Genomic DNA, 59,766 nt, shown 5'->3' with positions numbered 1-59,766 from the left:
TCAGATAGAACAAATTTTAAGGATTTGGTAGAATTAATGGTAGAGAAATATCCTCCAGAGTATATGGAAGTTGCTCATATCCTTTTTCATGTATGACTTAAACCAATCTAAGGTATTATCGTCCTTTTGATTTGAAATCATTGTGTATGTGCGCACTTCAATTTCAATTTTGAATTTATATGCAATTTAAATGGTCACTGCGATGGTATGTGAAAATATATAAATGAAAATCTGAAATCAGTTTTGTTCCAATGTACTGTGCGCTACTGTGGTGCTCCATTTACCCACATGGGTAAAAGGGTCATTTCACGTTTGTTTTAACACCATTACCATGCCAATCTAATGGAAGTGCCATATACCAAAACCAATTTCATTTTGAGGTCATATATCAAAGTTCGAACGAAAGAGGGCCAAGAATCTAAACCCAACTTTTTGGAGGGCCAAGAAACCAATTTACTCTTACATAATAGCGTTGCCTTTTTCCCCCCCTGAGATACTGGATAAATCCGGCTTCAACCCTGCTAATCAGTTCACAAATAATCGCATTGCATTGCTTCTGGATGGAGTGGAGAAAGACCATAATAAAGTGGTGGTATTGACTAGACTAACCAGTGTCTGCGTGCGCGGACTGCAAAAGATGGACCAAAGAGCTTTGCGTGTTTTGACCGTGTTTGATACGTAGGAAGACCTTGTTTGATTCTGATGGAACAAGCCATCATTGAAACCAGAAAAACGACCACGCCCAAACTTCACCAAACTACATATTGTGTGCAACGTGCAGTCGTGAGCCGTGACTCCACTGTGCGTCTGTGCCATGTGGATCTTCCCTCGATCAATGTCTAGCCATGTCACGAGAGCCCCATCTCCACAACACAAAGGCGATGTGCACGTAGGGGTGATAAAGGACCTTAAAAATTAAGGTTTGAGTTAATTTTTTATTGCAGAATATTTTTAATATATTTGATACTAAATTGTCAATTACTATATTCTTATTTATTAAATTTATTTTGAAACTATATTCTCTCAACATAAATATCTTTACTATAAAATATAGAATTATTATTTACTAGACTTTATATACATATAAAATTCTTATTTAATATATACAGACTCAGGCCCGGTGTGGAGGCGGACAGCCCACACCTGTCACCTGATGATGCCGTATAGAACCGTTCAAACTCGTATATATACAAATAGAAAAAATACAGTAGTTCACAGATCCACTATCAAAATCAACTTTCAAGTATATATACCATTATGTTTCTTACAACGCGATCTCTAAACTAGATCGCTCTTGATTATATTTAGATGATATTTTTCTGAAATATTTGTTTTAGAACATTTTATTATACTGTTGGGACATTTTGTTTTGTTATCTACTTTAACACCCTCTATTTTGGATGGAACATTTTGATTTCTTTATTAAGCACAATTTTATGCTCGGAACAGTTTATTTTGTTCAAGAACAATTTATATTTTATTAACGATATATGACAAGTCCATTTTCAAGTTTAAGAAAAGGTTCGCGTAGTTTACAGTAGAAGTGCCAGTGTTTGAGCTGCTGAGCCCGTCCATGTTCCAGGAAAAAGTGAAAATGTCATCGGTCGTCCACTCTTCTACTAGTACTTTGCACGCGCCTTGGCGCGCCTTTACTTTTTTCAAGATATGTAAACATAGAAAGCACATATTTATATTAGAATATTGAATGTACAAAGATATTATTTATTTTTTGTAATAGCCACCTAAATACATAGGTACATGTATGCACAATGGTGCTAAAGCTAACATCTCTGTTTTTTCCCTAGAAATTTAAATGCAGAACAACATAAAGTTACAAAGATGATATGCGTAAACATTTTATTGCAAACTGACAAATTGGATTCCGAAGTTCTTGGAGTCTCTAAGTGCTTCCATAAAACATTTCTTGCACATGGTTTCCTGCAGGACATTTAAATTTTAAAATACAAGATATCTATTTTGTTGTGCTTCTGAAATAGATAATAGAATAAGATTGATGCTTACCTGTATTAAGGTTGTATTCATTAGTGCTCTAGGAAGTCACATGATTTTCTCTCTTTTTTTGGCAATGAAGACTGGGAGCACATCCTTCCTTGAATTGAATTGAAAGCAGCATGCTTTTTTTGTAGAAGTTCTTTGGTAGCATTTGAATTTAGAAACTTCTTGGCAGCATTCCAAGCTTTATAAACCACTTCAGCACAATACAGTGCATATGGCCTTAATAGCTGCAGTAGAAAAGAGTTTTGGGCTCTGAAACTTAGAACCTCTCAAGCTCGGCGGACATAGCCTAAGTACAATGGTCCATACTGTTGTGGGTGAGATAAGAGATGCTAATAATCTGTATGAGATATTACACAGAAGTCGTTCCATTTTCTTTCTAAATGGTATTTTCTGGGTAGATAATAATGACCCTAGATATATTGCCATGGAATAGTTGAGGGTGAATAGGTATGAGAGGGAAGGTGGGTTGATATATAGTTGTTTAGGCGTTTTGAAAATGGGTACCATATAAGGGCTGCAAATGTGAGGATTGATTGCTATGATTAAACGAATGTAATCTTTTCATATTTTTTTTTAATTGTGATTGCAGCTATTTTGGAACACAAATATCTGAAAGTACGCTAGGGGAAAATACAAAAAACAATACAAATTTAGAAATACTATTATTTTAGAGATTTACAATTAACATTTGTGATTGTATATGATAAAGAATTTTGAATTTACGGTAAGATCGAAACATATTTTGCTGGTGGCTATATTGTCAGTTCAGACAATAAATAGTACTTTAACATGGGGAAGAATACAAAACTTTTATAGGAAAGCAGAGGGTAAGTAAGCAACAGGGATAACTTGACATACCGATCCATTGTTGTCCAAGTGAAGGAAACCACGATGGTCATGGTCATTTGTGAACTTGTACAGAGACCCAAAGGCTAGCAAGAGAATTCGTATGAGCCATATGAACTAGAAACACAGTTTGAGCTTCAATTTGTTTTATGAAGGTCTGCATCCTGCAAGGAAGAAAGGAGCAGATTTCCCAACAACAAACATAGCAACATCAAGACATTAGTATTATAGATGAAAATATCTGAGTTTATAAGCAGCATCAAGGCAAAGAGATGACAGATCTGAAAATCAGTACTCCACCAGCTCATAACACTATAGATTTCCACGGCATAAATAGTTTCCTCAATGAAAAATTGTGATACAGAAGGGTTTGGTTCAGCAGGCTGAGTCCAGGAAAAACACGTCTATGACGCAACATGCAGAAATCAAAAGCATTGCTGAATCTTTGTGGGCCTGAAACAATTAATGGACCTACAACTGTAGTTTTCTGTTTTAATAAAAGTAGCCATGATTGTAGTCTGCTAGTGGCTACTGCTTTTAAATGAGGAACTGAAGACATATAAAAAGAGTAAGACTACCTTCATAGTTGCCATACACTGAATCTTCGGACAGTAAAAGGAGTGTGTCCAGACCAACAGTAAAAGGAATGTGTCCAGACCAATAAAACTACACCTTTAAGTTTCAAGAATAATTTAGCAGCCAAAAATAGATATAAGGTGTCAAACAAAGTGATATTTCTTTCAATTTGTGGGCTGGAGAATCCTAATGACAATGTAAAAAAAAAGGTTTTCATACTTCCACTACAAACGTACCTGGAACAATGAAGCCCAGCAGCCAAATGACCAGCAAAGCCCATAGCGATTGTAGTCTCAACCATACCGCTAATCATCAAAGCAACATTGGCTTTTCTTGCAACATCAATTATTTCAAGGGTTCCGATAACCCCTAATTTGGCGAGCTTGATGTTAATCATATGAGCTAGATTCCCATGTATTATTTTCTGAGCATCAAGTAAATTCCGACAACTTTCATCAGCAGCGCCAGCGACTTTGTATTTCTCCATGGCAAAAATACTAACATCACGGAGACCATCCCAATCATCTCTGTGAACTGGTTGCTCAAAGAGTACATGGGTCACACCCATTTCTGAAACCAGTGATGGAATAAAAACAAAATAAGTTTGGAGAAATACTGGGACAAAGTTGGAATACCCAGATAATGGACAGCTAATAAATTCAAAATATTGAGGAATGATCAAAAGGCGAATTCATATAGTAGCACAGAGTTTGCAGGAGTACAAACTGTTTAGTCTATCGAGAACTTCAATTGCTTAATCAGCTGTATATCTCTCATTTGCATCCAAGATAAATGAGCAGTCTGGATGGACGACCCGTATAGCCTTCAGAACTTGTATATCCGACTTCAAGTTTTTCCCAACCTTGAGCTTTAGCGTTTGAAACCCTTGCACTCAATATTTTGCAGCCAATTGAGCAGCTTCATTTGGGGCCACAATTGGAATCTAGGTTGGGAAATATGGAATATCAACTTTGGTGAAAGTATTCATAAATTTTGTTGATACAAGCAGAGTATGATGGGATGACCATATACTGTTATGTCTGTAGTTATAGTATCTGATGCCCCTCCAAATAATCTCCACAGAGGGATGCGAATGCTGTTAGGAACACATCAATCAGTGCCATCTCCACTCCTGCTCTAGTCTAAATTGGGAAACATACAATCAAATACAGAGATCTTGCATGAGAAGTAAAAAACAGCAACCAAACACTTGAGTAGCCATTGAAAATATCAGAAACATATGGTAATCCATGTCTGTTTTGTCCCTCACCGGTCAATTTTATATATATGTAAACGGGGCACTTCCACATGCGCTAAACAAAATAATTAATTTTTTTGGCACAGAGATGACCTTTATGCTTAGGGTAGTGTTTTAATTGATAAAAAATTGTTTGGTTTAGTGGCTTGTATTCTAAACGAACTTTTCTAAGTTTGTAAGTAATCAACATTTTGCAGGTCAAATGGGTATTCAAGGACAATTGTACCAGGCAGTCACCATCCAGAGCAAATATTAGCGGCTATAACCAATCTTAGTTTTAGGCTACGCATCTGAAGAAACATGGGTACTGGCTGCAGAAATTGGTGATAAAGCACATTACTTCTGTAATTCAGCGCCTAAAGGACAATTCCCATCCACATGGAAGTCTATACTTCAAACAGCAGTCACCCCATCGATATCGGGAATTCAGGATCAACACATTTGAAAAATTCAGATTTCGACAGCATCGTAGACCTATCAATGTGAGACACGTTTGTATCTGACGATGAAACACTTGTCTACCCACAAGATAACTATGTGACAGATTATTCACCTTCCCTACGAGGGAGAGGGGGATAAGGAACGTCGGCACGGTGGACGCCAATCCAAGAATTAGGTACTCCAGCTACGTGAACCTCTGCCCATGGCACACGAAGCCAAGAACGGCTTAGATAATTTAATAATTTATTCGCTCACCTGCACTCCACTCCAAGAACACGACATCCCAATCTCCTGGCCACATCCGAGTCCCAGCCTCAGGTCAACCAGGAGGATTACCATGTAGAGTGAAAGGATTTTGATAACGCGATGTCGTAGCCTAGAGGGGGTGAATAGGCGTTTCTTCAAAAATTGACGCTTAATCCTTGCTGGGAATGCCTGGACCGGTCAGACCGGTATAACAGACCGGTCTATGCAGGCAGACAGTCCAGTCAGCAGGAACAAGTCCCCTCTCAAGCTTGAACTTATAAGACACTTGGGATATGTGTCTTGCAGAGTATTTCTAACAATATAAACAAGTCCCTACACTCAAGTAGAGCACACCCAAGTAGATCGAGCGGAAGCATAATTCAAACTCTAAACTATAAATGCAAGGTAAGTAAATCAAACCGAAATAAAGATGATGCAATGAAGACACGGTGATTTGTTTGACCGAAGTTCGGATTCACCCCGTGCACCCACGTGTGAATCCTACTCTCCGTTGAGGAAGCTCGTAGTGACCCCAAGGTCAAGCTATCTCCTCTTCAACACTATATGACCATGCGCCCTCTTGGCACAAGATCGAAGCCGCAACAAACTTGCCGCTGCTCACCACAACCTTGGGAGCTAGCCGGCGACGCCTAGCCGTCTAGGAGCCGATGCTCCAAGAGTAACAAATGCTTCAATCGAGTTGGCCGACGCAACCTCAAGTGCTCAAATCTCGGGATGTTTCTCTCTTGCTCAAATGACTCTCAAGGAATGGATTCACTCAACCCAACTTAAAGATTCACCTTGAATCAAGTAACTCTCATAAAGAGAGGTTGGGGAGGACTCTCCAAGTGCTCACAAGGCTCTCAAGATGTTCTGAAATGTTCTAGCATCAGCACCCACGAATGGGTGAAGTCATGGGGTATAAATACCCCTTCTCACAAAACTAGCCGTTGCCCTGTCAGTGTTAGACCGGTCAGACCGGTCCCCCAGACCGGTCAGACCGGTCGGTTTTGAAAACTAGCCGTTGGAGGCTCACCCTGCTCAGACCGGTCAGACCGGTCCCTTGGACCGGTCAGACCGGCCCCTCTCTGTTTTCTGCAGTTAGCTCTCACTCCTTAGGGTAAACTCTCTAGGGACTGGTTTGAGCACTTTTGGTATTGTCTAAACCTACTGATGTTGCATCCTTCTTAATAGTACGGCATACATATTCTCAAGTGCATAAAAGAAATATACAATTTCCACAATTACTTGAGCTTCTTCATAATATGATCATGCCGACTTTTCTTCGATCAATACCGTGAGGGCATCAACATCTTCTTTCTATTGAGCATACCCGCTTTGAGCTAGTGACTTTGAATCTTTGTATTGCATAGGAATGAAATCCACCTTGATTCACAAGTCACCTCCTTTTCTTGAATAATGACACTCTTCAACATAGAGCTCTCCATGACCCTAGGATCTCCGGCCTTTGACCCGTATCGGTTTCTTTGCTCGCCCAAGCCATCGCTTGCGTAGCCTCTTGAAACACGCCTCTCGGTCCTCTACCTTTATCCTAGCCATCCATCTCGAACTCATATTGATTTGTGTCATGCATGAAATCTTCATTGTCAATTCGAATTCTCAATTGAATCTTATATGCAAGCTTTCCAATTTGAGACATCATATATGCATCAACTCATGTCTCATTCTCTTTTGCCTTGCTTGCTTGCATCTTAAGTTAACATCCATTTATCACATGTGACAAGATCTTCTATATTTGAGACTATGCATAAGCATATCACGTCTCATTCACAAAATCTTTACTTGTCACTTTGAATCCCATCATAGATCGAAACAAGCCTTCGCAAATATTAGAGCCTTTATATCAATCATGTACTTTGCTCTATTTTTCTTTTCTTGTTTTGCTTGTCACATACACATTATACCAATGGGATAAACACGCTTGCTTGCAATACTTGAGCTATCTCTTTTAATATTCATTTCATAATTAAATACTTGTTCATAATCTCATGCAAACAAGTTAGTCCTTTAATCGTGTTGTCAATCAATGCTCCAAAACCCACTAGGGCCTAGATGCTCTTTCAATCTCCCCCTTTTTGGTGATTGATGACAACCTGATTTAATTTGAGCTCCCCCTTAATTTGTGCAAATGAATAAAACTCAACAAATTTGGCCTCACATGCCAATGTTGCACAAATCAAAGAAAGATGGAACTCCCCCTAAATCTCAGCATCCGTGGGGTGAAAAAGTGTATGTGCGCCTACACAAAAATTCTACACGTGATGCATATGACAGGATAACTCAGTTCATCATAATGAAAAGAAAGTGGCTCTGTCTGGTGCCGACCGGTCAGACCAGTCTCACAGACTGGTCAGACCGGTCTGCCCCAGACAGCCAGCCAAAAAACATTACATCAAACAATTTGCATCACACTATCACAATATCACTTAGATAGAATGATTAAGTCTATTACACTCATTAACACACAATACAAATGTCCTCAAGTCCACAGACTAGATAAAGTACGAGATTATTACAAATTTCAGAGCTCCAAAGCACAGACCGGTCCATTAGACCGGTCTGTCTAGAACAGAAAGCAAAAACTCTGAATTTTCTCTCTTCTTCTCCTTCTTCAAGCTTTAGTCCTTGTTCAGGGTTTAGGGCTCCTTCTTCTGCTTCAGGCTTCTCTTCCTAAGCTTTAATCTTGTTCTTCTCCCCCTTTGTCATCCATCACCATAAAAGGGGCTTGGAGAAGAAACTAGGCTGCCCATCACTGTCCATTTCCTCCGTTTCCACCTAAAGAGGAATGATCATCCCAGTGGTGGCCAAACACAGCGTCGGATAAGCGAGTAGCAAGCTGATCTGCCGCAGAAGGTCGAGATGACATATGAGAAAGTCCTCCTCCTCCAGAGAAATACTCTGGGTATGTGCCAAACACTCCTTCTCCAGGAGGTGGTGGAGGTGCATGAGAAGGACAACTGACATCCGGGTAGAAGATATGACCATACTGCTCAAAGTATCCGGAGTCCATATATCCTTGAATTCGGTCCTCAACTGATGGTATTACAGCCTCAGGAGGTGAAGGAGAAACGGGTGAGCGAGGCGGCTGTAGATTCATTACATTATGCATCATCTTAACTGAATCTCTTTCTTTCTTGCTAGCTCTCCACTGCCTCTGCTGCTCAACTTCTATATCTCTCTGGCTCTTATACATCCCCACAAACAAATTAATTAGCCTTTTAATGGGAGAGGTGGACTTCTCATGCCGAGAGGACGAGGGACCCTGCCCTGCCTGCCCAGACCGGTCAGACCGGTACTGGGAACCGGTCAGACCGGTCCCAGCCTGAGTACCTGGTGCCTCCTGCTGATGGTGCTGCTGCCCATCTTCTTCTTCCTCAACTATATTATCCTTAGGATCTGAGTATCTGTGAGGTGATGGCTCCCTTCTATGCTTGGGCATCTTAGGGCGAAAAGACTCGTGTTTTACATCGGTTTGATATTTAGTCTTTGTCGCCTTTTCAATTAATTCCATCAAGTATGGCGCATATGCACATATCTTCAATGGGTTTTCTGAGATATACTTGATTTCCTCCCATATATAATCAGCCACACTAAATTCTTCTCCATTTGGCCCAAAGCATGCCAGCAAGTTCTTTGCATGAAGTGATATATCTGATGGGTTGCCACCTCTCTTAGATATGGTGTTTCTAAGCAACCGGTTTATGATGGAATAAAAGGTGTAGAGTCCGGTTGCTTTCCCTGCATTTCCTGTCTCACTCCTAGGATACATGAATTTCATGTCCTCATTCGGGAGAACCACCTGATTATGTATCTTGGGCCTGTTTGCATCATGCCTATCAAGTCCAAGCACACGAATGAACTGAGCAAATGTGGCTCTATAGTAGTTTCCCTCGATCATCCAGAACATGGCCCTATCATCTTTCAGATATCTAAAATGCACAGTGGCATAAAACTGGGCAATGACTTCCTTGTTCCAATCCTTCTGAAATCCCATGAGATCCTTGACATGTTTGCTCTCACATGCATCTATGATTTCCTGGAATAAAGGGTCATTGGCCTTTTCCATGCTCCTCCAATCAACACACTGTGCCTCAATGGCAATTTTCCTGTCCCTCAGAATAACTGACTCATAGAAGTCCTGCTGGAACAGGGTGTGAAATCTAGGATCAGCTGAATTCTTTGGCCCGGGATAGGGATCAATACTTCTCCACCTTTTCACCTCCCTTGTCATTCCCTTTCCATAATAATCAACACATTTCCTGGAGCCAAGTCTGATAGGTCTTCGTATAATAGGATAGGTGAGATTCTCTTCCCTGTCATTTTCCTCTTCTTCTTCATCATCTTCAGCAGTTTCTTCTTCTTCCTCACTACTATTTTCTTCTGCTTGAGCTTTCCCACTTCTTTGCTCAACCTTATAAGGGGAGTCCTCCACATCATCCTCATCACTAGAGGTGTGCTCACTTTCCTCCACTATGTCATCAATAGTTGCTGTTGCTGATCTCTTTTTCTCCCTAGGCCTCAACTCTCTGCCGCTGATCACATTGGTGCCACTAGAACGGCTCTCATCTTGATTTGCACCGCCAATATCAAATCTGCGCTTTGTTCTCCTCTCACGCCCCCTGCCATTTTGTTGCAGATGCTGGGTCCAAAAATATGGATTAGAAAGATATGAGACCACAAGAATAGATTGGCATTGAATTGATGAAAGTTTAGGGACCAATTTGCAGCAATTGGGTCTGTTCTGGTCAGACCGGTCAGACCGGTCGGATGGACCGGTCAGACCGGTCCCTGACAGAAACTGGAGAAAGACTCGGTTTCGATGATCTTTGTTCAGGAAAAATGCTAGAGAACTTTGATAAACAATGTTAAGATTATCTAGCACTTTACAAAGCAAAGTGTGGCTTTAGCTGATGGTTTTGGGTTCTGGCCAGACCGACCGGTCTGACCGCTCGGGCGGACCGGTCAGACCGGTCGGGCGGCGCCCGAACCCTAGGATTTGATTCCGAGCAATGCGAGCCACGAAACTTCTTGATCTCTTAGGGAAAGGTTCCTAGGCCTAGCAGAACTTACTGGACCAAAGGAATTGAAAAGATATGCGCTAAGCTAAGAGATCGGGCGAGAGAAACATGTGATACCTTGGAAGAGAGATGAACTCGTGAGGAACTTCAAAACCAGCTTCACCACTGATTGATTTCCCCCTTCTAGCCCCAATGCATGTGATGAAGCAATCAAAACAAGGGCTAGAACTCCAAATCTCCAATGGAGTGAAGAGGATGGAGAGGAATGTGGAGAGGGGCGGCACACGGGTGAAAGAGAGGAGAGGTCGGTGGCACAATGGTGAAAAGAGAGATTGTTTTACTGTTTTACCCCGCGGAGGGGAATAAAAGGAAGTTACCGGGTTGGACCGGTCAGACCGGTCCGACGGACCGGTCAGACCGGTCGCACTTGAAGTGCCAGAAAGAAGTTGTTTTCCAGACTATCCGGGTGAATCTCCGGAGTATCCGGGTGTAGCCCAGAGTATCCGGGCAAATATCCAGAGAATCCGGGACAATGATCACAAAGAAGTTTTAGAAAGATAATTCCTTGATCAAATGGTTAAGCACTTCCAAAAATTCATATTTTCTGACCTTATGTGCTAACCTTGAATTGGATAGGTGGATGACTAAGTAAGGAGTATTTTGATGAGCACATTTTTCTGAATCAAGAGCTCCTTGTTACTTCCAAGGAAGAGATGATTTTCCAATATAACCACTCCTTGGATGAGAGAAGTGATATAGATAGGAATCTATGGACATGAGAAGAACTCACTACTTGTGACTAGCCATCAAACAATCAATGAGAACTATAGTCACAAGTAGATTGATACGGTCACAAAGACCAAGATTCAAATATTTTCAAATTTGACACACAACCTATCATGCTAGTTGAGTTTTCGAAAAACATATATCCTATAACACTCAAAGCATGCTACAAGTCAAGCTATCACCACACTAGAGAGCTTAGCGCAAATCTTACTCAATTTTATACATGATTGACAGTCACAATTAGGAAGGTTTTAGCTAAATATCTAGGTGACAAGATTTCTTGAGCTTGATGCATACAAATGCACACACTAGCATTAATACGTGGCCTAGATGCTCAAAGGTAAAGCATAATGAGTAGAAAACATATCTTTGCCTCTTAGCCACTTAAACTTGTGCTTAAACTTTTGGAAACAATCACTAGTTCTCATAGATGAGAAATAGTATGCAATGTAGCACAAGTACTTCATGATTATGCTTTGTCAATCAATATTTGATCCGTTGGATGGGTATACTTATATTAACTCTCATTGGATCCATAAAGAGCATAATCAACACTATAAGAGACTACACATCCATTCGAGGAAAATGTTAGTCCCAAAGACACAAATTGTAAAGTGATCCCCCCCTAAATAAGTGCATAAGAGTTTTGAATTTCTTTTATATGCACTTTATCCATATTAAGAGACTAGGAGAGACTACTTTAACAAGTTGGTCATAAAGCACATAAAAAGATATTTAATTGAAATTGTGCTAGATTCTCTTACTGCCTGAAGTACATGACCCCAAGAGATGCCTATAAAGCATATACACTAAGAAGGACCCTTTTTCACATAGCTTCTTTCTCGTTTCTTCAGTTTGCTGCAGTTTTCTAGTCTAGACCGGTTAGACCGGTCTGATGGACCGGTCACACCAGTCAAACTGCAGTAACCTTTAATTTGCTCATGTCTTGCTTCAATGAATGTCTACTAGATATATTTGCTCACTTGCACTAAAACAAGACCTTGCTCTACACAAGAGCCATTAAACACATCTCACGGCAAATGGAGAGTAACTCAAAGGAAAATGCTTTAGTCACTTGTTTAGAATATCCCAAACTCAACACAAGTGACACACTAGTACTCACCAAGAGTTAAGTGACTAATGCAATTTGAAATTAAAAACGAGTTACCGAGATAGCATTGGATGAAGATATGCAAGATTATTCCTTGAACCAAGCTCTCCAATGCATCTCCATGTACCTGCAACCTTTTAAGCTTTCTTTGGTGCCCAATACTCGTTGGGCCCTGCAACGTTAGCCACAATAGACTTGGGAACCCAAATTGCCCTTATGCTAGCATTAGGTGACTTGATCACCTTAGTAGCATAAGTACTCATCTTGTCCTTCCCAAGCTTAGCAAAGTCATATTGAACAGTTTTTGAGTTAGGTAAATTACCATTTGGGCAATCCTTGCTCATATGACCTTTTACTCGACAAGTGTAGCAAATTCGGTGCTTAATCTTGACGAAGGTGCTCTTGACTTGATACTTGTGCTTCTGAGCATCACAAATCTTCTTGAGTGGAAGAGCGGGCTTTGTGGGATTCTTGATGGGTCCTGCAGCAGCTCTGGCCTGGACCGGTCTGACCGGTCTGGAGTGACCGGTCTGACCGGTCTGGTCAGACCTGAACTGCTGAGGACAGCAGTTGGTCATATGCCCCTTTTTCCTGCATCCAAAGCATACTCTATTTTTCGGAAGCTTTCTTTGACTTCTTGAAAGTCGCTCTTCCTCATCGGACTTGATTTGACAATTTCTTGCATAATGCCCTTTCTCTAGGCATCTATAGCACTTGACATGTCCTCGAGACTTCTTTCTTGAAATCTTGTGCTTGATACTCTTTTGATCTTGTTGAAGAGTTGATCTAGTGATGTTTGAACCCTTCTCAAGCTTCTTCACCACGGAGTCGCGGTTATCTTGAGAAGGTCTCACTTTCTCCTTGCCCTTCAACTTAATCACTTGTTCTTTGAGTCTTTTTACTTCATGCATAAGTTCTTCATTTTCTTGTGCAATTAAGTCATCACAAGATTCTACAAATACTTGCTCAATACTAGATTGGCTTGCTTGAGAACAACATGATTTAGTGCAAGTCAAGTCAAATTGAACTTGTGAGCATGTGCAAGTGTGGGATAGAGGTTCATAGGATTTTACCGTTGTAGCCATAACCTCATGAGCCACTTCAAGTGAGACATGTGAGTTCACAAGCATCTCATAGGATTTTTCAAGCTCCGTATGAGTTCCTTGCAAAGCCACATGCTCACTAGTGAGCTTCTCCAACCTTGCCTTGAGCACTTGATTTTCCTTTTCTAAAGAGTCAATCTGACACAAGGAGTTAGTAGATAAATTCTCTGATTTTCTTACCAAGGAGGCATAGATGATCTTGAGCTTGTCAAGCTCTTCTTTGAATTTCATTGCTTGCTCAACTCCTTGGTTATCTCCTTTCTTGAGTTCGGCTGTCAAGCACTTGTGATCAACATCACTCGAAGATGTTGACTCATATGAAGCTCTTGCTTGCCTTGATCGCTATCGGGAGCACTTTTTGCTCTCTTTACGCTGTCCCCGGGTCAGACCGGTCTGACCGGTAATACAGACCGGTCTGACCGATTCCAACAGGGAACCAGCAGACTTTGCTCCTTTTCTTCCTTGATCATCGGAAGAAGCTACAAGAGGATGAGTATGATTCTCTGAAGTAATATACTCCTCTAGTAACCCTTCATCTTCTTCTTGATCTTCATCGTCACTATCTTCTTCGCATATTGCCTCTAGAAGTTTCCAAAGACTATATGCATCAAGACGTATCTTTGCAAATTTCTTCTCCTCTTGTATAGAATCTGCAAAATCTTTTTCCATGCTTTCAAACAAGAGGTCAATTACACGACGATTACACAACAAGCATTCCTTTTCTTCATTTGACAAATTTTTAAATCCTTTAGGTAGAATGCTAGTCTTTATGACTTGCTCAAAAGAAGGACCCATGTTTCTTAGCATATTACGAATATGAGCTGACCAAGAAATGCAGTTTGAGCCATTTATACCAAGGGGCTCAAACGGTACCTCGCAAAATATCGACATGGTGATTCTCCAAGCGGTAAGGCTTCAATCCGGAGACCAAATCTCTGATACCAATTGAAAGGATCTTGATCACGCGATGTCGTAGCCTAGAGGGGGGGTGAATATGCGTTTCTTCAAAAATTGACGCTTAATCCTTGCTGGGAATGCCTGGACCGGTCAGACCGGTATAACAGACCGGTCTATGCAGGCAGACAGTCCAGTCAGCAGGAACAAGTCCCCTCTCAAGCTTGAACTTATAAGACACTTGGGATATGTGTCTTGCAGAGTATTTCTAACAATATAAACAAGTCCCTACACACAAGTAGAGCACACCCAAGTAGATCGAGCGGAAGCACAATTCAAACTCTAAACTATAAATGCAAGGTAAGTAAATCAAACCGAAATAAAGATGATGCAATGAAGACACGGTGATTTGTTTGACCGAAGTTCGGATTCACCCCGTGCACCCACGTGTGAATCCTACTCTCCGTTGAGGAAGCTCGTAGTGACCCCAAGGTCAAGTTATCTCCACTATATGACCATGCGCCCTCTTGGCACACGATCGAAGCCGCAACAAACTTGCCGCTGCTCACCACAACCTTGGGAGCTAGCCGGCGACGCCTAGCCGTCTAGGAGCCGATGCTCCAAGAGTAACAAATGCTTCAATCGAGTTGGCCGACGCAACCTCAAGTGCTCAAATCTCGGGATGTTTCTCTCTTGCTCAAATGACTCTCAAGGAATGGATTCACTCAACCCAACTTAAAGATTCACCTTGAATCAAGTAACTCTCATAAAGAGAGGTTGGGGAGGACTCTCCAAGTGCTCACAAGGCTCTCAAGATGTTCTGAAATGTTCTAGCATCAGCACCCACGAATGGGTGAAGTCATGGGGTATAAATACCCCTTCTCACAAAACTAGCTGTTGCCCTGTCAGTGTTAGACCGGTCAGACCGGTCGGTTTTGAAAACTAGCCGTTGGAGGCTCACCCTGCTCAGACCGGTCCGACCGGTCCCTTGGACCGGTCGTACCGGTCCCTCTCTGTTTTCTGCAGTTAGCTCTCACTCCTTAGGCTAAACTCTCTAGGGACTGGTTTGAGCACTTTTGGTATTGTCTAAACCTACTGATGTTGCATCCCTCTTAATAGTACAGCATACCTATACTCAAGTGCATAAAAGAAATATACAATTTCCACAATTACTTGAGCTTCTTCATAATATAATCATGCCGACTTTTCTTCGATCAATACCGTGAGGGCATCAACATCTTCTTTCTATTGAGCATACCCGCTTTGAGCTAGTGACTTTGAATCTTTGTATTGCATAGGAATGAAATCCACCTTGATTCACAAGTCACCTTCTTTTCTTGAATAATGACACTCTTCAACATAGAGCTCTCCATGACTCTAGGATCTCCGGCCTTTGACCCGTATCGGTTTCTTTGCTCCCCCCAAGCCATCGCTTGCGTAGCCTCTTGAAACACGTCTCTCGGTCATCTACCTTTATCCTAGCCATCCATCTCGAACTCATATTGATTTGTGTCATGCATGAAATCTTCATTGTCAATTCGAATTCTCAATTGAATCTTATATGCAAGCTTTCCAATTTGAGACATCATATATGCATCAACTCATGTCTCATTCTCTTTTGCCTTGCTTGCTTGCTTCTTAAGTTAACATCCATTTATCACATGTGACAAGATCTTCTATATTTGAGACTATGCATAAGCATATCACGTCTCATTCACAAAATCTTTACTTGTCACTTTGAATCCCATCATAGATCGAAACAAGCCTTCGCAAATATTAGAGCCTTTATAGCAATCATGTACTTTGCTCTATTTTTCTTTTCTTGTTTTGCTTGTCACATACACATTATACCAATGGGATAAACACGCTTGCTTGCAATACTTGAGCTATCTCTTTTAATATTCATTTCATAATTAAATACCTGTTCATAATCTCATGCAAACAAGTTAGTCCTTTAATCGTGTTGTCAATCAATGCTCCAAAACCCACTAGGGTCTAGATGCTCTTTCATAGAGCTCAAAGGGAATGATGACACCAAGGCAGAACGTGAGCCAGAAGGGCATGTAGAACAGGAAGAAGGCCTCCCCAGCGCTTGCTCCCGTCCATGGCCAGCCACGCGCTCCTCCTCCACATGCCTCCGCCGCCGCCTTTGGGCTTCGCCTCTGCCTCCGACTGCCGCGTAGCTGCAAGAGGAGGAGAGAGGAGAACCCAGTCAGGTGGGTGGAAGAGCGCCGACAGAAGTGTCACACCCTGAAATTTTTGATTTTCAGGATGTGATTAAAATTAAAAATAAAACAACAATTTTCTTATAATTTTAAAATTTTCCAACATTTATTTTTCTTCATAGGGAATTTAGTATAGAAGAAAATGTACTTTGATTGTTTTCTAAATTAAATGAGGTTGTTCTGTTTGTGTTGCATTCATATTGCTTTTGTATTGTTTTATTGCTTGTTGTTCAATTTAAATTTGAATTCTCTGAATTTGAATTTGAATTGTATTGGTTTGGAGTCATTTTCAAAATGCCAAAACCTTTTAACTTTTCCTTTGGGCCCAGTCCAATCCCTCTCTCCTTTCCTCTTTTCTTTTCCTCCTCTCCCTGCAAGCCCAGCCCAACGGCCCGTTACTCCCCTCTCCCAGCCTAGTCCGCTCCATCTCTCCCCTCCCTCCCTCTCTTTCACTGACGCGTGGGCCCCGCCCGTCAGCGCCTTCTTCCTCCCGTGTCCGGGCAGGACTCGAGCCGAAGCCAAGTTCGGCCATGGCACGCCGCCTCGCGCTACCTACCCTTGGCCCACACGCCAAGGCGCACTCGTCTGGCCTATAAAAGGCGCACGTACCCCCCCTCTGACCCGCATCGAGCCGCAATTGCTAACCCTAGCTCTCCAAAGCCGCTGCCGCTTGATCTCTCTGCTCCACCGCCGTTCCGCCGCTTTGCTGCCGCTCCCCGAAATCTGCGCCTCCCTGGAGCTTCGTGTCGTGGTGAGCAACCTCGCCGCCCTGTTTTCCCTCTCTGTTCTGCGTGGAGACGCTTGCTGGAGCAAATTCCGGTGGCCGAGCCACCTCTCGCCGTCGTGCCGCCTACCCGGCCTCTAAGCCTCATCCCAAGCACCCCGCCGAGTTCGCCGCACTGCACTTTTGCTCCCCGTCCAACCCCGACTCGAAACGAGCCCCGGATGGCCGTTTTGGCCAACGTCGACGAGCTCCGCCACCGTGCGCGTTCACCGCCGGCAGTCAGCGCCGCCGCCCAAACTCCCTGAGCCGCTCGCAGCCGTTAGATGTAGATCCAACAGTCCAGATCCAATCAACCCTAGGAAGTTTTGCAAAGAAGCCCCTAAGTTTTGTGAGAATCAAGCCGCAGTCCGCTGCAGTTCAAACATGTTTACAAACCAGTCCTTTATTTTCTAAAATAGAACCTGCCGTCCAGGAGCTGGAGTTTTGCGCGCTAGCCCCTGTAGTTTAGGTTTAATCTCATTTTAGTCCCTTGTTTCTTTAGAGCTAGCCCCTGGCAGTTTAGATCTATCGCAAATAAGTCCTTGGAACCTTATTTTAGCCATAACTTTTCCATTTTAACTCCGTTTTCATCGATTCTTGCGCTCACGAGATCCTTGTGATGAGTGCAATAGTTTTATCACCCTGTTATCTTATGTGAGCACACTTTGTTGTGTCTTACAAATCTTTTTTGTTAGTTCTTAACCCTTTTGTTAATCGCGACTAGATCCCTGAAGCACCGTTTAGTCCATAGATTTGCCGTTTTAGTTCTATTTTCTGCGTTTCTTGCGCTCTCGTAACCATAGCAGTGAGCTCTATCCTTTAGTACGCTCTTTTAAAGCCTTTCTTTTGTTCTGGTGTATTGTTCTTAGATGTATCTTGTTGTTTGCTTTGTATGTTTGCCCATGATTGTTTCGAGTAGAAGGATCGCTGTTCGAGGATTGAAGAATCAAGATTTCCAAGTGAGCAAAAGCTGAAGAGCAGTAAGAGTAGCTTTTCGTTGGAGAAAGGCAAGTGACCCTAACCATCTTTCTATCTATACTTATTTACAAGAGTACTATGATTTAATTGGAACATGGAGAACCACCCAAGAAAACCGTACAACCACAATACTATATGGCTCTGGTCTTGGCTAAGTAATTAGACGATCTATATGTCGTGCCTAGGGCGATTGATTGGTGGATTTTTGGGTTATCGATATTTGAGGAGCGGGTGAAGGAAGCTTCGTCTTCTGAGGTACCGTAGAAAGCCAGGGACCAGTGCGTACATATAGTGATTCTTTGTAAAGGCCTCATAGCGTCCCTATGCAATCACACCTCAGAATTGTGGTATTGTGCCTAGCTAGCATATTGCGTGGTTGGGTTCGAAGTTCTTCGGAACTTTTACGCGAATTGTGGTGAAAGTGTACGACCTCTGCAGAGTTAAAACTAACCGGTTAGCCGTGCTCACGGTCAAGAGTGGCTTGGACCCTCACATGATTAATAAACTTAAAGATGGATATAAATCATATTCTGGTTATTTCTTGTGGCCTTGCTGAGTACCAACCATAAGTGTACTCACCCTTGCTTACTGCTGCTCAGAAGCAGAAAGTTGTGGTGAGGTCTTTTGAAGATGATACTGAGTTCTAGGCGTACGCAACCCCCAGTCGATTGTCTATGAAGTTTGGAGTCTTCGTTTCCAGGACAAGCTGTAAACTCTGATAGTCTTTTAGTTATTGTTTTTCTCCTTTTCGTGATACTGTTACTGATTATTCACTTATAATGTCTCTATATGTATGAAACTTGATTATGACATACATATAGTTATGCATTCGGTTTTGTCCTTAAAACCGGGTGTGACAGGAAGCGCGCGTGCGAGGGCGGGCGTCGGACGCACCTGCCATTGGCGGGCGGGCCGTGGAATCATGGGGGATGGGGATGGCGAGACGACGCGGAGGCGCGTTGAGGAGGCTGCGATGAGGCCGGTGTGACAGAACCGCCAAGAATGCTTAATTAAGCGTAACCGCCATTATTTGAACGCATTAGGCGCATTAGCTTATTATTTCACTAATTCGACAGTCTGTTTCCAATCCACAAGCTGATTGAAACACACTCATAGTCTCGCACGACGGCGAGCGCAGACGATACCAGCATAATACAATTTCACAAAAAATAGTGAACAAAGCTAAGGTATTTACAAAACGATTTTTTCCAAATTAAATTCACATAATAAATGATAGCAGCGGAAGAGAGTCTAACATGTAGAAAATTTTCATTAGAAATCAAATGAAATAAAATAAAATACAATGATAACTACGTAGACGTGAGAACGTCACATCGAGCCCACCGATGTAAATCCGGATTAGCTCCTATAACTGAAATAGAGTAAACAATAAACCCTGAGCAACAAATACTCAGCAAAACTTACCTGACTATTGGGTATACACAGCCCACATATCTAGACATACAAGACTTTTGGCTGGTGGTTTTGTTTTGCCGAAAAAGCATCTAAAAGTGAGTCCTTACTTTCAATATTTTAGCTCAAGATTTTTCTTTAGCCTAACCATCAGCTAATATTTGCATAACAACTAGAGCAACCATGGTGGAGCATTAAATAACAATTCAAAGTAATCATCATCATATATCATTCATATTCTATCTCATTACTACGAGGCGATAAAGAGATCAAGACCCTCATATCCGCGAGACACGGCGAATCGATCCGATTTAACCTTGCAAGGTGAACCCAAACAACACGGCATGCATAAGCCCCGTCGGACCACACGCACCAACCATTCCCCTCCCTGCCTCGAACTACAGGACCGCCCCACCTTCATATGGTCAGCCGAGCTCAACGTGAGACCACCAAAAGTAAATAAATACATCCCTATTTCTCCGCGACTACTCGACTACCCCAGGAGGTGAGATGGGGTCATGTACTTTCGAAGTGAGGCATTACTAGGCTTACCAATTTTGACTACCTCCTACTCCTGGCATGCGGTTAGTACAGTTCAATTCCCGATCAGCACTGCCGACAACGACTGGTCTTTAATCGACACAGACGAGGCTAAGACACCTAGGAATCCCTGTCCTGCTGCCATACCTATATATCACCAACACTCCCCGTCCGGTCTCAAATTTCCATTCATTTCCATATTGCATTCCATATCTCGTATACTGAAATGTAAAGATAATTATATATCTTGCGAGTAACCAGCAATTACTCGACTTCTATAATATCCTATATCTCGCGAGTGACAAGAAATCACCCGTCTTCTACCGATACCTATTAAGCATGGCATTGCTATCGACCTAGACATGCTAGTATAAACTCAAGGAAACCTAAGGATCATGCAACCAGAGTTTCAAATAATTCCTAAAACGTAATACACAAGTAATAAACAAGCATATATATAGTGAATCATAATTTAAAATAATAGGACATGCACCGGGGCTTGCCTAGGGTAACACTAAGTTAGTGTTAATGCTAACAAGGCCTTTGGCCCTTCCGACCTTGGGCCCGGTCTTCAGTTGCCTCAGCGGGTCCTTCCATCTTTTGGAAATGTCCACAGAACACCGATTTGTGGTTCGGCTTTAACACCGTGTGCTTCATGTCCACGCGTTGTACATCTAGCGTACCTAAATAAGTTACAACAATGCATATGCATAAATGCATGGATGATGCAGTAAAAAGGGCAGCAATACAAGCGCAAGGTCGCTATTACCTAAACATGAACAACTTCAAAAGCGGAGGTTAATTAAATCTTGTACGAGTCTAAACCAAGTTAACCCAACTGGTTTTATATTTTTAGCACATTCCTAACTCTATTTACGTATTTAACAATCTAGAAAAGCATTTATCTAGTATAAATAAAATTGTACATAAAAAGTTGTCAAATAACGCATTTCATGGTTCTACCATGTAGAGAATAAAAACACGAAACTAACAAAACTTGTTTTGTATTTTTCCCATTTTTCTACGTATTTTATAAGCACTGAAGGTCTGTTCTGATCGGATGATCCGACCCAATGCCAGATGATCCGACCACCACCAGAAAGTTTTGGCTTCGGATTGCCGTTAAGTCTCCATGGTCGGATGATCCGCCCATAGGTCGGATGATCCGGCCAAACAGTACTTTTGCCACTAGAAGGTGCCGGATGATCCGACCCTAGGTTGGATGATCCGGACCTGGGTATTTCTAGAGTGAGTTTCGTTTACAAAAAGAGGGTTGGGTCGGATGATCCGGTACTTGGCCTGATAATCCGAACCTGGGGGGGCGACGCGCGCGCGCGGTGTGTGGCGACGCTCCGGCGAGGAAACCACGGGAAAAGGCGGAGAAGGACCGGAGAAGTGGATCGACGCGAAGGGACGAAGCTCCGGCGGTGCTCCCATGGCGGCCGGCAATGGAGGGCCGATTCCGACGGGGAAGAGCTTGAGCGAGGCATGGGGAGGTGTGGAGGAGATGCGGAATGAGGTTGTGGAGGTCCTTGCGGAAGGGATCGACGAACGGCGGCCGGAGGGAGGAGATCGATGGGAGGGGCGGCGGCGGTCTACTCTGCTCGAGCGGCTCTATTCAGGCGGCGCGGACGTGGTGAGGCGGAGACGCTGTGGCGTGGAGAGGCTTCGGGACATGGATAAGGATGCGGCGTTGGCGCCGAGGATGGCCGGCACGTGGCCACGGCTCTCTCGCCGGCGAGGATTCTTGATGCGTGGCTGCCGTGACGCGTGCTGCCGCTACCGGTTTGACCGGCCGGCGACACCGGTCAGACCGGTCGCAACCTGGGATGTTATAATCCTACCCCCTTAAAGAAATCTCGTCCCGAGATTTATAGGGAAAGAAAAGGGCTGAGAATGAACTTCTAATAACTATACATGACTAATGAGAATTGGCCATGAAATCCTGCACACTGTCTCACGTGCATACTTGGAGGAAGAATAACTCAAGTAAGAAATCAATTCCAAGTTTCTTACACTTGATTAACACAAAGCCTAACATCGATTGAATCAAATTCTTTTTGGTTGGGACCAAGAACCATTAGAGTATCAAGGAAAATTTTTTGCCTAGGAATATTCTTGCTCAATAATATTTATTAATTGAGTTGTATGATGCAAAATGCACATGTTGCTAAGCACGTTAGTAAACTATGACCCCCACAAACTCCTATATAAAACAACCCATTCGCATGGTTATTCCCCGAGACCATACCCCCTTAAAGAACAAAGGTAGAGGAAAAACGGTTCCAAATATTGCACAAAAAAAGTGTCGATGTAGTTCCATCCACACGCACTTAAGCACCCGTGCGCACCTAGTGACACAGTCGCGTGGCGGCCGCACACGCGAGGCCCTAGGTCCCGTCGCGGCACTATAGGTCATGGGACAAATCTCCACCATATATAAGAACCAATAATTGAAATCCGAATAACACGATTGATTACAGAGAGATTGAAGAGGTAAAAAGCAACCCGAAATCATGTTCAAAGGCATGAATCCACATGGTCAGTCAAATTACCACCAAAGTTTCCCTAATCTTGCATGGCCCACTAATGCAATATGATGCGATGCTATAGTGTGTTTGCCTGGCAGGATGACTATAATATATGTGATCAATTTTCTAATTCTTTTATATTTATTTGAGCAAGAACGCAAACGGATTGGAACTAGGTTCAAGAATCAAGGCGATTAGAAATAAACGAATACTAATGCTAAAAGAACAACAGGGTGCTTTTAGTTATCAAGAATGGGCGGAATGAATTATCCTCAAGCACTCGAACAATGGCCTAACCTCAATTTACAACTGACCAATAGTAGAAAAAGGTTTAGATAAACTAAAATAGTCATAGAACCATTTAAGATAGGGAAGGGTATATATATATTTAACAAGAATTAGATACGTAATTCTTACATTAAGTCTGCTAATGTAAGCGGGGTTAGTGTACCTGCAGAAAAGTCACAATATAATATATATATTCAAAAATGATAATGTACTGTAAGTTAGTTAATATTATATACCTGGCCACCTGACCTAACCTACACTATGTAGGGCTTACGAACTAATTTCTCCTAATCCCTTAAGCGCAAAAAATGTATTCTTCTGAAACTCATTTTTAGTTTTAAAAAATACTAAAAATAATCATACTAGTACTCTCCCTGGTGCATTTCAGCTCTGATACCAACTGTGACAGAACCGCCAAGTTAGAACGCTTAATTAAGCGCAACCGCCATCATTTGAATGCATCAAGCGCATTAGCTTAATTAAGTATAACTTGACAGCCTATTTCCAACCGACATGCCGATCGAAACACACTGTAGTCTCGCACGACGGCGAGCGCAGACGGTACCAGCATGATACAATTTCACAAAAAATAGTGAACAAAGCTAAAGTATTTACAAAATGACTTTTTTCAAATTAAATTTACATAATAAATGATAGCAGCGGAAGAGAGTCTAACCTGTAGAAAACTTTCATTAGAAATGAAGTGCTTATAAATGATAGCAGACGGCTAGTCATACGAAGCTAACAAAACTGGTTTTGTATTTTACCCATTTTTCTACAATTTTCTACGTATTTTATAAGCACTGAAGGTCTGTGCTGATCGGATGATCCGACCCAACGCCGGATGATCCGACCACCACCAGAAAGTTTTGGCTTCGGATTGCCGTTAAGTCCTCATGGTCGGATGATCCACCCATAGGTCGGATGATCCGGCCAAGCAGTACTTTTTGCCACTGGAAGGTGCCGGATAATCCGAACCTAGGGGGTGGCGCGCGCGGGGCGTGTGGCGACGCTCTGGCGAGGAAACCACGGGGAAAAGGGCAGGGAAGGGGTGGGGAAGGTGGAGGAGCTCACCACGAACCCATTCCCGGGGTTGATTTGGGCGGAGGAGGACCGGAGAAGCGGATCGACGCGAAGGGGCAGAGCTGCGGCGGTGCTCCCATGGCGGCCGGCAATGGAGGGCCGATTCCGGTGGGGAAGAGCTTGAGCGAGGCATGGGGAGGTGTGGAGGAGATGCGGGACGAGGTTGTGGAGGTCCTTGCGGAAGGGATCGACGAACAGCGGCCGGAGGGAGGAGATCAATGGTAGGGGCGGCGGCGGTCTGCTCTGCTCGAGCGGCTCTGTTCGGGCGGCGCGGGCGTGGTGAGGCAGAGACGCTATGGCGTGGAGAGGCTTCGGGAGATGGATAAGGACGCGGCGTTGGCACTGAGGATGGCCGGCATGTGGCCACGCCGCTCTCGCCGGCGAGGATGCTCGACGCGTGGCCGCCGTGACGCGTGCTGCCGCTACCGGTCTGACCGGCCGATGACACCAGTCGGACCGGTCGCAACCTGGGATGTTACAGCCGGGCCGCGGCGGGATGGCAGCGGCGACGCGGAGTTCCCGATGGTCTGTAAGAGGCTAGCGGCGGACCAACGCCAGTGCCACCTCGCCAACGCCTCGTCCTCGCCACCACCAGCGCCGGCTGTCTACCACATTCTCACAGAGAAGCTGATTTTTTTTTTGAACCTCACGGAGAAGCTGATCTGGGAGGCTAGAAAGTGGTGTCGGGGGAGAAGCCTATTTGGTTCGCGCTAGTTTTGTAGCGTGCTAGTGAATAGTGACACTTTGACCGCTAATTACAGTGTCAAACAAAGCCAGTTTACAAAACCAACTTTGCTTGCCATTGGTGACGCTTTGAGAGAGACGGTGGCGGTGGCCTTGTCTTGGTGACTCGGGGTCACTTAGCCTTTGCTTGCCGGGAGCCTCGGTGGCGAACGCAAGACGGTGATCAAGCGAAGAGACTTGGCATCACACTTGTTCGTGTTGGATAAGTGGCCGTGGACGTAGGGAGGGACTTGGTGTCCTAACCGAACCACGTTAAATCGTGTGTCTTGGTGTCTTCACGGGAGTTTGCATATTCCCTCTCATACCTCTTTACTTACCGTATTACGTTTTCGCATTTACTCTATATTGTGTACCTTTACTTTCCTAGTTAGTTTGATTAGGATCGACTATAGGTTGCAAGTCTTTTAGGGGTAAGTAGAGAGTAGGATAGATAAACCTTAGTCATAACTAGCATGTGTAGAACGTGTTAGGTTTATCTTATGCAAATAGATTGAGCCCTAGGATAAAAAGCGATTAGCGACCCTATTCACCCCCTCCCCCTCTAGGGTCGGACACCCCGGTGATCCTTACAAATGTAAAATGCCGGGATTACATGGTGGTGCTGTACTGAGTGCACCGGGGATATTTTCCCTTTCTAATAGCTTCAGACCCTGCTTCCTTAGCACGGCGGGCCTTCTCTCGCTTCCTCTCCCTATCAGCTTCACGTTCCTCTGCCTTCTGACGTTCCACTTCTGCAATCCTCTTCTGAATCTCCTCCTGTTTTTTCTTGCGCTTCTCCTCCATCTGTTCTTCATGCAGCATTCGTTGCCACCTTTGTGTAGCCCACCTTACTTGACGCTCCATGTGGTCCTTATCCTGCTGAGATTGTTCGGTGTCTAACCACTGCACGAAATCACATAGAGGCGGTGGAGTCTTTCCTCAAATCATGTTAGAAGTCATTACTAGATCTGAAAGTGACAAACTCTGATAGTGTTTTGTAGTACCTTTGCTCGGTCCTTGCCGTAATGCTTGGGCGGGTCGTACTCGTAATTCTCGCACATGAAGAACCTCTTGCCAAAGTCGTCCCCCAAAACCCTTGATTTCATTAGTTTGCACAAGGATCCGCAAAAACACATAGGCACCTGAACTCCTTGTGGGACTGTTTCCGTCACCTTACTCCATGGAATGTAGGTGGATCCTGAGGATGCCATGGTGTTGAGCCCTGGCAATCACAAGTGAGCAATCAGATTGCTAATATACTATATCAACACTAATCATTATTAGTAACTACACCTAAATGTACCACTAATCACTCCTAATAATAATTAAACTTATTGCTAAACTACTATTTCAACAAAATACTTTCTACAATTTTCTAACATTTTCTAAAAAATTTAATATTATCTTCCAATTTTTAAGACTTTCTAATACTTCTCTAACAATTTTCTAGTACTTTCTAATATTTAATCTAACACTAAATGTACTGTATCAATGCTGATCATTACAAGTAACTGCACCTAAATGTACCACTAATCACTCGTAACAATAATTAAATTGATTGCTAATCTACTGTTTCAACAAAAATAATTACAACATAATCTATTTGTAAAGCGTAGAAGAATTTTGGTTACCTGCTGTCGCCGGCTCGAAAATCCGGCAGGGCTTCGCATCTCTCCCTCCCTCCCTCTTTTTTCTTGGTTTCTGGAATTTTAGTGATGCAAATGAGGGGTGGGGGGCCAGCCAACCCTTATATAAGGGTGGGAGAGCCGGTCGCCCTGCAGCCGGGCGGCCAGGGCCGGCCGCCCCGCTGCCGGACGGCCTGGGGGGCCGGCCGCCCCGCTGCCGGTCGACCGGCCCCCAGGACCTGCGCGCAAATATTTTCGTAAAAATTTTTGCACAAAAGCCCCTGCCGCCCCGCAGCGGGGCGACTAGGTCCCGGCCGCCCGACAGCGGGGCGGCCGGGGTATATTCCTGTAAATTTCGAAAACAAAAATATATTTTTGTAAAAAACGAAAATAAAAAAATAAAAAAACCACTGGCCTATCCGGTCGCCTGGGCCGTTCGCAAACAAACTCACAGATTCCGTTGCTGTTTCATCAGCCGGAAATGCTCAAAAAAAAAATCAGCCGGGACGGACATCAGCTTCAATCATCTTGACAGATGACACGCCGCCACGACATCAGTAAATGCTGATTTCAACAAAGCTCTACGGCCACCCAAAGGCCAAAGAATTTTCGACACGAGGTGCCACCAAGCACCACGCATTGCGGTCTACATGGGGTAGCTAGCAAGTGGCTAGAAGGAGCACCACACACCAGATGGAACCAAACACACAGCGAAAAGAATCCCGGGCCAGGAGGTGACACGTTTCTTGTACCTACCCGTATGACATGAATGAATTATCCCCTGTTTCAGTGGAGGTCGTAGAAGCTGTTGTCGGCCTCCGAGTGCCCTCTAGCGCATAAAAACGGCATTATTGGTTGCTCATTTGGCAGGGTCCTGAACCTGAACTCTCAGTATTGACTTGAAGTCAAAGCGGCTAGCTAGGAAACGCTAGTGTACCCAACACTCTAATTTTAGTTGGTCTAAAGAAAGCACTCTAATTTTGGCAACCACATGTGTACATGTCACAGCGGCACATGATAACGCGATCCACATCTGTAAATAGCACAAGCACCCTGCCTGTACTTGAACATTTATAGTTGTACACCAATTGCAGCCCATCAAATCCCCAAAGCATACCACCAAAGAAATCAGCATGGCAATCCGGTCGGCGTGCTTGTTGTTACTGCTAACCGCCTCCATGTTCTTTTCCACACTCCCGGCCGCCGACGCCGACGATGAGGCGGCGCTGCTGGCCTTCAAGGCGGCAGCGGTTGGCGGCAATAGCAACGCGCTCGCTTCCTGGAATGGGAGCACCGATGGTGGATACTGCAGCTGGGAGGGGGTGAGGTGCCGCGGCAGGCACCGTCGAGTGGTGGCGCTGAGCCTGCCATCCTATGGGCTCACTGGCGTGCTCTCGCCTGCCGTCGGAAACCTGTCCTCCCTGAGGATTCTTAACTTGACCTACAACGAATTCAGCGGTAACATCCCCGCGAGCCTCGGTCGTCTTGGCCACCTCCGCATCCTCAACTTGAGCCAAAATGCCTTCTCTGGCCCGCTCCCCACCAACCTGAGCTCATGCACTAGCTTAATGGTGATGCACCTCCGCTTCAACCAGCTCAGCGGGAGCGTGCCTTCTGAGTTCGGCGACAAACTGATGAGTCTTAGGTTTCTCACCCTTAGGAACAACAGTCTCACCGGTTCCATCCCAGCGTCACTGGGCAACTTATCTTCATTGGGTGCTCTGGAACTCTCATTTAACCAGCTTGAGGGTACTATCCCGCGTAACCTTGGCATTCTCAAGGATCTCCAGTTTCTTGGGCTCGCCTTCAGCAACCTCTTTGGCGATCTCCCTGTCTCCCTATACAACTTGTCTTCAATGGAAATTATGCAGATTCAGTCCAACATGCTCAGCGGAAGCATCCCTACTAATATTGGCAGTATGTTCCCCAACATGCAACACCTTATTTTAGCGGGAAACCAGTTCACCGGGCACATCCCTGCTTCACTCTCCAACCTCACATCACTCCAGGTACTTGACCTCGCACAAAATAGCCTCAGTGGATATGTACCTCGCACGGTGGGGAAACTACGAGTCCTGCAAAATCTGTACTTGGGCGAGAATATGCTAGAAGCTAACGACAGGGAAGGATGGGAATTTATCACTTCTTTGTCAAATTGCAGCCAGCTCCGGCGATTAATTATCTATGCCAACACCGCTTTCACCGGGCACCTACCAAGCTCAATAGTGAATCTCTCAACAACCCTACAATTTCTCTTGTTTAGCGACACTGGGATTTGGGGAAGCTTGCCCTCAGCTATCGGCAATCTGGTGGGCCTTGAAAGGATTGATGTTCAAGATACTTCCATATCCGGAGTGATTCCAGATAGCATCGGCAATCTTGGAAAATTGACTACACTTAGTTTGTTCAATACTAACTTGTCAGGCCAAATACCGTCGTCTATTGGGAATCTCACAAAGTTAGTTTGGTTTTCTGCATATCATAGCAATCTAGAGGGACCAATTCCAGCAAGCATTGGGAAGTTAAACAGTATAGTTCACTTAGATTTGTCAACGAACCAACTAAACGGTTCAATTCCTAGGGAGATTTTCAAACTACCACTTAGTTCTTTGAGTTATTTAAACCTATCGTATAATTCACTATCTGGACCCCTCCCCTCAGAAGTTGGTAACTTGGGTAACCTAAACTTCTTGGTTCTATCAGGAAACCGACTGTCTGGAGAGATACCTGAAAGTATTAGGCTGTGCACTGTGCTGCAAGAACTTTGGTTGGACGATAACTTATTCAATGGAAGTATACCCCGATCTCTAAACAGGGGTCTGGCTGCACTCAACTTGTCCCTGAATGAGTTGTTTGGTACTATTCCTGAAGCCATTGGAAATATTCATGGCCTGCAACAGTTGAGTTTAGCACACAACAATTTGTCAGGGCCAATCCCTGCAGTTTTACAGAATCTAGCATCATTGTCGATGTTGGATTTGTCCTTCAACAACCTGCAAGGGGAAGTGCCAAAAGAGGGGATTTTCAGAAATCTGACCAAACTGTCAATCACTGGAAATAACAACCTTTGTGGAGGAATACCACCACTTCATTTAGCTCCATGCAAGATAGATTATGAAAGAAAAAACAGAAGAAGACATTTGAAGTATCTTACAATAGCTCTACCAACAACCGGTGCACTCTTATTATTAGCCATCCTTACTGCGCTCATTTACTTGATCTATAAGAAGGATAAGCAGAGGAGCCCATTCCAACCATCAATAGTTGAGGAACAGTATGAAAGAATTTCCTACCATGCATTAGAAAATGGAACCAATGGATTCTCAGAAGCAAATTTGCTTGGTAAAGGAAGCTTCGGGGCAGTCTATAAATGTGCTTTGCAAGGTGCGGGAACTATTGTGGCTGTAAAAGTTTTAAACCTTGAACAGTCTGGCTCTACTAAAAGTTTCATAGCTGAATGTGAGGCATTGAGAAGAGTGCATCACCGATGTCTTATAAAGATCATCACCTGCTGCTCAAGCATCAACAAACAAGGTCAAGACTTCAAGGCATTGGTTCTTGAGTTCATGCCGAATGGTAGCTTGCACTCTTGGCTCCATAAAAAATTTGACATGCCCACTCAGAACAATACTCTCAGCTTAGCACAAAGGCTGGATATTGCTGTTGATATCATGGATGCCTTGGACTATCTTCATAATCACTGCCAGCCACCAATCGTCCACTGTGATCTCAAGCCAAGCAACATCCTTATTGCAGAAAATATGACGGTCCGTGTTGGAGATTTTGGCATATCTAGAATCATTTCAGAAAGTGGAAGTACAACTCTGCAAAATTCTAATAGCACAATTGGAATAAGAGGCTCCATTGGCTATGTTGCTCCTGGTAAGTGGTCGCTAAAATTGATGTATTCTGTCATTTGTTCATTATTCCGAGCCCTTCTATAAATATGACATGCTGACTGATGCTTTTTTTTTCTTTTGCACAATCATAGAGTATAGTGAAGGATCTTCCATCACAACTCTTGGTGATGTTTATAGCCTAGGAATACTGCTGCTCGAGATGTTTACAGGAAAGAGTCCAACAGATGCTATGTTCACAGGTTCACTAGATCTACACAAGTACTCAGAGGATGCTCTTCCGCACAAAATCTGGGAGATAGCGGATACAACAATATGGTTGCACACAAACACCTATGATGACAGTATAAGAAACAGAACTGAGAATTGTTTGAGCCATGTCATTTCCCTTGGGATATCCTGCTCAAGAAAACAACCTAGAGAGAGGACACTGATACAGGATGCAGCAACTAAGATGCATGCTATCAGAGATTCATACCAGTCTGGTGGTAGAACATGAGGATTAGCAACAACTCTACAAGCAGCAGAGAATAAGTAGAGCTGAAAATGAGCAAGATGGTTGCAGATAGTCACTTGCCTTAAATAGCTGAAGATGTATATGATGCTTCAGTTCTATCATCCATACATATAACAATCTGCATTCGTTTACATCAGTTTTATGAAAGTCCAGAGGACGTCTAATAAAGAGTAATGCATCGGTAAGATTAAATTCAGAGTTTTAAGTCACTTTTATTAGAGAATTCAATAAGATGTATAAGTCAAAATTTAGCCAATTGATATTCTTGTGTTGTTTCCCAGTAATTCCCTCCATGGTACAGAGGAATTCTAAGGTCAATTATGTTCGCATCTTTGTAGAGTATTGGGGAATGCTCTAAGATGTTATCTCAATGAGCCCTGCTTTCCTTCTTAATTCAAAGCAGAGAGGTTGTCTGCCTCTTCCCATCAAGTTTTTTTTCTCAATGACTGGTGATGTATATAGTCTCAGCATACTATAGCATGAGATATATATTTACCTGAAGATTGAAGGATGCGCATAGCAAAAAAAAAAAAACCTTAGCACTGCTGTTTCGACAGTTTCGCTGCATGTGGAGTCAAATTATGATTAATAGAATCAAGTTTTGGTGCTGCTCAAAGCACATCAAAGGACCAAACAATGATGAGAGATGCACAAGCATGACATCAGAGATTCATACCTTATGATTTCCTGTTAGCTGGAGAAGACACCGAGTGCAGTCATTTGCAAGAGCAATGGTCAAACAGCAGAAGGTCGATTAGGATACATTGTAGATATAAGTAGTCACTTAAAATAATTGAAGCCATATATGCTGTAAAAATTAATACCTCTCGTATGAGCCTGTATTTCTTTGCATAAGACTGAAAAGGGAAAATTAAAATGCATGCACATTTACCACCTTAAGATATGAAATGTTTGAACCACCACAACAGTGGGTATATCATTCACATAGAGCTTAGTCACATCCTCACACACATTCCAAAAGTCTACGGATTCAGAATAACCACTTGGAATGAAAGAACAATAAAATTTCCACAGAAATTAAATCAATAACTACGAAGTCTACAGATCAAACTGGCTAGGTCTATATGGCAATCAGGGTGCACACAGATGAGAGCAGCACAAGATGAAGAAATTCAGAAAATATAACTGTGCTCTAAGCGATGGCCCAGAGGAAATATAGCGAACCAACGCCTTACACGACATATTAAATTAGCTAAACATGGAACAACATGCAAGAGGGACAGTAATCACCGCAGAAATTTCACATTTCAGAGCACTATGTGAATTATTCAGTTGGAAATGTTGAAGCCAAGCCATGCAAGTAGCAAAGCAAATGACATTTTCGTTCCCTCGCGGTTGGACCATCATACAACAGAAAGCCCAAATCATTGAAGAGGCAACATTAGTCACAAAATCCATGAGGAAAAGCGCCCCATGAGCACCACCACAAATCTTATCGCGATCCAACCACACATCCATCCATCTTCATTCACATTCACTGCTGCTGCTATCAAATAAAATGAGCCACGCCAACCACCAGCACCGAACTACCACTACCTAAGGTAAAGGGATGTGAACCTGGTGATAACCTTGGTGTCGACGGAGACGGCGCGCTTCCCGAGCTCACCGGGAGGACGACGTGGACGCCGTACGGTGGTCTGGATGCCGTAGCGAGGGATGTGGTGCTGGGCTGAGCTTCCTCTTGCTATAGGCTTATTCAGCGATGCAGCCTATCCGCCTCCGCGGTCAGCTTCCCCGCACGGTCTTTCTTCCCCTCCTCGCCGCCCTTCTCGCTCTCCGCATCTCCGCGGCTGCCTCCTCCGTGGGCTTCCTTGCCGGTGCGTGTGTAGTTTTAGGCCTGCAAACTTTCTATGGACTCTGCTGCAGGGCTGAAAGATAGAAAAGTTGGGCCCTCGACGCATGCATTAAAAAAAAGCCCACATCTCTCCCAGGAGAATTGGCAGCAGCAGCCTCTTGCGTTTTAAAAGGTTTTCAGGGCCATGTCAATCAGAGCTTAGATTGACTCGTGTGTTGCTTTCTTGAAAGCCGTCCAAGAGACTTTGCAAACGAGCATCGTGTAGGATTGTGCCACGTGGCAATGTATCCACACATTTCTCATTTCTGCACAATGTGCCTGACTCGCATTGCTTTGGATGGAGAAATTAAAGACGAGAAATCAGTGTTGACTAAGCTAATGACTGCACCTGCAAATCAGCGCCGCGTGCCTCGACCATAGGATTTACCGAGTCTGTTTGGTTAGCTGTGGCTGGTGCTAATTTGTTCTGAGAGAAAAGTACTGATGTCTGGCTGGTGCTAATTTGTTCTGAGAGAAAAATACTGATATCTGGCTGGTGCTGATTTGCTGTGAGAGAAAAATACTGCTGGCTGGTTGGCTGACAAGTCAGCCGAACAGAGTCATCAACTATGCGTCCACAATCCCATACACTGCTGCAATCCCTCCATCCAGTGGACGAAGAACGGAACCAGTTAACCAGCAGAGTGAGAGTGCCACGCGAGTGAACACTGATGAGCACACGGACTGAATACTGGTGGAACACGCCAACCCACATGCGGTTTCCATGACCTTTTTACCAAATGCATCACCATCAACATCTCCATCTCAAGGAAGAAAAGAGAGAAAGAAATAACGAGCTATGTGGAAATGCGATTGATGTCCTCCCAGATTAATTCTGGTCTTTGGCACCATGCAAATCCATCCAGAATAAATAGCACCATCGACCATCATTCAAAAAATAAAATAGCACCATCGAGCTGTGTGAACTTCACTGGCACCGTTCACTATCATCGATCACCCACAGCACAGCAAAGCCAAGACAATGCGTTCATCAGTGAGCCTTCTCCTGCTGCTGCTATCGGCCTCCATCCCCATCACGACGCTCTTGCCTGCACAAGCCAACGATGAGGCCGTGCTGCTCGCAATCAAGGCCGCTGCGGGCGGCGGCCATGGCGACACGCTTGCCTCCTGCAACGGCAGCGCTGGCAGGTTCAGCTTCTGCAGCAGGGAGGGGGTGAAGTGTGGAGCCAAGAGCAGGCGAGTAGTTTCACTGAGCCTGCCTTCCCAAGGGCTCACCGGCGTCCTCTCCCCAGCCGTCGGCAACCTGTCATCCCTCAGGCTCCTCAACCTGAGCACCAACTGGTTCATCACCGGGGGCATCCCCGCAAGCCTCGGCTGCCTGCACCGCCTCCAAGCTCTCGACCTGAGCAACAACGCCTTCTCCGGTGAGCTCCCTGCCAACCTAAGCTCCTACATCAACCTGATGTTCATGGCCCTCTGATCCAACCAGCTCCATGGGCGTGTGCCCCCTGAGTTCGGTGACGAGCTGACGCGCCTCATGGTGCTTGACTTGTGGAACAACAGCCTGACCGGCAACATCCCAGTGTTACTGGCCAACTTGTCATCACTGACTTCCCTAGTACTCGGACAAAACCACCTCGAGGGAACCATCCCTCCTGGCCTTGGCGGCATCCGAGGCCTCCAATTGCTTACGCTCGCCAAAAACAACCTCTTTGGTGAACCCCCAAACTCCTTGTACAACCTGTCTTCATTGGAATGGTTGGATCTCCGAGCATTCCTGCCAATATTGGCAGCAAATTTCCCAACATGAAGCTTCTCAGCTTTGTGACAAACCAGTTCACCGGATCAATCCCTGTTTCACTCTCCAACCTCACTACTCTAAGGATACTCTTCCTCGAACGTAACAGGCTCAGTGGATATGTGCCTCCCCCACTAGGAATGTTGTGAGCTCTCCAGATTCTGTACTTGCACAACAACATGCTACAAGCAAATGACAAGGAAGGGTTGGAATTCATCACTTCGTTGTCAAATTGCAGCCAGCTCGAGCAACTAGTTATGCACTCCAATATCGCATTCACTAGGCAGATGCCAAGTTCAATTGCGAATCTCTCAAAGACTTTGCAAATTCTCACTGTCAGATTCAGTGGGATCTCAGGGAGCCTCCCCTCAGACATTGGCAACCTTGTTAACCTCCGAATATTTAGCGCAGTGAATACTTCCATATGCGGCCACATTCCTGAGAGCATCGGCATGCTAGGAAACTTAGGCTGGCTCAATCTTTGCAACACTCACTTTTCTGGGATCATACCTTCATCTATTGGAAACCTGTCACAATTGACTAAACTGTATGCAAACAATGGCAACTTAGTGCGATTCCGTCAAGCTTAGGGGAGCTAAAGAGTGACACTCCTTGACTTGTCAAGGAACCATCTGAATGGTTTAATTCCCAAAGAACTTTTCAAACTACCAGTCCTTTCTATATACTTAGACTTATCACACAATTCATTACAGGACCCCTTCCATCTGAAGTTGGTAACTCGAGAAATCTTAACAGCCTATATCAGCCAGGAAACCTGCTGACTGGTGGGCTACCGAAGAATATCGGGACTGTACCATGCTACAACAACTTTTGCTGGACAGTAACTCATTCCAGGTATCCATACCTCACACTTTGAAGAATGTAAAGGGTCTGAATGCACTCAATCTATTGATAAATAAATTATCTGGTACTATTCCTGATGCCATTGGAAGTATCCACAACCTGCAAGTGCTATATCTAGCACATAAAAACTTGTCAGGGCCAATCCCTAGACTCCTGCAAAATTTGACAACATTATCAGAACTCGATCTATCCTTCAACAAGTTGCAAGGAGAAGTACCAAAAGATGGTATTTTCAGATATTTGTCTAACTTGTCTCTCATTGGAAATAATAAGCTTTGCGGTGGAATACCTCAGCTTCATTTAGCTCCATGCCACATGAATTCAACCAAAAATAATATAAAAGGGTGGTTTAGATCTATTATGATAGTTCTCATAACAACCAGTGCACTCTTGTTCTTAGCTTTAGGTATTGCACATATCCAGTTTATCAATAAGAAGCTTACATGGAAACAAAAGAGACGAATTGCACCACTACTACTTGAGGAAGGGTATGAAAGAGTTGCTTATAATATGTTGGGCTTTGCTACGGTACTCCAAAATAACTGTGGACCGTAGATCTTGAGGGTGAAAATAAAGTATTACCTTCTAGGAGGTAATAGTATCTATATATTTAATTCTAAAAATAGAGAAAATATAGGAACTAACTTCCTATTAGATCTAACCTCTAAAAGATCTAACGGGACAGATAAAGTTTCATTGTTTTAACGTGACACAATTTCCTGTTCATGATGAGAGTGCGTACGAAAGAATTTCGTTTTTCAATGTGAACGTCAAAACATGTCAGGTCACTACATGGGTGCGTCAGCCACCAAGAAGAAGATTTGAGGCACCTGCTTGACATACACATGCCAATTGCTACTTCTCCCATCAAATGGCCATTTAATTTTTTTCCCCATAACTAAACGTGATATGGTTAATGGGTTGACACTTTAGAGAATAATAATGGCATGTGACGTTTTAATTCTAAAAATAGGAAAAATATCTTCTTATTAGATCAAGTTATACAAGCATGAGTGTATCAGATCAAACGATTACTTTTTCCTAACATGAATGGTGAACGTGCGTGACATGGATTTGTTCATAACAAAAACGTGACATGGGAGACATGTGAAGGCACACTTGAAGATTTGGTTATTTTTATGGCACGTACCAAACAAGTAGTTATAAGATGAAATTTGTTCCTTCTGTAGGTTTGATTTGAATCATACAATATTTGGTTGTGTTGAGATGGCTGGCATTTTTTTTCCATGATGCGTACGTGAGGAGCTGGCTCTCCGAGCATGAAAGCGTATAGGAAACGGAAGCTGCATGATTTGCGGGATATTGTTGGGATTTTTCTCCTATTTATTTTAATTACTTAATAAATGAAAATTCCAGAAATCAACGGCTGTGATTTCTTTTGACTCTCTTACCTCTTAAGAGGTAATTGGAGTACCGTAGCAAAGCCCTAATATGTTAGCTAATGGAACCAATGGATTTTCAAAGGAGTGCATGACGACACGTTAGCTGCTCAAAGGAGAACATGGATGAGAAAGATATCAGTCTGCGCTGCGGCTGCTTGCTACAAAATAAACAATCAGAGGTGAAGGCTGGGCATGGGCAAGAACTTGACTAGAAGAATTCAAATCCACGTTATTTGAAAGTCAAAAGTTTTGAGTTAAATGTTTTAAAAGTTCATATCAAATGTTATTCCTGATTCTTTGTGGACTTGGCTACATTTCGTGACGTGTGTCGTTCCATGATCATTAAAATAACAGCCGTGATTGAAAAAAAAGGGCCCATGATCGAGAAAAAGCAAGACGCCAGGGAGGATTCTTCCTGCATGCTGGTGGTGCTCAGTCGTAGCTTCAGTCTTCAGCTATATGAAGCAATCAAGCAAACGACTACAAGGTGCGGTGCGGCTTCACGAAAAAACCACACTCACCAAGAGGCCGTGCTCGAATGAAGGTCGTTGCTTCTGCCTGTTGCTAAAAAATTGAGAGCATCACAGATGTGTGTGAAAGTCTTTCAAAAAAAAATAGCTGTGTATGAAAACTCTAGAGTCTAGACTCCGTCAAAGCAGTAACAATAGTTTATTACGCCGAAATCATGGAAAAATGCCCCTCGAAGTTCCTTGCTCCTGTCAAATGAGAAACTCAGTGTCAAATGCGATGTCCCGATCACCCTTTAGCACTTGGCACTTTGGCAGACAGCCACTCACAGCCCACAACAGCACATGATCGCAGGATCCAGTTTAATCAGATAAACAGCATCAAGAAGCACCTACTTAGTGAGTACTTACCAAGCATTAATCGCTTCTCGTAGATCGTCCACCAGCGTACTACATACCACCTCAACAAGTCAACAGATATGGCAATCCAGTCATCAGCGACATTGCGGCTGCTGCTGCTGCTGCTGCTGCTGCTATCCGCCTCCATGTCCATCTCCGCCCTTGCGGCCGCAGAAGCCAACGACGAAGCCGCACTGCTCGCGTTCAAGGCCGCAGCAACTTGCGGTGGCCATGGCAGCGCACTTGCTTCGTGGAACAGCGGCAGCGCCGCCACCGGCGGGTTCTGCAGCTGGGAGGGTGTTACGTGCGGGAGCAGGCACCGGAGAGTGGTGGCGCTGAACCTGGCCTCTCACGGGCTCGCCGGCGATCGGGAACCTGTCGTTCCTCAGGACTCTCAACCTGAGCAAGAACGGGTTCACCGGGGACATCCCCACGAGCATCGGCCGTTTGCGCCACCTGCGGACCCTCAACTTGAGCTACAACGCCTTCTCCGGTGAGCTCCCAGCCAACCTGTCCTCATGCACTAGTTTAACAGTCATGGCCCTCCAGTCCAACCATTTCCAAGGATACATGTTGGATAAGCCTGTAGCCGGATAGTGTACAGTTAGGAGTTCCTGTTTTTTTGCTTAGCTATGTTTAGCTAGCGCGCATGCAGCCACTCGCCTTGCTCGCCATGTGCGCGTAGTTCGCGGCACGTCCCAGCGATGTGGGATGGCGCGTCGTGTGCCCGAACGTGCCGTGTTTAGCTCTGTAATCTAGGCTTTATATTCTGCAATCAATATGCAAAAACGCTGCCGCTTCGCAGCACCAAAATCACCGTGTGTCTCCACTGTGTTCGCGTGTGTTCTCTCTGATCTACCGATCTCGATCCAACAATACATACCCCCAGAGCTCGGCGACAAACTAGTGCTCCTCAAGTGGCTCCACCTGCGGGAAAACATCCTGATTGGCACCATTCCAACATCACTTGGCAACTTGTCGTCACTAAGTTTCCTGGACCTTGCGTCCAACCAGTTCGAGGGTGCAATCCCTACCAGCCTTGGTAGGATCCAAGGCCTCCAGATGCTTAACCTCACCTTTAACAACCTCTCCGGGGAGTTCCCTGAATCACTGTACAACTTGTCTTCGTTGCAAGTGTTGGAAACTCTATCCAACATGCTCCATGGAGGCATTCCTGCAGACATCGGAAGTAGGTTCCCCAATATGAGGTTACTTACCCTTGCTGATAACAACTTCACTGGAACCATCCCTTCTTTCTCCAACATCACTTCTCTCCAAGCATTAGACCTCTCTGTAAACATGCTCAGTGGATATGTGCCTCCCACGCTTGGCAGGCTACCAGAACTGCAAGGTCTATACTTGTACGGCAACATGTTGGAATCAGACAAAATGCAGCTACAGGAATTCATCACATCGTTGTCATATTGTAGTAAACTCCAGCTATTGTTAGCAATAATCACGCCATGGTCTGTTCCGGGCGTGCGTGACTCCGTGTGTGTTACGTGTCGTGTTGTGTTCGTGCGCGTGGGCGCCAGCAGGGAGGCTGCGGCGAGGTCGGGCGTGCCGCGCGGGTGCGACACGTTCTGGAGTCGAGGATCATGTGTGCGTGCGTGTTGCAGTTTGGATCACGGCTGTTTAGGGCTGTTGATCGTGTTGGAGTCTAGGTGCAGTACGTGCACATGTTTGTGCCCAAGCTGCTGTGTGGATAGGGTTGTAGGCAGTTAGAAGTCTGTGGAGTGCATGTGTGCATGGAGCCGGTCAGCACGGAAGAAGCCGCATAGTCCGAGATGAGCGGATGGCTCTCACGGTGTTTGTTGAGCGCGTCGTGCTGATCATGGCGTGAAGGCCGGGTGAGTGGAGGTGAGCTCCATGGTGCGTCCCTGGTGGTTAAACACACCATGTATTCCTAGTTCAGAAGTCTTGCCGAGTCCGTTTTTTTTATCAATACAAGCCAAGATACAGGAGCTTGTGCTCCGCGGCGTTCGTCGCCGGCAAGTCTTGTGTGTTGTCTCCAACTCCGGCGAGCTGATCGCGAGTGTGTGAGTGAGGACAAGGCCAACATTTGGTACTAGAGCCGGAGATGAAGATTGGCGACTCCTCAAAGGGTGATGGCAGCAGCTCGCCGCGTGCGGTCATGGTGGAGCGCGTCGCCGCCTTCACGGGGGAGGCTCCGAAGCTGTCGAAGTTAAATTACCAGGAGTGGGCGCTGGAGATGCAGGTCCACTTGGAGGGCATGGAGGTTTGGGATGCTGTGGAGACGGGCTGTGCCGACCGCGGCAAGGATCGACGGGCGCTAGCCATCATCCTCCGAGGGGTGCCGCCGGAGATGAAGTCCGGGCTCGCAGCAAAGAAGAGCGTCAAGGAGGCGTGGGACGCGGTGAAGAAGATGCACGCCGGCGACGACCGTATGAAGGACGCGAGCATCCAGCGCCTCATGAAGCAGTTCAACAACTTGACGTTCCGCGACGGCGAGAGCATCGGCGACTTCGCCATGCGCATCAATGGGCTCATCACCAGCTTGCGCGAGCTCGGCGAGAAGCTTGAGGACAGTCGCGTCGTGAAGAAGATGCTGCGCGTCGTCCCCAGGAGGCTGAAGCAGTGCGCGGTGGCGATCGAGATGTTCGGCGATCTCAACAACAGGTCAATCGAGGAGCTCGTCGGCCGGCTTCAGGTTGCGGAAGACGCCAACGCCGAAGAACAGGAGGCTGTCCATGGGGGCAACGCCGGGCAGCTGCTCCTCACTGAGGAGCAGTGGGAGGCGCGTCGTCGTCAGCACATCGGCAAGGAGCAGGTGCGCGGCTGCCGCGACGGCCATGGAAGCGATCATGACGACGACGACGACGGCAGCAGCAGCACAAGCTCGGGGCGCGGTAGGAGCCGCTACCAAGGCAAATGCTTCGACTGCGGCGTATGCGGACACAAGGCGAGGGACTGTCCGAAGAAGAAGAAGGAGCGAGCGCTGCTCGCCGACGTCGAGGAGGAGGCGGCGCTGCTGTGAAGACCGGAGTTTATCATGTCGTGTTTAGGGGGAGTTTATCTCCCAAGTCACACATTGGTGACACCCTCAGCACTGACCAAGGTCCCACACCCACACAGTCCACCAGTGACCAGTCCGACACACGGGCCTCACACCCGCAATGTCCACCACTGACAGGCTCGACACACGAGCACACACGGGCCTCACACCCACGGGTCCACTGGGCTTCGAGCCTACACCACCCAAGTGTGCACGGGCACAGGAGATTGCGGACCCAGCTTTGATACCAATTGTCGATCCAAAACCAGGAGAGTTGGCCCAACCGGACGCATACCCGGGGAAAGTCCTGCTACACCCCAAAAGCTAGCCCAAGAGGTGAGTGACTCCCCCCACTTTTAAATTGGTTCAACTCCCCCCCTCCACAACCAATGTGGGACTAATCCCAACAATTAATGCTCAATGACAATGCTGGTTTCTCTGGGCAGCTGCCAGGTTCAGTAGTGAATCTCTCAACAAGCCTCCACATTCTCCGATTTGAATACACAAGTATCTCCGGGACCATCCCCTCAGCCATCAGCAATTTGGTCAACCTCAGAGTCTTCATTTTAGGGGCTACTTCCATATCTGGATCAATCCCGAAGAGCATTGGTGAACTGGCAAACTTGGGGTGGCTAGGTTTGTACCAAACTAACTTGTCAGGTCAAATACCTTCATCTATCGGAAATCTCTCGAAATTAGTTAGCCTTCTTGCATTCGACAGCAACCTGGAGGGACCGATTCCAGCAAGCATAGAGAACATGACTAATTTGTTGAAGCTCGATCTATCAATGAACCGTCTGAATGGTTCGCTTCCCAAGAGATTTTCAAATTGCCAGTAATCTCTATTTTCTTAAACCTATCATACAATTCACTATCAGGTTCCCTCCCTTCTGAAGTTGGCAGCTTTGGAAACCTTAACAGCCTGGTTCTGTCCGGAAACCAATTTTCTGGTGAGATACCAAATACTATTGGGGGATGCGCTGTGCTTCAAGAACTTAGATTGGACAATAATTTATTCGAAGGAAGCATACCTCAATCTATCAACAATATAAAGGGTCTGAGTGCACTCAACCTATCCGTGAATAGGTTGTCTGGTTCTATTCCTAATGTCATTGGAAATATAAATAACCTACAACTGTTGTATCTAGCATACAACAATTTGTCAGGGCCGATACCTTCAGTTCTGCAAAATTTGACATCACTATCAAGGTTGGATCTGTCGTTCAACAATCTGGAAGGGGAAGTGCCCAAAGAGGGCATTTTTAGAAACTTGACTAACCTGTCAATTACTGGAAACAATGAACTTTGTGGTGGAATACCTCAGCTTCATTTAGCTCCATGCCAAATGAACACCGTGAAAAAGAATAGAAAAAGGTGGTTAAAGTCCCTAATAATAGCTCTGACAACTATTGGTGCAATCTTTTTCTTAACTTTGGTTATAGTTTCTGTTCATATCATCTGTATGAAGCTTAGACGAAAACAGCATGGCCCATTCCAACCACCAATAGTTGATGAACAGTATGAAAGAGTTTCTTATCAAGAAATAGCAAATGGAACCAATGGATTTTCAGAAGCCAATTTGCTAGGTAAGGGAAGCTTTGGCATGAATGCAATTTTCAAGAAGATGGACCTATTGCTGCAGTGAAGGTTTTTAATCTTGAGCAATCCGGATCTACTAGAAGTTTTGTTGCTGAATGTGAAGCGCTGAGAAGGGTGCGTCACCGTTGTCTCATAAAAATCATTACATGCTGCTCAAGCATCAATCACCAAGGCCAAGAGTTCAAGGCTCTGGTTTTCGAGTTTATGCCAAATGGTAGCTTAAGTGATTGGCTTCATCCAAAATCTAGAATGCCCACAGTGACCAATACTCTCAGCCTAGCACAAAGGCTAGATATATCTGTTGATATCATGGATGCCTTGGATTATCTTCATAATCACTGTCAGCCATCAATCATTCATTGCGATCTCAAGCCAAGCAACATCCTTCTTGCAGAAGACATGAGTGCCCGAGTTGGAGACTTCGGCATATCAAGAATCCTTCCAGAAAGAGCAAGCAAAACCCTACAAAAGTTAAACAGCACAATTGGAATAAGAGGCTCCATTGGCTATATTGCTCCAGGTAACTGAAATAGTTCAATTTTGGATTTTGTTATCATTCTTAGTTCTTATATAAACGTTTTGTGCTTTATTTGCACAATTACAGAGTATGGTGAAGGTTCTTCTGTTTCAGCTCTTGGAGATGTTTATAGCCTCGGCATATTGCTGCTTGAGATGTTTACGGGAAGGAGCCCAACTGATGACATGTTCAGAGGATCATTGGATCTGCACAAGTTTTCAGAGGATGCTCTTCCAGAGCGAATCTGGGAGATAGTCGACACAAAAATGTGGTTGCATACAGATGCCCATGACCAAACCACAAGAAGTAGAATTGAAAATTGTTTGGTTGCTGTCATTGGTCTCGGATTATCCTGCTCAAAGAAACAACGAGAGAGGATATCGATACAGGATGCGGTCATTGAGATGCACGCTATCAGAGATTCCTACCTTTTTTTTTCTCGAACGCGCAAGAGAACTGTGCATCATTATATTAAGAAGGAGAAGGGGGGTAACCCCCAAACCCCCCCCCCCCCCAAAAAAAGACACACAAACACGCTGGCTTGTCTCTCTAAGAGAAAACAAGAGCTAGACCTAGAGTAGACCAAGAGAGCTAATTGCCCCTAGGTGCCAGGGCGAGGAGAAATGAAATTCCTCTAGCCCCGGACAAGGACCACTGTTGTAGATCTTCAAGTGTGGTCGAGACCAGGCCCGTCGCTGTGGGTGTGCAGCAGGTTCGACCGAACAGGGCCCCCAATTCCAAGGGGCCCCCAAATTCTCAGGCAACAGCCCATTAGGTCAGCAGGTTCTTGGTATTAGACAATCAGCCCATGTTTCCTTGTTGCTGGTGCTCGATTGCCGATTGGCCTTTTCCGCGGCCGCAGCGACGTCTTGCCTTCGATCACACAGCTCGGCAGCTCGCACATCGTCACATCGTCGCGATTAGGGCCGGCTACCGCCGGCTCCGCAGCGCAGGCCGTAGGGTAATTAGGAATCGCCGCGACGCAACGACGGCACACCATCTCGACGACTTGACAGGTTTCTTAGAGGCACTGGAGGTAGCTAAAGGAATTGCCCTTGACATGGATATTGGTACAACCTTTCGTAAGAAACGTGAAATTAAAAGAAAGAGGCAATTTGATGAGAACCCAGATGAAACAAATGCAGCTTCCACTCAGTCTGCAGAGGAATCATTTAGAATCAACTATTTTCTATCCATTGTTGATCAAGCTATTTCCTCCCTTACAACAAGATTTGAACAATATCAGGGGTATCAGAAAAATTTTGGCTTCCTATTTACTTCTGACACATTGCAGTCATTGGATAACAATAGTTTGAAATCTTCTTGTGAAAATCTTGAGACTGTCCTTACAAGTGATGGAAAATCTGATATTGATGCTAATGAACTGTATTTGGAGTTAAAGTTTCTTCAAGATTTCATTCCTAGAGAAAGTATGGGCCCTGTTGAAATTTTGAAGTTTTTGAAGCGACATGATTGCTTTCCCAATACAACTATCGCTTATAGAATTCTATTGACCATTCCTGTGACTGTTGCATCAGCAGAACGAAGCTTTTCAAAATTAAAGCTACTGAAGTCTTACTTGCGTTCTACAATGACGCAAGAAAGGCTTAATGATTTGGCCATGATAGCACTTGAGAGTGATATATTGGAAAAGATTGATTATGAGTCTATCATTGAAAATTTCATTTCAAGAAATACGAAAAGAATGATGCTATTCAAGTAAAGATTATGCAGGCAAGATTAAATAGGTATGACTTGATGTTTCCTGATGCTATTTCATATTACAATGTATACGTTAATTTTATGTTATATTTTGCTAGTCAAGTAAGTAGGCCCCACTCTAGACATTTGTACAGGGCCTCCATTTTTGTCGGGACGGCCCTGGTCGAGACGAGGTTCGAGATACTAGGAGTAGCATCATCAAACACACAACGATCGCGGTGCTTCCATACATTCTAGGCTCCTAGAATTATGATGGAGTTCAGGCCATTAAGGACTTGACCAGACACCTTGCCATTTGCATTTGCCCACCAGTCATCAAAGTTTTCATCTTCAAGGTTTGGGGTCAGCTCTTGTAGACCAAATTTCTGCAGAATGTGGGACCACATCAGGCGAGCAAAAACACAAGAAACTAAAAGATGATCAATCATTTCCTGAGCTTGGTCACAGAGTGGGCAAGCAGCAGGATGTTGTAACCCCTTTCTTGCCAACCAGTCTGCTGTCCAGCATTTTTTGTGTGCAACTGTCCACAAGAAAAACTTACACTTATTAGGGGCCCAACTCTTCCATATTCTCTCCCATGGACCAAACTTGATAGCTCCAGTGAACAAAGCTTCATATGCTGATTTTGAGGTGTACTGGCCAGTAGTGGAGAATTGCCAAATATGGATATCCTCAACATCTGCTTGCAGCTCAACATTTGAAAGCAGCTCCCATAGATGGATGTATTCAATTAAGACCTGTACCGTGAGGGCGTCTCTTATGTCAGAAACCCATGTTCTATTATTGAGAGCATCAAACACCTTTCTACTCTTTACTCTGGCAGCCACTGCTTTGAGTAGATTAGGAAATGAATTTTTTAGACTTTGACCACCCAGCCATCAATTAGTCCAGAAATAAGTATTCTTGCCATTGCCCACTTTTGAAGTGACAGCAGCTTCAAAGAAGGCTTTAACTTGGGGTGAAGAGTGGATAGGAAAGAATGCCCATGGTTTACCAGGTTCAGTTTTTTGAAGCCACAGCCACCTTAGTCTTAGGGCCCATCCCAATTTCTGAAAACCAGAGATTCCCAAACCTCCCAAATCAATTGGTCGAGTAACTTTGGGCCAGGCAATTAAACAATGACCACCCCTTGTATCTTTTCTGCCTCTCCACAGAAAGCTCCTTCTAATTTTGTCAATGGCCTCCAATGTCCCAGTTGGGAGATCCAAGACAAGTATGAGATATATTAACATTGAGGTGAGCACATACTGCACTAATACACTTCTACCAGCTTTTGTGAGGAGGTCGGCCTTCCAGCTAGGCAATCTGTCTGCAATTCTCTCTATGATGGGCTGAGCCTGAGCCTTGGTAAGCTTATGTGGTGAGAGTGGTACTCCAAGATACCTGCATGGGAACTCAGATATCTGACAAGGAAGATGAGTCTGCAAAAGAGCTCTGTGTTCCTCCAAGCAATGAATGGGTACAACTGTACTCTTCTGTACATTTGTTTTCAATCCTGATGCTTCTCCAAATAGATGCAGAATATCTAAGGTGGCTCTGATATCACTAGATAGTGGCTGAAAAAAAATGACTACATCATCCGCATATAGAGAGATACGGTTATGTAAATGCCTTCTAGATAGAGTGTCGGTGTTTCGGATCACCGACTAGTGATTACGTATGCGCGTCGCTAGCTTGGATGGTAGTGCAAGGATAAGACACGAGGTTTATACTGGTTCGGGCTGAATGTCCCTACGTCCAGTTCGAGTTCGCGCTCTTACACTCAAGTCTGTAGTAGGGGTGTACAAACGGGAGAGAGAGGGGGCAGCGGTCCCAAGTCTCTGTGTGAGTGTGTGTGTGTTTGTGTTGTTCTGAGAGCTCAATTCAAGATCCCCCCCACGGGGTACGCCCCTCCCTTTTATAGTCCAAGTGAGAGAGACTTACACAGGGGAAACAAAAGAGGAGAGCTGCAGGGGTCGGGCGCCTTCTGACCCCTATCTATTCGTACCAACGGTCCTGTTGACCCGTTGACATCGACCGGGTGACGTCCTCCATCCCTGCCACTGTGCTGATCGTGAAGGGATGGGGGATGCTGGATTCGCGCTGCTCCTGGCTTTGTCAGTGACGAGCCGTCGCGTCCCGATGTGGTGCCCGTCACCACGCCTGCTGTCGATGACGTGCGATGGAGTGGTTGGGAGTTGTTGGGTCGTGCTCCCCTGTTGGTGACGTCCGGCAGAGTGGTTGGAAGCCGCTCTGTACGTAAGGAGTGGGTGCGGTCATATCCCGCTTTCCACGGTCACGCCTATTCACCTTTTGACCGTGGGCGCTTTGTCCTTTTCGACGACCTGTCGTTGCAGACTGTGCGGCCCCTTTCACGGGGGTCGGACGAGGCAGACCCCTTTCGCAGGGGTCTGTCTTGTCCAGGTTTATGCCACTCTATTGGGCCCTTTCTTGGGCCTTCCACAGCCTTAATTGGGCTCACCAGCTTCTTATTGACTTGTTTGGGTATCCCTAATATTGATACCCGATAGTAGCCCCCGACCCCCCTCGCGGTTATTTTCAGGAACCACATGGGGGGTCCGCATTCGTAGCAGGCATTCCGTTGGACGCGTTCCGCTTTTGTTTTCTACGTCACTCCGGTGGGTGCGCGTGAGCGCACCCACTGGGTGTAGCCCCCGAGCCTCTGGGCGAATCGGGGATTCGTCCAGAGGGTTTTGTTCGGTCGGGTCGACGTGATTCTTTGCGCGGTGATGTTTATCTCCTTGAGTTCCAGTGGGTGCGCATGAGCGCACCCAGTGGGTGTAGCCCCCGAGCCTCTGGGTGAGTGTGAGACTCTTTCAGAGGGTTAGTCGTGGCCCTACCTGGATTTTCGTTCGCGAATACGGTCATACAGTCCCGTTCGTTACCAGGCCTACCGTCTCGGTTTTTATTTATCCGTCGCCCTTCCGCGCGCCCCTTTCGCTCGGAGCGGGAGGGTCGGGTCATGCCACGTTTTCCGTCGGAGGCGAAACATGATGCTCGCGGAGCTGCTATCGGGTTAGTTTGAGTGGGGCCCGTCTCCCTTTCGCGGGGAGTCGGAATGAATCGGACTGCCGACCGACCCCAAAGCCTTTGCTTTTCCAACCGTTAGTAACCGAGATCATTCGGTGGACCTCGGTGGCTCGATGCCTCCCTTCGGGGGGATACATGGGTCGGAAAAGTCAAAGCTCAAACACAAGGTCGGAAAGCCCGGGCCCGCCGAGGGCATTCGGGTTGAGGTCACTGAACCCTTTCCTTATTGTCCCTCGCTCGTAGTTGTCCCTGGGCTGCTGTCGAACCCGCTCGGTGGGCCAGCTTTTGAACCCTGGGACGATTTCGGGCCGTCGAGGCCATTTTTGATCTTACCTGGGCCGTCGAAGCCATATTTCGGCTTACTTGGGCCGTGCGCCCGTCGTCGGATTTGTCGTGGCCGCCGAGGCCGTTTGAGCCGTTTCGGCTTCTCCCTCTTACCTGGGTAGTGGCGCTGCACGTTCTCCCACGATGCGCGACTGTTGTGGTCGTGGGTTCGTGGCAATTAAGGCGCGGTAAAAACCGTCGCTGTAGTGGAGATCGTGGGGTTCGAGGAGGAGTGCCAGCGGAGCGGCGCGGCGCCTCGTTTCTGTGCCCAAAGGAAACCGACGGGACGGGTTATTTAAGGAGGGGAGAGGAGAAACCTCTCACCTTTTCCATCACCGCAGCCTTTGCCGCTTCCAATCCCGTCGGACTCCCAAGCTCTTCGCTTTCCGCCGCCGCATCCCTCCTTGATTCATCTTGAGCCCGCGAGCTTCCGCCGCCGTAGCGCCTTGAGCCCCCGAGCCCGACTTCCGCCACCGCTGCTTCCGCCGTCGCAGCGCATTGAGCCCCCGAGCCCAATTTCCGCCGCCGCAACCTTTCACCCTCAAGTCCATCGAGAAGATGTCGTTTTGGCAGTGCTCTGACGTGACCGCCACACATCCCAATGGCCTCGTGGCTAAGGGGCTCCTGTGCCCGCTCACTGAGGCGCAGGAGTGGATTGTGCCGGGCAAGGAGTCGGATCCGCACCCGCCGCCGGGTTACGTCGTATCCTTCGTCCACTTCCTTGAGTGGGGGTTTGCGATGCCGGCGCACGCCTTCTTCCGCGGGCTACTGCATCATTACCAGGTGGAGCTGCAACATCTGAATCCCATTGGGATTCAGAGCATCTCCATCTTCATCGCGCTATGTGAAGGCTTCCTCGGCTCCCCCCCCCCCCCCTTTCGAGCTGTGGAAGTACTTCTACGCTGTCTCCCTCATCCAAGCCAAGGTGGGAGGCTGGATGTCCCCTGCCCCGGTGGGCTGCGCCGGGATCCACCTCCGCAGTGGAGGTGACCGGAGGTTGGACCAGTACATCAACGTCCACCTCCAGAAGTCACACAATGGATGGCACGCGTCGTGGTTCTATGTGAAGGACCATGCTGAGGCCCCGCTGCCGCGCTTCACCAATCGGATGGTGGCATAGATGCCTCGGACATGGAAGGACAGGCCCGTGCAGAAAGAAAAGGCGCGGCTCACCGACCTGCTGGGGGCGATCCGCCAGCTGAAGGCGTGGGGTCTGACTGGCGACGGCGTCGTCGGCGCCTACCACGCGAGGAGGGTCGCGCCTATCATGGCGCCCCCCTATTCCAGATGTCGCCAGGCGTCGACCTCGCCGGGACCGTCATGGCGCGGGGAGCGGTCAAGCCATCCGAGGTCCAGCAACGGCTTCGGGAGGCGTTCGAAGGCGCCCCGCCGTTCCCCGACCCCCAACAGCCGGCCATGCTGCCCGAGCCCGAGGCGATCCTTGTGGTAAGTTTCTGCTTTTCCCGACCTTGCGTTTCGTTCCGCTTGTTGTTTTTGTTTCTTAATTCCTTTGCCCCCTTCAGGACTCCTCCCAGTTCCGCCTCTCCCGCGCGCCGCTTCCCGAGGATGCGGCGGGGCGCGAGAGCAACCGCCTTGCCGCCGAGGTGAAGAAGAAACAGGCGGAGCTGAGGAGGAAAAAGAGGATCCGTCGGGAGGAGCAGAAGAGGGACCTTGCCAAGTGTCGGAGGCTTGGCATGGTCTCCTCAAGTGAAGAGGAAGAGGAGCTGAACAAGCTCGGCGACACTAGTGAGAGCGGCATCGACGACAACGACGACAACGACGACGGCGTTGACTGGTCCGCCCTCACGCCCGGCGACGAAGATGTCGGGGGTGGTCAGTCGACGTCGGCAGCGGCGGGGGCAAGTGCTCCCCCCCGCCGCAGGCAATCCCGCCTCTGCCCCAGGGAGGCTCCCCTCGAGGCGGCGTCGTAGGCGGCGCGCTGGGGAAGCACCGCGAAGCCCCCTCGCTTTCGTTGGGCTGGGTGAGCGTAAAGAGGTCGCGTGCGACCACATCCCGGTAAGAGATTTTCGCAGTGATTTTAATGACTTAACTTTCGTTGGCCTCGAGTTTTAATGTCGGGGAGTGATTTTCACAGCACGGGAACGACGCAGAAGTCCCTGGAGCTCGCCCCGTGCAAGGCCGTCGCCAAGCAGCAGGCGGCAACCAGGGCCGCAACCCCCGCAGTAGCGGAGTCGGTACCGCCCACACCATCGGGGTCGGTGGGCCGAGGCGACGACCCCCCGAAGGGCCTACCCGGGTCGTCCGCCCCACTGGCCATGGAGCCTAGGAGCGGGGAGGACCCAAAAACCACGGCGACGTCGGCGACCGCACTGGCCTACCCTCCCGCCGAGCCCGTGGGGGACCGCGGCCGAGAGGAGGCGGCGCCGGAGGAGCTCCCGGTGCAAACTCCGGCAACGATCCCGTCGGCCCGGGTGACAAGATCCCGGTGCCCGTGGGTGCGACGGGAGCAGACGTCGGGGAGGCCTCGAACTCTACGGTGGATGCGGCCGCGCCGCCCCCTCCCGCAGCAGATCTGCCAGCCTCCTCGACGTAGCTCGTTGTTGCGAGCCGTTCTGGCGGCGAGCCCACGGTGCCCACTGGCATGACGGCAGAAACCACCGGAAGGGCGTTGGTGGTCGTTCCGACCCCTCCCCCGTCGGTCGCGCCGACTCCCCCAATCTAGCGGACCGTCTCGGGTTCGTCCGCCGGGAGCGATGGCGGGGACCCGCGTTAGGCCGCCCGGGCATTGAACCCACCGCGGACCGAGATCAACTGGGGGCACCTCCGGGGAGCGGCGGCGACGGTGGTGAAGTTGTCGCGCACACTTCTCGCACCGGCGGTCCTGCTAAGATTTCAGTTTGGGTTTTTCTTTCGCTTTCGTTTTCTTTGCTCATGCCTGACCCCAGGTTTCCTCCTTCCTTCTAGCTTGGCTGCAGGAAATGGAGCTCCGCGACCAGGAACGTCTGGCGCTGAGGGAGGAGCTTGCTTCCACCCGTCGGGCCCTGGAGGACGAGCGCTAGGCCCGGACCGCAGAGGTCGCCGCTGCGCACTGACCCTTGGAGGAGGAGCTTCAGTCCAGGGCAGAGGAGCTCGCCGCTACCCGCCGTTCCCTGGAGGAGGAGCATCAGGCCAGGGTGGCGGAGGTCGCCGTGACGCGCCAGTCCCTAGAAGTGGCGAACGCTCGGGCGGCCGCTGCCGCCACCGAGCGCGAGCAGCTCCAGCGGGAACGGGACGCCGCCGTTGCGGCTGCCCAAGGAGCGTCGGAGTGAGAGAAGACCGCGCTCGCGGGCCTCCAAGGTACGATATTCCGCTTTCCTTTCCGTTGGCTATGATTCATGTTTCGTTGCTGACCTCCTGGCCTTTCCCGTCTTTCGCAGACGTTCGCCAGGAGCTGGCTCGATCCGAGGGCCGGAGGGTGGATGCCGAGGCGACAGCGGCCTCGCTAGCCGCGGAAGTCTCCTCGGGTTGTGCCACCCAAGTTGGGCCGTGTTCAGTTCCATTTTTCCAAATTCCAAATTTTTTTTTCGGCACTTGCATGAAGACTTAAATCTAGACGAAATAAAAAACGCATTGCGACTGCTGTCTGTAAATGGCGAGATGAATCTAATAAACCTAATTAGGCTGTAATTAGATGCTAAATTGCTACAGTAATGCTACAGTAAATAACCTCTACTGATGGATTAATTAGGCTCATTAGATTCGTCTCGCGATTTACAGACGAGTACTGTAATTATTTTTGTGATTAGTCTATGTTTAGTACTTAAAATATAGAAAGATGCCTTTTCAAAAAATTTACAGGCTGCAACCAAACACGGCCTTGGCTTGGAGGGCCGCGTCAAGCAACTCGAGGCTGAGGTGACAGGTATGTTCCTTGCCTTCGTTGACCTTTGTCGTGTCTTTTGGGCTTGTACTCGAGGTTGACCTTCCTTGCCTCGAGGTTGTACTCGAGGCGCGTTTAGTTCCCAAAAATTTTCACCTCCCCTTTAAACACATATATGAAGCACTAAATGTTAATTAAATAACAAAACTAATTACACAGTTTGGATGTACACGACGAGACGAATCTTTTAAGCCTAATTAGGGCATGATTAGCCATAAGTGCTACAGTAACCCACATGTGCTAATGATGCGGTCAAAGGCCTCAAAAGATTCGTTTCGTGGTTTCCAAGTGAGTTCTGAAATTAGTTTTTTAATTAGTGTCCGAAAAACCCTTCCGACATCTGGTCAAACCTTCGATTTGACACCCAAAAATTTTTGCTCCGAGAACTAAACGGCGCCTTACTTTGCCTTTGCAGCCGCCGATGCCCGGCATCAGGCTTTGGAGTCGGAGCTGGGAACCGTGCGGGAGTCTCTCGAGCGCGAGTTCAGGGGCATTGATGGCCTCCGACTCTCGGCCCGGATCGTCGTCGAGGAGCTCAGGGGAACTCCCGACACCGACTCCGCTCAATTCGCGACCTAGTTCGTCCAAGGCTCGGAGTGGGTGTGCCAGGAAGTCATGGAAGCTCGCAACGCGGTGCAAGAGGCGTTGTTCGTCGGGGTATAGCACGCCTTCGCCGTCGCGCGTAGCCACTATGCCAACATCGCCTTGCGCGAGTTGAGCGAGGGGTTCCCGGCCGACTACACCGACGCCGAGCTCGACAGGATCGAGGAGGAAGTTACCCCCTTCGCCTGCACCCTGGCAGATAGCATGCAAGATAACAATGAGTAGATTAGACTGCCAAGGGTCGGGTTTGTAATTTTGACTCTGTTTTAGCTTTTTCTGTAAAAAACTTTCAAGTTTGAATGCAATTCGCTTTTGCATCAGTTTGTCTTTTCGCGTTGCTAGTAACGAGATCTCATGCAACTTGTGTAACGACATGCGAGACATAGAACAGAGATAGCATTCCCTTAGCATACGTGAGGGAGTGTCGCCGCCGTCGGGGCGTTTAGCGATCTCGCCGACTCACAATGTTAAGGGAAAATCAGAGTCCACAAACTCGAAATGCCCGACCCAAGGATTACGGGAAGGGGGAAGTCACGCCGACGTGGGTATGACTCTGCAGCCCCCGAGTAATCCCCGACCCGAGCACGAGCAGGGGTCGGGGGTTACTTTGGAAAGAAAAAGCGAGGAAAAGAAAACATCGGAACAGATTTTTATCCCAAAATATTTTTACAACTCGCTGTATTAAGGGTAAAAGCGACGTAGCTGTTCGATGTTCGAAGCGTTGGCGAGGACTCGGCCCTCCTCGATCTGCAGCTTGTAAGTGCCGGGTCGGAGCACCTCCGCTACGATGTATGGACCCTCCCACGGAGGGGAGAGCTTGTGGCGGTCCTTCGTGCTCTGCACCCGTCGCAGCACCAAGTCGCCGACGTTGAACGCGCGCCCTCTGATGCGGTGATGGTGGTAGCGATGCAACGCCTGCTGGTATTTGGCTGATCTCAACAGCACAATGCCGCGTGCCTTGTCAAGCTTCCGACCCCTGCTCGCTGTAGGCCTTCACCCTCGGAGAGCCATACTCCAGATCAGTGGGCAAAATAGCCTCCGAGCCATATACCATGAAGAACGGCATGAACCCAGTGACTCCACTCGGAGTAGTTCTCAAGCTCCATAGGACGGCTGGGAGCTCCGCGGCCCATCGTCCGGCGAGCTTCTTGAGACGATTGTAAATTCTGGGCTTTAGTCCCTGCAGGACCATGCCATTCGCGCGCTCGACTTGCCCGTTTGTGCACGGATGGGCCGCCGCCGCCCTGTCAACACGGATGTGGTTATCGTCACAAAATCTGAGGAATTCCTTCCCCGTAAAATTTGTGCCATTATCCGTGATGATGGAGTTCGGTACTCCAAAACGGTGGACGATGTCTTGGAAGAAAGCTGCAGCCTGTGCCGACTTGGCCATCGTGACAGGCCTTGCTTTGATCCATTTTGTGAACTTGTCCACGGCAACAAGCAGGTGGGTGAAGCCCCCGGGTGCCTTGCTCAGGGGTCCGACCATGTCCAGCCCCCAAACCGCGAAAGGCCACGTGATGGGGATGGTTTGGAGGGCCTGAGACGGCATGTGGGTCTGCCGAGCATAGAACTGGCACCCTTCGCAGGTGCGCACGATCTGCTCGGCGTCGGCGACCGCCATCGGCCAGTAAAAACCTTGTCGGAACGCCTTTCCGACCAGGGCCCTTGGCGCGGCGTGGTGCCCGCAGACTCCGCCGTGGATCTCGATCAACAGCTGTCTCCCCTGCTCGATGATGATACATCGTTGCAGGATCCTCGTGGGGCTCCATTTGCAGAGCTCATCATCGACCTAGACATATGATTTGGCGCGCCGGGCGAGTCGGTAGGCCTCTGTCCTGTCGTCGGGGAGAGTGTCCCGGAGCAGATAGTCGAGGTAAGGTCTTCTCCAATCCCCTGCGGGGTCAGGAACTGGTGGCTGCTCGCCATTGAGTTCCATGACCTCGACATCGGGCGAGAGAAATGCCGACTCACGAGCCCCCGTGTCCTTGCTCGATGGATCGTCTCGTGGCCGCTCCTCCTCCTCGAAACGGACAGAGGGTTTGTACAGGTCGTTGACAAAGATGCCGCCAGGGACAGGCTGGTGTTGTGATCCCATCTTTGCGAGCTGGTCGGCGGCTTCATTGAAGCATCGCAGGATGTGGATGAGCTCTAGGCCATCGAACTTTTCTTCTAGCAATCGTACCGCCAGGCAGTACGCCGCCATCTTGGGGTTCAGGCAGCCCGACTGTTTCATCACTTGATCCACGACAAGGCGGGAGTCGCCTTTCACCACCAGACGTCGGATGCCCAGCTCAACGGTGATACGCAAGCCATTGAGGAGGGCTTCATATTCCGCAACATTATTAGATGCTGGAAAATGAATTCGAGTTACGTACTTCATACGGATGCCGAGTGGAGAAAGGAATACCAGCCCGACCCCAGCTCCTTCCTTCATCAGCGATCCGTCTAAGAACATTGTCCAGTACTCTTGATCCACGGGGGCCGGAGGCAGTTGCGTCTCCGTCCATTCCGCCACAAAGTCGGCCAACGTTTGGGACTTTATGACGGTTCGCGGGGCGTATTCGATGCCCTCCCCCATGAGTTCAAGTGACCACTTGGCGATCCTCCCCATGGCATCAGGGTTTCGCACCACCTCGCCTAGCGGGAAGGAAGTGATCACCGTGACTGGATGTGACTCGAAGTAGTGCCTCAATTTGCGCTTGGCGATCAAAACCGCATAGAGGAGTTTCTGAATTTGAGGATGCTGGGTTTTGGTGTCGCCCAAAATCTCGCTCACGAAGTACACAGGCCGTTGCACTTTCAGAGCACGTCCGTCCTCCTCCCTCTCCACGACTAGCGCTGCGCTGACCAACTGTGTTGTGGCAGCTATGTAAAGAAGGAGCGGCTCCCCATCCGCTGGGGGCACTAGGACCGGCGCCTTGGTCAGTAGTGACTTAAGGCTGTCGAGCGCTTGCTGGGCCTCGGCTGTCCAAGCAAAGCGATCGCTTTTCTTCAAAAGCCGGTAGAGGGGAAGGCCCCGCTCCCCTAACCGGGATATGAAACGGCTGAGCGCGGCGAGGCACCCAGTGACCCGCTGCACCCCCTTCAAGTTCTGGATCGGCCCCATATTCTCTATGGCACTGATCTTTTCGGGGTTGGCCCCGATCCCTCGCTGCGAGACGATGAAACCGAGGAGCATGCTGCGCGGGACCCTGAAAATGCATTTTTCGGGGTTGAGCCTGACCCCGTTTGCGTGGAGTCGGGCGAACGTCTACTCGAGGTCAGCCACGAGGTCGTCGGCCTGCTTGGTTTTGACCACGATGTCATCGACGTATGCCTCAATGGTTCGCCCGATGAGGTCGCCGAAGCATCGGATCATACACCGCTGGTAGGTTGCGCCAGCATTTTTCAAGCCGAATGGCATCGTGACATAGCAATACGAGCCAAAGGGAGTGATGAAAGAAGTCGCGAGCTGGTCGGACTCTTTCATCGCTATTTGGTGGTATCCCGAGTAGGCGTCTAAAAAGCAGAGGGTTTCGCACCCTGAGGTCGAGTCAACTACTTGATCTATGCGCGGCAAAGGAAACGGATCCTTTGGACACGCTTTGTTGAGACTAGTGTAGTCAACACACATTCTCCATTTCCCACTCTTCTTTTTTACAAGAACGGGATTGGCTAGCCACTCGGGATGGTACACCTCCTTGATGAAGCCCTCATCCAGGAGCCTGGTGATTTCCTCGTCGTTGGCCCGCCGCTTTTCTTCGTCGAAGTGGCGTAGTCGTTGCTTCACCGGGCCGGAGCCCTGTTTGATGTGGAGTGAGTGCTCGGCGACCTCCCTTGGTATGCCCGGCATATCCGATGGCTTCCAGGCAAAAATGTCATTATTCGCCCGGAGGAAGTCGACTAGCGCGCTTTCCTATTTGGGGGTCAGCTCCGCGCCGACCCTCAGCTTCTTGTCGCCCGACCCTTGGGGGTCGAGTGGGATCTCTTTGATGTCCTCCGCAGGCTCAAAGGACCCGGTCTTCCTGTTCGAGTCGGGGGCCTCCTCGGTGACCCCTGCCCTGATGTGGGAAAGCTCTTGCGATGCCAAGACTGCCGAGGCGATCTTGCAGCTCTCTTCCTCGCACTGATACACGCGCTGGAAGCTTGACCCGACGGTGATGACACCTCGGGGGCCCGGCATCTTCAGCTTGAGGTATGTGTAGTTCGGGATGGCCATAAACTTCGCGTAGCATGGTCGCCCCAAAATAGCGTGGTAGGCTCCTTTGAAGCTTACCACCTCGAACGTGAGGGTCTCCTTCCAAAAATTGGAGGGATCCCCAAACGTCACGGGCAGGTCGATCTGCCCGAGTGGTACCGCCTGCTTCCCCGGAAGGGAGCCCCCGAGGGTTGGAGGCGTGCGCGGTCGATCCCCATTGCGTCGAGCGTGTCGACGTAGAGGATGTTGAGGCCACTGCCCCCATCCATGAGCACCTTCGTCAGGCGCTTATTGCCGACGATGGGATCCACCACCAAGGGGCACCTCCCTGGTTGTGGAACGTGACTCGGATGATCGGCCCGATCGAAAGTGATCGGCAGCTCCGACCATCAGAGGTAAGTCGGGGTCGCGGGCTCGGCCGTGAACACCTCTCGGCGTGCGGTATTCTGCCTGCGCTTTGACTCGGACGCAGCCGGTCCTCCAAAGATCATGAGGACATCGTGGTCGGGGAAGGCGTCCTCTTTCTCCCTCTCGCCGCCGGTCCTTGCTTCGAGCTTCTTCTATTCGCCCTTTTTGAGGTTACCGGTCAGCCACTTCTTCATCAGACCGCAGTCTTTCAGATGATGGTTGACGCGGTACGGGTGGTTGGTGCAGGGTTTCTCCAACAGCTTCTCGAAGTAGTCGGGGGCGTCGGCCGCGGGTGCTTTGCCAGCCTTGCGGTCGGCCGCGGCGACAAAGTTGCCCCCGCCCATCTTCTTGTTCCTCTTGCCCTTTTTACCAGAGCGGTCCGACGGGCCTTCGTCGGCCGCGTCATCACGCTTGGCCTTTTCTCCTTGGGCTCGATCGAAGATCGCCCCCACTGCCTCCTTGCCGGAGGAGTGGTTGGTGGCGATGTCAAGGAGGTCCTTGATGGTGTGCGGGCCTTTGCGGCCCAGCTTGTGAACCAGGGACTTGCATGTTGTCCCTGACAGGAATGCCGCGATGACGTCGGCGTCGGCGATATTCGGGACGGCGTTACACTCCTTGGAGAAACGCCGTATGTACTCCCATAGGGACTCTCCCGGCTTCTGTCAGCAGCTCTTGAGGTCCCATGGATTCCCAGGGCGTTCGTACGTGCCCTGGAAATTGCCGACGAAGATCTCCCGCAGGCCCGCCCAGCAGGTGATCTTGTTGGCCGAAAGATGCTCCAGCCAAGTACGGGCCGAGTCGGCCAGGTACAGCGGGAGGGTGCGGATTATGAATCGGTCATCCTCCGCACCCCCGGTGCGGCATGTGAGGCTGTAGTCCTCGAGCCACAATCCGGGGTCGGTCTCCCCACCATATTTTGCAATATTGGCGAGGGGTCGGTACCGCGTGGGCACGTGCGCGCTGCGGATGTCCACGGTGAACACCCGCGGGCCCGGAGGTTCGGGGCTCATGCTCCGACCCTCGCCGCTGTCGTAGCGGCTGCTGCGGCGGGGACGGCAGCTCCGCGCTACCGACCCTGCTCCGTCATTGTAGTCGTACTCGCGGCGTCGGGCGTTGATGGTATGTCGGGCGTCGCGGTTCTGCCCGATGCGTTGCTTGACCGGGACGGCCCCACACTCCCGGTCCTGGCGTCGTGGCGGAGAGCGGGACGCGTCTCGGCGTGGTGCGTTGTCGCGCGGGCTGCCTCGCCGTGGTGGCGTCCCGCGCGCCCTATCGTGCTCGCGGTGGCCAAACTGCCGGCCGTCATCCCGCGTAGCGTGCTGAATAGGGACTTGCATTGCCCCCGACGCGGCGGGTGCAGATCGCGGCGTCGGAGCATTGCGGCACCGAGAGGCGGAGCTCTTGGTTTGCTGATCAGCCGCGAGATGGAGATGCTTCCGCATCTTCTCGCGGGCTCGCCGCTCCTCTAGCGTCGCCGCATCCGGAAGAGCCTCGAGCAAGGCTGCCACGGTGGCAACATTCTGGCTCGCCCGGGCGGACACCGGGGAGCCTTGCCGCTCTTCGGTGATTTTTTGTTTGACCTCGCCCAATCGCGCGCGGGCGGGTCCTCCGTCGGCATGGCGGGCAAGCTCGCGCTCGAGCGCCGCACGCTCTTGCTCCAGTTGGAGCTGCGTCTCCTCGAGCTCTTTCTGACGAACGAGGAGTTGTGCCCGTTGCAGATGTGCCGATCGCCCGTCACCCTGCGTCGCCACGGGGTCAGGTGACGGGCGCGCCGGATGCCCGCCTCCCAGCGTTGGCGCAGCAACGGGTGGCGGAACGCGGTCGCGGGAACGGCTAGGTGAATCCCTAGCTTGTTCAACGAAACCCTCGGGGGGTTCCGGCCATGAAGCATTCCCGTGAGGGATGGTGGCTCCCCGTACTGGAATCCGAGTCGGATCCCAGCGAGGAGTCCATCACGAGGAGATCATCATCCGAGCTAGAGACGAACCCCAGCATCCCGATGAGCTCGATGCCGCTGGGACGCGTGGTGACGCGTGGCGCCACTTGCTGGCGATCGTGGCGAGACGCATCCCCCGGCTCTAGCGGGGGTGCCGTCGTGGCGTGTCCTGCCAGGACGCCCGGGGAAAGCGGCTTTCCACCGGCCAGCTGCGCTGCCACATTGGCTAGCGCATAGGTGGTGCAGCGGAGGTCGTTTTGGGTCGAGTGTGGACCCAAAATCCTCCGGAGCTGCTGCACCAGGAGCACGGTGTCGAAACCACCGCGCTGGTGTGGTGTGGGGATGCTCTCCTGGTGACGGAGACGCGGGCCCCGCATCACGTTGGCGACGGCCGTGACGCCGCCAGAGCATGTGGGAGCTTGGATCCGCTCCAAGCCCCCGTCGAGGGTGACGATGAAGTCGAGGCTACCGAAGCGCACGAGTACACCCGGAGCCCAGCTGTCGACGTAGTTGGCCATCCGAAGCTCGATGACGATGTGCGACGTGCGAGTCCCCCCTACCTGGCGTGCTAACTGTCGGTGTTTCGGATCACCGACTAGTGATTACGTATGCGCGTCGCTAGCTCGGATGGTAGTGCAAGGATAAGACACGAGGTTTATACTGGTTCGGGCTGAGTGTCCCTACGTCTAGTTCAAGTTCGCGCTCTTGCACTCAAGTCTGTAGTAGGGGTGTACAAACGGGCGAGAGAGGGAGCAGCGGTCCCAAGTCTCCATGTGAGTGTGTGTGTGTGTGTGTGTGTGTTTGTGTTGTTCTGAGAGCTCAATTCGATATCCCCCTCCACAGGGTACGCCCCCTCCCTTTTATAGTCCAAGGGAGGGAGACTTACATAGGGGAAACAAAAGAGGAGAGCTGCGGGGGTCGGGCGCCTCCCGACCCCTCTCT

General features: G+C 48.0%; 2 protein-coding genes, 1 long non-coding RNA gene and 2 pseudogenes across 4 annotated transcripts; 2 read left to right on the top strand and 3 right to left on the bottom strand.

Annotated features, from left to right (window-relative positions):
- Positions 1-1,664: 1,664 nt before the first annotated feature.
- LOC120674497 lies at positions 1,665-14,094 on the bottom strand (annotated as a pseudogene).
- Positions 14,095-27,450: 13,356 nt separating this feature from the next.
- LOC120672446 (probable LRR receptor-like serine/threonine-protein kinase At3g47570) lies at positions 27,451-31,291 on the top strand. The gene is made up of 2 exons (XM_039952843.1): positions 27,451-30,370; positions 30,480-31,291. The coding sequence occupies exons 1-2, from the start codon at positions 27,622-27,624 to the stop codon at positions 30,842-30,844; spliced, it is 3,114 nt and encodes a 1,037-aa protein (XP_039808777.1). The 5' UTR covers positions 27,451-27,621; the 3' UTR covers positions 30,845-31,291.
- LOC120672449 lies at positions 30,645-32,681 on the bottom strand. 2 transcript variants are annotated; one of them, XR_005674133.1, is made up of 2 exons: positions 31,359-32,681; positions 30,645-30,980 (listed from the first exon to the last, which is right to left on the bottom strand). It is a non-coding gene; the product is annotated as an uncharacterized LOC120672449 (long non-coding RNA). The 2 variants fall into 2 exon arrangements; XR_005674134.1 differs by having other exon boundaries at positions 31,539-32,681.
- A 5,008-nt stretch (positions 32,682-37,689) lies between these two features.
- LOC120674496 lies at positions 37,690-44,352 on the top strand (annotated as a pseudogene).
- Positions 44,353-53,261: 8,909 nt separating this feature from the next.
- On the bottom strand, positions 53,262-53,924 carry LOC120674495 (uncharacterized protein K02A2.6-like). The gene has a single exon (XM_039955668.1). It carries the CDS (start codon positions 53,922-53,924, stop codon positions 53,262-53,264), a length of 663 nt encoding a protein of 220 aa, XP_039811602.1.
- Positions 53,925-59,766: the final 5,842 nt, after the last annotated feature.

Source organism: Panicum virgatum, chromosome 5N (assembly GCF_016808335.1).
Source record: "Panicum virgatum strain AP13 chromosome 5N, P.virgatum_v5, whole genome shotgun sequence".
NCBI classification, from domain to species: Eukaryota; Viridiplantae; Streptophyta; class Magnoliopsida; order Poales; family Poaceae; genus Panicum; species Panicum virgatum.
This window is presented reverse-complemented; position numbering and strand designations above follow the sequence as displayed.

Excerpts from the sequence above, each read along its gene's own strand:
- LOC120672446 (XM_039952843.1), top strand. The coding sequence starts at position 27,622 with ATGGCAATCCGGTCGGCGTGCTTGTTGTTACTGCTAACCGCCTCCATG. Across the intron at positions 30,371-30,479 it reads CATTGGCTATGTTGCTCCTG|AGTATAGTGAAGGATCTTCC; the intron begins GTAAGTGGTCGC and ends GCACAATCATAG.
- LOC120674495 (XM_039955668.1), bottom strand. The coding sequence starts at position 53,924 with ATGGCGGTCGCCGACGCCGAGCAGATCGTGCGCACCTGCGAAGGGTGC.